Below are 71,236 nucleotides of genomic sequence, written 5' to 3' on the forward strand. Positions count from 1 at the left end.
CCTCCTTTTTTCCTGCGGAAATCACCCAACCCCCCTTTTTAATATTCCGACTCCCATCTAGGAAATGAAAAAAAAACGCAAGAGTAGGACATTTGATTGAAAGTCAGGAATTGGACTCGGTATGTGTAAGATAGGGAACAGCAAATGACCAGGATAGAATCCTGCAGCAAAGGGCAAGGTAATTTGTGATGTACATGTAGCAGAGCCGCACAAAACAATGGATATTATTGAACACGGGATCAAGGCTGATTATAATGGAGGAGACTATCTAATAGCTAAGGCTCAAGGAATTGGGTCTGAGCGGTTCATTGGAGGGATGGGCATCACATCTGACGGTGCACAAAGCTCTTTTTTGGCCCGTTTAGCATCAGCAAGAATATCTTTTTGGCTTCTTTTCTTGGAACCTGTGCTTGTGATTGTATCGTAGTAATTTTCAGATTTGACATTGCTATGTTCAGGTCCTTCGTCAGTCGTAGGCAAGACCTGTGAGCCCTTGGCTGTCTTGTCCTCAATTTGAATTGCTTGAGAAGCGGAGCTTCCGGAGTCCTCCAGAGATATCCTGTTGAATTGTGGCATATTAACATGAGAGCAAAAACTTAAGGGTTGATGTTAGGAAACCTACAATCCAGGGCGTTGGCGCATAGCAGCATTGTTGTTGGACTTGATGTTTGAGCTCAGGGTATTTGTCTGATGACCTGAGGGTATGGAAAATGATAAAGCCTGTTCCAATACACCAAAATATCAGAGAAAGAGGCGACGGGCTATGCGAATTGTCGACGTACATTCACAATCCACATAAATGCTTCTTGGTCGTATCCACAAACATTGCCGGAAATAAGAACTTTGTGACCAATTTGGAATAGACCAAAGGTGTTTGCCAAAATTTTTTGTCCACCGATTTTATATTGGGTCTTGAACTGAACCTGTTGTTTGGTCTATGATTGGCGAGTTAGAGGTGTCTTTGATCAGGTTTAAAACAGCGTATAAGAGCACTTACCAAGGGATCATAATCAGTGTGCTGGACAGTGACCATTAAGTTCCAAACGGATCCGTTTGGGAGCTCTTCCTGCGTTTTGTGTTTGGCGGTGACAATCCCAAAACCAACAACTGAGCTCTTGTCAGCGAACTTCATAGGAGACATGTCGGATTTGCCAATATCCAAGATCAAGTCAGCATCATAATGAAACACAGGAGCAACATTAGAGTTCGGAGATATGTGTTGGTGTTGTGAGTGAGTTTTATTTTGAACAGCATGTCAGAAATGTGTGTTGAGGAAGAGGGTGTTGCCAATGTTGAAGAGGAATACAGGAAGATGAGAAAAAAAGATTGAGAAGGTACATATCACATTTTTGATAGAGGAATAGTGGCGGTGATGTTTGGGGTATAGTTTTGCATTGCGAGTTGCGATATCTATATGGCAGGAGTGTCAAGTCTAAAGAGACGGAAAGTTTATTTTTCTGAGATGAATTGAGCGGCGAGAGTCTGAGGATGCTGGAGAGGTGAGGATGTGTAAAGTGATGAGTTGAAGAAGAATAGGTGTGAAGTGGTTTACATCGGATTAGGAAATGAGAAATGGGTTTTGAATAATCCATTTGCGGCGAGGTGAGATGTAGTTTAGGGTAAATAACTGGTTCTGGAAATGCTTAGCAAGGTTGGAATTTGTGGAGTAAAACTTAGCATCAATTGATGCGGATGGGGAGGAATTGGATTCGGCAAATGCTTAGGGAGGAGGAACTTCTTGTTTGCTGGAAATAGTATGTGAACTGTGTAAGGATTGGTAATAGGAAATGGCTGAATATTGGGAATATAATTGGAAATTGTTTGAGGGGATAGAAAGGAATTTTGGAATTGGGAGTTGGGTACATTGTACCGTTTGGTTTTGATTTGAAGCTATGAAGGTTGTGGGAAAGGCAAATTAGGATTGAATTGTTTGGCTCAGGAAAACATTTGAGTTGAGGTCAAGTGATACGGTTGAACAAAGGTTGAGGATGAGATGATTTGTTGCCAATTGCGTGGAAGAAGGAGGGAACAAACGTGTGAAGATTAGGATTAGGTTGCAAAACGAGAACAATAAACATAGAACAATAGATTTGTGTTATGATTGCGGAGGAAGAGAGTTCCGCTTGTAGGTGCAGGTGAAATGAAAAGGTATAAATAGAGGTCACCTGATAGCAGAAATTGACAAGGCTCCAGAGTTTCAGGCTCACTATGGAAGCCTTCAGGAGAGCAAAATGCTGCCATTTTTTTTTTCAGGAACCGGGAAATCTCTGGTTGGGATCACATAATCTATCATCAATTCTGAATTTCTTCATGCTACTCCTACTCCCTTCCATCCCATTATTCAGCTTACAGGAAGCCACCATCAAGGTCTAACAAGCAGCAATTGGAAAAGTTTATTTGGAATTAAGAAGGGATTTGAGATGAATTAAGTTAAAATCACAGGCTTTTGAGTAATATATATATACATGTGTGGGTAGAAAGAAACAATGATAATCTTTCATATTGATGAGATGAGGGCAAGTGCAGGAATTCACAGGGAGAAGATGAATTAACAAAAATATATACTTTGTGGAGGGAGGCAGAGCTGAGATATTGATATTTCCACAGGCTGAGTTTAGTGGCTCTGACGCTGCAAAAATTGCAGAGGAAGTGGGGTCTTGAGGGCAATGAAGGCAAAGAGGGTGGCCACAAGCCTGAGAGTGAGAGTCTGGAGGGCGATGTGGGGCGGCTCGACGCCCGGGACAATTGTCTCCAGCGTTGAGGATTAGTGGCCCAGGTCTGTTTTGAGCTGGTACTTGAAAACAGGTTCAATCGCATGTTTAAAGACTGGATCAATGGCGGTTTGGGTCTTTCTCTCATTCAACCAATATTTGAATTCATTTTTCTTGGAGCTCCTGTCAATTAGATATGTGAATCAGTGATACTGCTCACAAAACTGGCTTTCCTAACCATCGTGGTCGCACTACCTGATGGGAAAACTGGACCGAAAGGAAGTCAACTACTCGGTGGGAACAGTGTCAATGAGGATTCTGAAGTTTGTTGAATCCCCAAAGAAGGCTGTCCAAAAAATTGATTCCCAAAGCTCAATGCTGAGATTGCGTCCGGTATTTTGATTGTATCAAGAGATCTGAAAAGATATCCAGGTCACTGACAAATGAAGAATCCTTGGCCAATGATTTTCTCCAAGGCTCTAACATACCAACAATAACTGGTCTCTAAGTACCATCGGGCAGTTCCAATGTATGCTTGTTGTGGCGAAGAGCGGTCGATGCTTGAGCAAGAAGGAAGAATGTGTGATTTGAAGATGGGTGGCAATTGAGACCCGGAAAAGGCTGAGGGCGGAGATGAAGAACGAGCAGATCTTGTGGGCTGCGACAAGTTTGAGTTTATCATCCACATGATGCAAGCATTCATGAATCTGTCAACAACAATTCCAGGAAAAATACATAATGAAGTCGCCGATCTGTATGTAACCGTTATGCACAATGAAGAAATTCTGTACATAAGATTACCAGCAGTTTGGTTGTTGGGTGCAACAGCATCAGCCCACCCCACAGTGGTTGCCTGGTACTAAGATGACCAGGGGCTTCGTCACGCGGATCAGCCGGCCTGCCCTATGCCCCGGGCATGCTCAAGGGGATGTTTGCCCTGTAGCCTCCATATTCTATAAGACCCCACCTTGTCTGTCACCAGAAGCTTACCTTCCTATTTATATTTCTCTTACTTTCTCCTCTCACTCAGCGACCTCATATTCTACAATAAGATGCAACAACAGCTCCTTTCAATTACATGACTTCATGTTCATCGCACTTGGTCTTGCCACAGTTGATTACGCTATTACAAATCTTACAACTCCCGGATTAAAAAAACTCGTACCGGGCCCAAAAATCAGATCTTGTATCACCTGACCTGCTTCCGAGCTTTTAGCCCCGGACAACTATGTTCTACGCTTCCCAGCAACTCCCAGCATTTCACCCTTAAAAATTCAACGTCCATCACATTGGCCCGCGCAAGAAATTCGGCCATGTGTCCTGTGTGATTAAGCAGTTTCTCAGCTCCTTTCAGCGCCTTGATGCCAGCTTCTTGCATGTGATTAACCAGTTTCTCAACTTCGTCGCAAGGGAGGCATTGAACGACCGAGATTCCAATGAACTTCGCCGATTTTGGTTTGGAGGCCGTTGGACATCTTCCATACACTTCATTTTCTATCTCCTTGCTTGCGTTCAGAAACCACCACATCGACTTGGGTGAAGATTTATTGGAGATGAGGCGGCGATTCTCGGCGGTCTTCATGATGTCAGTCGTTTTCTTGAGTGCCCGTACTAGAGAATTCAAGAGATTCAACCTGTGATGATCTTGTTCCTGTGCAGACATGGTCTTGAGGCGTTCTTGAAGGTTGTACGACGGCTCAGGATGATTGAAATCTTCTGCGCAGGTGCGGATGAAGTCGGCCAACTCCTGTTCTGTCATCAAGCGTTCATCGATGTCCAAACTGTTGGCTGGTCGTTTCCTCTTGTTCTGAGGCCTGTCCAAGTTCTTTGCGGGCATCTGCGCAGGTGCAGGCCGAGGAGGAGGCTCTCTTCGGATGGCTAAGTACGCCAGGTCGGAGCCCGAGTCAGTGGGCACCGCTGCCAAGTGGGTTTGGTGGGAAGCCGGTCTGGCTAGAAACTCGACCGGATTTTCAACAACTAACAGAGAGTACTCCCTCGCGAGGTAGTACATGTGTTTACATGCACTGCCATAGTTTCTGAAGTATTCACACGAACAGCTTGCAACCCAACCAAGCGTGCCCCCCTGAGTCTCCTCGTATTGAACAGTGTATGACTTGGATGTTGGAGCCGTGAATGAACAGATGTGGAACTGCTTTTCATGTGGATTAGTTTTGATACTTTTTCGGAGAACATGAACAAGGAAAGAGAACAGATACCCACATAATTAGCGTGCCTTATGACATGTATTCCCAGTAGTGACATGACCACTGGGCTGTACCCGTCGATGCTAGCCTTCGCGAGAGACTGAAACTTGTTGGTCGTCTGGCGCTTTATGCCTTGGGCGACCTGAATCTGTGTCATCACAAACAATGTGTGCACCTGGTCCGTCAACACCTGTACGAGTTCGTCAATCCGTCGGCGCTCGCGAGAATCAGAGAATTGCCCTTTGAGTTTTCGATGCCACGCCTCCACGTAATTATTGGTATGAGTCCCCTGATGGGGGGTCTATGTACAAGATCAATCAGGTTGGATGTAAGTTAGCTGCAAGAGTACTTCAGTAGAAAAAAATTGTGCAACTGACCGAGCGAAAATACATAGCCCAATGTGTCACATTAGTGTGCCATTGAATTTGCACGTAGCGGACAAAAGCCGGGTTGATGCGGCTCCACTTGACGTATAGTCGTGCAAGAAGGATTTCCGGGCAGACTCGCTGCTCGTAGAGAACATTGCGAAACTCGGTAATCGCATCTTCGGAGTTATCTTGAAGGTACAAGATTGCTTTGCTCTTGAAGGCCTTCAAGACGTGGAACACACACCAATATATCTTGGGTGCTTGTGCACCAAGGTCCGCATAAGCGGCAGTGGCCCCGTTCTTGATAGCAAGAGCACAGTCGCTCATGATGGCACATGGGACAATACCAGTGGTTTGTCAGAGCCATCTCAGAAGTTGTTCGACGGGCTCACTAAGGATGGGAGATAAAATGGAATTAGCTACATCTCACGGATCATGTAGATTTCAGCATAGTAAACTTATGCTGCCGCTGACGCAGTGAACGCCCAGCAGACCGGCAACCCTTTGCCTACAACTGGATCACGGATGACAATGGTATACAAACTAAACTTTCGTCCGTCTGAAAGCAATGCGTTGTCAACGGTGTTGTGCGTGCTATCAATCATGTACATACCCTGTCCGTGGTCAAGAAGTTGTTGTTGTTGCCATGGAGATTGGAAGGCGAATATGAAATCTGGGGAATCTTGTGAGCTGGCGAGAAGGGTGCTCCATCCCTGTTGTTGAAGATTACTAGCCCACAGGGTGATTGATACAAAGGGGTCGGCATCTTGCTTAGCTACAACTGCCATTTGAGTTCGAATCAGATATCGGACGTGGTCGTACTTGATGTATGATGCTTCGGGGACAACACCTGGTTCGACCATCTGAAAATTCTTCATCAGTTTTGAACAATTCATAATTGATGAGATGGAAGAAGGAATGAAACTCACTGCAAAAAGGTCTTGGCAAAGCGACAACTCGTAGATTGCATTCCAGCTGAGCCCCGCAACAACTTGTTCAGTAAGCCAATCCTCGACCATCTTTGGAAGGTGATTAATCTTCATTTCGTCCTCCGAAAAAGGGTTGTGATTGTGTATCCAGGACCATTCGACTCGCAGTGTATTAGTCTTAATGTGATGAAAGATGCTGAATTTGCTCTTGCAGCCACATTTGCGTGACAGAGTGTGCTGTTTTCGGGAGTTTGGGACAGCCTTGTGAATTCCGCTCCGGGGACAGATTAAATCAATCCGAAAGAAGTGATCCGCGGGTCGACCCCTCTTGCCGGTACGAATGGGATTAACAAATTTTTTCTTGGGAGATCGCTGGCGGCTCCACACGACAGTGGCTTGCATTGCAGTGATAAAGTCTTCGGCTTCTGCCCAAGTGCAGCCCAGAATAGTGAAGCTGTGAATAGGAGTAGGAAAAGTGGGCCCAAAACCAGGGGCACGGCGTAACATTCGGAGGGAGTTGGGTACAGCAGTAGCTGAAGATGGAGTGGGAATAGATTGAGTGAAGGGGAGCGGCACTACTTCATATATATCTCCAATGAAAGGGTAGCTGGTTGGTTGCATGATGCTTGGTGTTTTGTATTTGTAAGGAAGAATTTGACGCTGGAACGGGACGTCCACAAGATTGCAGGGGTTGGGTGGATTGAGAATCAATAGAGCACAAAACTTAAGAAAAGATTAATTTTGATTTGAGAAAGAGCTTCATGAGGACGGGTGGAGCAAGACAAATTCAGGGAGATGTAAAGTTGTAAGTTCAACGTGTTGGCATAGAGTGTCCAGTATGCGAGAAAGTATGAAAATTGACAGGCCTGCCTGTGTGCTGGGGAAGGAGAAATTCAATGGGTATATCTGCCAGGACCACTAATTGATTGGTAGGGGATTATAAACCCAAGGCCTCATCCTGTGAAGACACGACTTGCATCTGGAAAGCAACGGTTTTCCCAAAATGTGCGCGGCCAGAGCTGGCAAGGCTCATGAAGTAAATCTGCGCAAGAGGGAAGGAAGGTCCGGGTTTGCAAATAGCATGTGAAATTTAATTTATCCCAAATTGGTTACAAAGATTTGCCTCCACAAGATGAGTCAAATAAGGATTATGCGTTGAATTGTTGTTGACAGATTCACGGGGGGCATAATTGTTGTTCAAGTGACCGCCGTCGCCAAACTGAACTGTAAAAGCTACACACTCCGATTGCCTGGACATTTTTTGGCAGATGCAAGGGCTTGGCGTAAGCAGCAACCGGAGAATAAGTTGTTTGTCATTAGGCTGTGGTCAGGGCTGAGCGGGTGTCTGGACGATGGTTGAAATTACCAGGTATGGCAGGTTGGCAAGCGCGAGGAGGGGTGTGCGGGCGCCGGGAGTCAGTGCTCTATAAAAGAGGGGCACCCTTCAAGCTGTTAATCCCCAGGCTGTTCCCCGAGCTGTAATTCCAGCCGGGGGTCAGTTTCAACCCCCTCTGCTGTTGCACTTGCACAGTTTGAGGGTTAATTCTTGATGACCCCCCTTTGCAATTGCCATGATGTGGCGCGCTGGGGGTTATCTGCCCAATACTTGCAGCCTCTCGAGAAGAGGATGGGTATTGGGTCTGGTGTTGTTGTTTGACTTTATTTTTTTTCTTGTTATTGGATGACTTCCCGTGGGCTAAAAATGCAGATCTATCAGGCCAGGTTAGACCTTACTGGCTGGTGAGAACTTGATCTCAATCAATTTTCACCAGCAAGTAAGGTTTAGATCTGTGAAATTTTAGTCTGTACGGGGGGCGTAGATTCTACGGGAATTCTTCCATTATTTTGTAGGGGAAACCCTTGATCTTTGTTTTTGTGATTGTCTGTCTTTAATAAACTTAGATTTGTGGCCATGTTGGGGAGCCGCGGAATTTCTAGGGAGTCAGATTTTCAATTTTGTCGGAGTTGGATTTTTAATTTTGGGAGTCGGACTCTCAATTTTGGGAGTCGGAATGCTAATTTTGGGAGTCGCAGTCAAAACTTTGGGAGTCAGGGGATCTAATGTAAATTTTCATTTCCCCGTCCGCACCAGAGCATGCGCCCCATCACAAAACACACCAAAGAAGCTGCACTTTCAACAATTGACGAGATCAAGGCCAAGCTCCTCGCCATGAACCCCGCGCAGCTCAACATGCAATTGGCCGCAATCAACCAACTTCTCAAGGGCATAGGGACCGTAATAGATGTCAAGCTGCCCACTGAAGCCCAAAAGACCCATGGAAGACCCAAAGGAACGCCTAATAAACCCAAAACTACTCGCCGGGACCCGTCCGCGTTTGAACATGTCGAAAAAAAGCGCAAGATTGAAGAAAAAGAAACTCAGAAGACAAAGAAAGCAAAAATTGACCAACAGAAGGCCGCCGCAAAGAAAAAAGAAGATGAAAAGATGATTGAAGATCAGAAACCAAAGAGAGGATGCCCCCCAATCAGAAAATCAGTTGCAGAAGAACCATTGAAGAAGAAGGTACTTCCCGCGCGCAAAAGCAGGTCAGCCCCGCCAAAAGAGCCAGAATCACCCCAACCCCCGCCAAAAGAACCTCTAGACAAGCCAGAACTGCCGCCTCCAACACAAAAAACTCTAGAAAAGCGGCCCCCGCTAAATACCCGCCAGCAAAATCCCGCTGTGGTGTGCCAAATGTGTTTCAAGTATCAAATCACATAAAGTCACAGTTTACTATTGAGAAGGAGACACATTTCTAGATGTATTATTGCATAATTGGTCTACAGGTCATTTAACCCCTAGTCACTCACTGGAACCACTAGGCTAGCTGCACTCAGTCAAAAGTTACTAGTATTATACTGTGTTCATAAGCATAATTACATACAGTAGAGATATTTTGATAGTACATAGTATAGAATTAGACTCAAGTACATATTTATAGTGTATGTAGTGGCGTGGTTTGGCTCTGCCCATGGCATGGTTCCACCTGTGGACAACTCCATGATTGTTGTTTGGCTCCACCCACGCACCACCGCATGGTTCCACCTGTGGAAACCTCCAGGGTTGTTGTTTGGCTCCAACCACGTACCACAGCATGGCTCCATCTGTGGACACCTCCATAATTGTGTAGGCGCCATGGACACCACTCCGTGGATACCATATGGACACCACCACCACAACCACGTGGATACCATCACCACATGGACACCTGTATGGTGGTCACACCAGCAAAAATCCCTCACAAGGATCCCCACCAGCAAAAATCCCTCACATTTTACTATAAAAGGAGGATGTTTCCCCTCCTCAGTTTCAGCATGCCACTCAGGCAATCCTAACCAGAACACACATCTCACTCAGAGTTACAAGCCTCATCCACATAAATCCAGCAGTGTGATCTCAATCAAGTTGCCCATCAACATCTTTCATGCCTCAGAGTAGTTCTCAGTAGTCAAGTAGCTAGTATCACCACTTGTGCTCTTAACAAGTCAAAGTGATCTTAACCAATTTTGCTCTTAACTGAAGGTTAAGGAAGAGGGCAAAGACAATTTGAATAGTTCACATATAACATCAGTTCTCTCAGAAGTTTTGTATCAGTTTATCTCCACTTTCATATCACAAACATAAAACCATATAAAACATATCTTATATCCATTATCTGACTCAAGACTGCTGTAAACCACTCCAACTCCATTTCCCTTACAAAATCCACTTTCCGCTGAATTCAACTTTTGATCTAGGTCTGATAAGAGACTGCTGCACATAGTTTTCTCTATCATTAGTTTGCCACAACAATAAATAAATTTGTTGTGATAGCTCTTGTGTAGTATCATAGAGGGGCAGGTCTTTCATACCTCCTGTAACAGTTGTAATCCAAGTATATTAAAGTCTCAGGTTTGTAGAAAAAAAATTCAAGGGTTTCCCCTACAATTTGCCAAAATACAAAAAAAAGGTCAAAGGTTCTTCATTTTACAAAACAGGGAGCCAAAAGACTCATGCATACACCCATAAACAGACTAATTACAAAAAAAGCGGCACATGCTGCTCAAATACAAAACAAATTGCGCACAACATGTGGAAAAAAGCCCGCACCCAGCCACCTAGCGCAGCAAGCTGACGCACTGTGGCCCAACGCCCATCCCTGTCTAGCAGGGTTAAAAAGCGTTGGGAGGAAGGCCCCCAGCCCTAAAGCACAAGGGGGGCCCACAAATATCCCACGCCAAACTGCACAAATGCAACAGCGGACGGGGGTGGGACAACTCTCCAGCTGGAATTACAGCCTTTGAGTTGCCTGAGGAAATAACACCTCCAATCCAACCCAACTTTATAGTCAATCCAATCTGCTGTGATACTCCCAGAGGTACCACCCAACAAACACCTCCCCTCCAGCCAAAACCATACACCACCCGCCACCACCGTTCCCACTGAGACAACCGCGGCCTCACCAACGCACACAATGCCCCAACCCACCCTTGCCCCCTACTACGTCAACCAGAATATCTCCCCTGTCGCAGTCACACTGGCCCTACCCTGCGCCTCAACCACCAAGGCTCGCATCCCTGCGCCCCAACTGGACACCACTGAGTTTTGGTGAGGTTTCCTGTGATGTCTGGATCAAGAGGTTGGGTTGCTCAACGGGGCAGGGCAATGGTTGGGATAATTTGCGATGGGTCATGGGTACGTTTGGGGGTGGCGGATATGTGAACGTGGCTGTTATCGAAACCGGCGCCACGACAGGTGGGTTGGCAAGCCTCCCCTCAGCCCCATCGTCCGCGAGCTCTCTGCCCAGTTCGTCCATCTCAACCGCGCCGCCCAATCCAACATCACCCTCCCCCTCCGCCGCTCAATCTGGAACTGGATTGAGACCTACCCCAACAAGTATGCCGCCCTTGTCCGCTCAAATGGCCGGCTCAAGGGCGCCCCCGAGATCCTCTTCGACGTCGCCCAGGGCCCCTCCGAGAGCGGTAAGAAGCGCGCCTACACCTGGCCCATGATGGCCATGCACCTTGCCGTCTGTCCCAAAATTGTCCTCAAGATCACCGTCGGCGACCGCAATCGCTTCCAGGTCACCGCCCGAAGGCCGCCTTCATTCGTGCCATCCGGGAGAGGCCCGCCGTTACAGCACACAGGGCACTTGTCGCACGAGCTCAACTCGCGACTGGCCTCCGCGGCAGAGATCAACCCGGACGACCTGGAGATGTTCGTGTATCTGACCGTCCTGCTGGTGAACAACCAGAACCCGCAGCCGATCCGGCAGGCGGCAATGACCGTCCTGCGCGCCTACCACCAGCCAAGCAGCGCCCCCACCCGCCCTCCCGACGACCCCTCCTGCACCTCGATCCCCCCCGGCCTCAAGCTCCCCCTCGGCCTCAGACAGACCCGCGCCATATTCAAGTACCAGGGGTGATTAACGCAGAATCTTACAGGGATCATTGCAGTGCGATCTGAACGTGTCGGTCAGTTTGACGGAGAGCTCAATCCAAGGGTATTGATGCGAAGTAGAAAATGTCAATGAATTTGGGCACATTGAGCACGCAATTGGTAAATGAAGGTTCCCTCCCCATTACAGCTCCTTCATCTGCACAACAAAGAACTGCAGTGGCCAGAAAATGTATTGAGTGCCAGTGAGTCCCACTCCATAAAATCAGAGTGCATATCCCCAGCACTCCTTTCATGATATTTCTCCTCCCTGAAAGGGGAGTGCAGAGCTGGAGTGCATATGGGGTTCAAGTTGAACCCCAGTCAAGCAGGGTATACTATGTTGTACACACCCTGTCTGACCCACCCGGATGCCCGCTGACACCTCTTCATAACCGGTACACCACGGGGGCAAAAGAAAAAAATCTTGATTGTGTGAAACTTCGCCCAACTCCTCCAACGGCGCGCCATCCTTGTCGGGACCAACTCACCCTTGCAACCAACAAGCCTTTGCCACTTCTCAAGTCAACCCTAGCAACACAGGTAAGCCACACCTGTATATCAGTCCTGACTGATGATTCAGGAACTGTACACTAACCAGTTTACCTGCATCTACCGCCTAGGCGAAGTCCCAAAGCAGAAAGATTACGACCAGACTGGTCAAGGCCTTGACACCGCAACTAACCTGGACCCTTAATGGGCCAGTGCCATGCAACAATAATCGGCATACACCAGAGTAAGACACACTGGGTATTTTTACTATAAAAGGACCTTCAGTTCTGACCTTCTGATTGCCTTTTCCCTTGTCGCACTTCTTCTTCACAGTTTCAATCCCATAGCCAGATTGCCTTAAAAGCCTCGTTCCTGAATCCTCTCACCCCTTCCTTCCTTGGCTCTCGACCTTGTCTCGCCGTGCAACCACCAGATCACTTTAGCCAGAAGCTACTTTCTCCCCTGTCTTCGACTCTTTTTCAGACCGTTTCATCGCATCTTTTCTTGTACATTTTCATATCCTTTTCTTTTTCATATCATCCCGTCTCTTACCATCTCGATCCTGCTCTTAGGTAAGGCTCAGACTCCATCATTTCCTCCTCTCCATTTTATCTCTCTCTACTGTCATCATTGTACATATATTTCATGATTTAGAGGTCTGATGAAATACACGCTCTTAGTCACCTGAATTCTTACAGATTGGAGTCGAATCTCCTCTTGATGACTGGTCCATGCCGGTCATCAAGGGGACTCACACCTCTTGATGACCGGTGTGTACAGGTCATCAAGAGGAGTGATTCCCCCCGATGACCAGCACAGACCGGGATCAAGGAGGTTCACACCTCCTCTTGATGACTGGCCCGTGCTGGTCATTGAGGGGAGTCACACCTCGATGACAGGTGTGTACAGGTCATCGAGAGGTGTGATTCCCCCCGATGACCGGTACAGACCGGCATCAAGGAGATTCACACCTCCTCTTGATGAATGGTCCGTGCCGGTCATCAAGGGGACTCAAACCTCTCAATGACCGGATTGTGCGAGGGGACTCACACCTCTTGATGACCGGTACAGACCGGTCATCAACAGGAGGTGTTACTCCTCTCTCCCCTTGATGTCCGTCCAGGTCATCAAGAGGAGTAACACCTCCCCTCAATGACTAGTCTGTGCCGGTCATTGAGGGCACGTTCCACCTCTTGATGACTGGTGAGTAGCACCTCCCCTCAACAATCATCAGTCTGTGCCGGTCATTGAGGGCACTTACACCTCTCGATGACCGGTCAATACAGGTCATCGAGGGGAATAATTCCTCTCAATGACCGGTCCATACCAGCCATTGAGGGGAGTAACATCTCCTCTCAATGACCGGTCTGTGCCAGTCATTGAGGGGAGTCTCATGTCCTCTCAATGACCGGTACAGACAGGTCATTGAGGGGGGAGCACTACACCTCGGTCATTGAGTACAAGGGTCTGTACTCCACTCAATGGCCATTGAGCCGCATTAAAACCCAGTACGCCGCTTGATGGCCGGTCATCAAGTGGCGTGCACAGGACCCAATGGCCGGTCATCACTAGTGGAGTACATACCCCAGTTGATGGCCGGCCATTGGGTGGGATACAAACTCCTCTTGATTGCCGTCCATCAAGGGGAGTGTGGTATACTCCACCCGGTGGTTGGCCATTGAATGGTGGGTTGAAGATATATTCAATCAAGGAGCTTATGTAAGCCGCTCCAAGGCGCGAAGTGTAATGCCCCCTGTTGATCCCCCTTGTCACACAAACGTATGGCTGTACGTTGGTGTGACACACACCAATTCAAGTCAGCAGCTTCAAAACCAAAACAAACCAAAAATTCAATTCAACAAGGAATTAAATCACTATATTTTTACAATAGAAAGGAGTCTGAAGAGGAAAAAAATAGTAACACAACTTGGGAAGACAGAAATTCCTAAATTCCAGACTAATCAACAGTAGTTCAGGCTCAAACTTTGGAGAAATGTCAATTGTAAGTCAGATATGTTATTTTTTTCTTTATTTAAAAATATTTCTTGAATCAGGGAGAAGAAAATGGTGCAGTAAACCAGAATAAATGTAAAAAACCGTGATCCTTCTGGAAAGACAGTTTTTTATAAACTTGGCATCTAATTCACTACACAACAACTCACAGATTCAGAATTCACGCCTTGAGTATCTTGAAAATTGTTAATCCTCATTCTGAATTGAATCAATCCATATTTTTTTTCTGAAAGATCCATGTGCAGTGAAGTTGGAATTCAGGGTGATTCAACATGCCTCAATTCACTTGTGCATGGCTTGCCCTTAAATCCCCACCAAAAAAAGAAAATTTGGAAAATTTGCTTCAGGGAGCCAGTCACGGCACACAAAAAGAATTTGCAACTATATTCCAAGGTGGCTACACCACCCACTTCCAAGCATGTAAATGTTATATGTTGCCATTTCAAGAATCAACCAGCAAATGGTAGAGCCACTCCACCTCATACCCAAAGCCCATTTCTGCCAATAAATTAGAAGAGAGATCTCACATCCCTGATCATTATAAATGGACTGAATTGGGGATTGCCAATACATGCATTCATCATTCTCAAACGGAACTTAAATATGAAATTTTCAAACGGTCTGCTTCAATTTAAACACAGGCTCAGCCACTACCAGCCAGATAAAAAAAGATACTCTCTTTAAACATCAGCACCATTCAAAGACCCCATTCCTCCCATCAAACTTGAAGTAAAAATTGGAATTTGAAATCAACTTGCATGTCAACTCCCTCTTCTACCCAACATATAAATCAATCACAACCAGATTTTTGAGTCTTGTACAAATTCTTTCCTTAAATCCAAGTGAACATAATGACTTGAGGCGTAAATATGATTCTTCTTCTTATAGTTTTCCAGAGACACATCTTGCTATATGTTGATTCAACCATTGAAAATCTCAGAAATGGTGAACTAGATCACTTCTGGGATGTTGCTTTTGACTATGAATCACAGGCTGTTTGTTTCCATGCATTTTTGTGTCACATTTTCAGTAACCATATTTTCATCCTTGATAAGTGTTGCCTAATTGTATCTAAGCCTTGTGATTTTTTGCTACAATTTGTTCATGTAAAAGCTAACCTTGAAGAATCAGACAACCAACTTGCAACCAAAAAAAAATCATGGGGATACCCTGTTAACCAAGCTGATCTTTTATTCTTCTTGAATTCCTTTGAGGAATAAAGAATGTCTGCTAGTTGAAACCTGATGGTAAGATCTCTGCTTGTATCTTTTACAAATGTTCTTGCTACCAAGCTCGTGAGAAAACTTGTAATGTTTGCTCTTGTTTTGGGTAGGCTCCTTCACATGTTGAATTTCTCAAGGTTTGGATTTCAGCCAAAGAAAACACCAGCTGAGGCTCTTGGAATTCTAGCAGAGCTGATTGCTTGCGGGCCATTGACACAACATTTCAAGCAGAACCAATAAAGCATCTGCAGGTGGGACAACTGACATGGAAAATGATGCACATTTAATTAATAGCAAATATTTCAAAACACTACTCCCCACATCATTCCTGAAACAATCAAAGGGAGCCAATCTAGAATATGATGATTCAATATAAAATTAGCCCAGAGAGCCACAGAAATTTGAGTAAGAATAACATGTTGAGATTGAAATTGATACCCAAGATTGTCCACTCATCATGTAAAGCAGACCCAACCTGGGAAATGCATGCGTACTGGAAAACTGGCACAGAGAGTAATGAAGATTCAATCTAAAAGAACTGTTAGAGAGGAATTCAATCCAACTATCTTAAATCCACACAATCCTGGACATTTAGATGTAAGTTTTGGCCTATACAATTGTCAAAAAATAATTAAATCTATTACACAAGGTATCAGACGTTGAAAAATCCCCAAAGACCCGAAGGCCCTATGGATGACCCTCCAGCTGTGCCGGAGCAACAAGCAAAAGAGGGCCGGTTGGTAAAATAGCCAGGGAGGGCCTAACCAAGCAGCTAGGTGGCTCCCAGGGAGGGGGCGGAACAAAACCGAATCCCCTGCGTATCAATAGAACGTCCCGACCCCCCCCCCCCCCCCTTTATACCTTGTGGCAATCAACTCGACCAACCTACTCTGCAACTCCGCCTCAGTCACTCCTACCCCCGTGGCTTGACTTGTACCCTTGCCAACCGTCTCCGCCTTGGTACCGCCACCGTCTCCTGCCCACGATCCTACCTTTCCAGCTCTCAACACGCAAAACCGCCAGCCACACAATTGCCCTGGTGTTGATTACCAAAACCACCGCCAAGGCAAACCCCTGCCCACCCTCTTGACGCAACGCACCTCTATACCGTATTGTTTCCATGACCGTGCCACTCCTCACTCCGCAGAATCCTGCCAACACTGGTTGGTGGCGTTTACCACACCACTACGCGCTTATGCTGACCCACTGCCCTACTTTGTAAAAAATAGCCAGGCGCAGCGACTGTGACCGCCTTCCCCTTTTCCAAAGCCCGTATGCGCTACAAAGAGGACAGACGCCCGACGATTCCAGAGCCCCTGAAGGACGAGTTCTTGCTTGACTTGCTGGCGCCGGCGGAGGCGCATTTTCATGCCAACCCGGGTGGCGTAAGTAAGCCCCCCTGCTACCAATCTACACAGCCGTCACACATGCTCGGTATGCATGGCTCAGCCTATGCTAACTTGGCCATGCCAGACGCCGATGTCCTGACTGCTCTCGGAGGTCGGTTCGATGACCGTTGGTCGATTTCTCCTTCTCTGTTTTTTTTTTTCCAGGAATAATTAGCTACTGGTGATGAATTGAAACGGACAGATTTGTCTAAAGACAGCCTCAACCAATCACACTTGTTAGTTGAGCCGCGTACCTAATCATTTTTTTTTTTGAGTGCATCATTTTTGGCATCATTCGAGATCATCGCGACTCATCTAAATTAACAACCCACTCAGTCCACTCAGCCCATCCCCCGGCAATCACTCTTCTTCAGTATCATCATCCACCAAGCTCCGCAGCCAACCCGGCCATGTCAGCAGTGCACCGAGCTCATCGGGCCCAGTCGGCCTCCAGCCAGATCACGTCTACCGTTCTCAGTTGTCACCCTGGCGGTTCAAGATCCGGTCGGCGTTGTTAGTGACGCTGAACAAGGAGATGACAATTCTAGAGTCGACCCAGCATAGCTACCGCTCCGGCCCGCTTGATTGACTGATGGTCCATTCCTCGTGGCTTGGCTCTCACCAGTTCTTCATCCTCGCCTTACCCCTGATCTTCTGGCTCGGCAACCACCACTTCGAACGCTCCCCAGTATATATCCTCGGCATGTCCATCTACTTCACCGGGATCCTCAAGGATCTGTTCTGTATTCCTCGCCCCTATTTGCTCCCGATCCAAAGACTTGCTATCAGCAATCGCACCTCCGAATACGGATTCCCGTCCAGTCATTCTGCCATTTCTGCATCCACGTTTCTCATGGGACTCCAATACGCCCTTCATGTCCAATCGATCATCCAGCAGTTGACGCTCTTTCTTGGCCTGATCCTCTATGGATTCTTGTTGGTCTTTGGGAGGGTATACTGCAGGATGCATTTGATCCAGGATGTGGCCTGCGGCTGGACGATAGGTGTTTTTGCATGGACAATCCATCAAGTCTTTGGTGAAGTTGTCGAACAATGGGCGACAAGCACGCAAGCATCAGTCCCCCTCGTTTTGATTGTCTGCGGTCTGATCCTCACGGCTGCCCATCCACAACCGGTAGACGATTGTCCCTGTTTTGAGGACAGCACGGCCTTTGTTGCTGTCTTGGTGGGAGTGATGAGCTTCGCGATGCTTGTCACACTCTATCTCCCCGAGCTCGACGACAACGACTTCTCCTTGTGCCAACGAATCCAAATATCTTTGAACAATCACCCCATCGCGATCTTTGATCTGGCCAACGACTTGTATCATGATTGGACAAGTTAGTCCCCCCCTCCTCTGTTTCCTTGTTGTAGATGCTGAAGGGAATGAAGGCTGCGATTTTGGTGTACCATGAAAATTCAACAAAGTGTATGGGTGTTAATCACCATATTGTACTGAATGCAAGTGTTTTTTCATATGCCAAATGCATCAGAAATACTTTTCCACATATGTAATTATTCATTGCCCGCAAAAATGAATAACTATCACAGGTTGCCAAGTACTACAACTAGAAACAATTGATGTCACATTGTGCAAAACTTGAGGGATGGAGCTGATGCCAAGTCAGTGGAGGACTTCCTTTTGATCTGGAAACTCATATTTTTTCAGATTTTACATAAAAATCTGGGCATTGGGATTCTAGGTCCTAGGTTTCCCTAGATTTCCCTGCAAAATGTGAAAAAATCTGGAATCCCAGATTCATGGGAAGTCCTCCAGTTTCATTGATCTGAAGTGTGTGTCATTCTTTCTTTAAAGTTTCTTTTGAGAAGGGGGCAGGTGAAACAATAGATGTAAAATGAGTTACAACAGTTGAGTATGTTATGTACATCAATACACATATCTTGTCATGTTTTTTTTTTTTAATGTCTGAGGAAAAAGGGAGGCTGCGCCCTGCAGCGGCGAAGCCGCTTTGGCCTCTAGTTTTATAGAAAACACACCAAAAATTCACCGTTAAATATTTCATACATCAAATTTTTTTAAAATTTACTACCGAATCTTTGTGTTCAGATTGAAATTCATTCTAAACAATAGATGAATCAGGAATTTTGCCAAAGAGTTTCTCTTTTCCAAGCTCACATATCAAGTTTATCTACAGCTTTATTTATTATGAAATGAATCTCTGTAAGCTTCAAGGATTTATCTTGAGCATCTTCTAAACCTCAGAAGGGTGAATTTCACTCTTTCACAAGAAGTTTAGGAATATCTCCTGGACATTTGGGAATTCAAGTTGACAAGATCTTCTCATGGAAAAGTTTTTTTTATCCTCACAAGAGCCTTAGAATTCAGTCTCAAGCCAGATTGAACCCATCTCAAACTTGCCTTGAGCTAAATTCAGCATTGATTCAACATTAATACAGCATGGATTGACCACAAGTTAATTGAGTGGAAATCAAGTGTAACTTGCTGATAGAGTTACGGAAGTAAGTTTAAAAGGTTGAAAAAATTATTGAATGATTGGAATTGCATGCAAGTGCTGAGCAAGCTCCCCTGGTATAACCCCATGATTGATCAAAATATATTATATAGTAGTAATATGAGAAACTATTGTTCCTGCCAAGCAGTTGAAAATTCCTTGCAGTGTGGTTGTACATATGTTTTTAAAGAGTTAAAGTAATTTATACGGTCAAGTTGCAGTTGGTATCAATATGATATCAGACTCTTTCCAACAAACATTCAGCATAACTTCAGCAAAAATTCAGCACAAAATTACACATCACTTGGAGCCAAGTCCTTAAAGAGATCTTAAAGGGTTCCTAAAGAGAGGGGTGAAGGCACTTGCACGCAAGTGCTGAGCAAACATCCGTGGTGTGAAAACAAGAAAGCAATCACTATGGTCAAGAAGGTTCAGATTATTCTGCGGGAAATGTGTAAGTCTTTTGATTGAACCAATTTTGATTTCATTCTCATAATGGATGTTTTTTTGATTTCCTTTAACATATTCATGTTTCCTAATGCAAAATACTTATGGTAATAATCATTATCAAAATCAAAATCATATATTGCTTGAATTTCTAGAAGTTTTTCTGTGTATTTTGCAAGCGCATCATCCATTTCATCCAGTAGCTCTTTGTAGATGGCTGTTTCCCAAGGTATATCCAAGGCATATGGATAATACTTGAATTTATCATACAATACAGCTTCTCCATGAACATTGTAGTATCTTGCAGTTTGCTTGACCAACTCAAAAAGTGCTCTAGGCTCTACACAGTTTTGTGAACATTGGTAACCCAACAAAATGTGCAAGACTTTAAGAAATTCAGGTGAATCTAAACTGAATACCCAAGAGAATTATGCAAGCACTAGAGTCCAAGGCGGCTTCGCCGCTGCACTTTTGGGGGTTCAACCTATTCATTTTCACCCACAAATCCTATTCCTAATAATTTATCCTTCCAAGTTTGCAATACTCATGTGTGGCAGTGGCATCCAATTCAGTTTGAAATGGGGCCATCTTGTTGTACTTCAGATTCTGACCATAAACATTGAGAGTGGCCAGCAAGGGTAAGATGATAATGAGTTTAACATGCACTTTTTGTAGTGGGCCAGCTCAGCTAACTGGAGCGCAGATGTGGTCCAGTGTAGTGGACACTGGAATCCTGCTTACTCATAGTGGCTTGAGTGAAATTCTGTGGGAATTTTGCTAACGCTACGCAAACAGAGCACATAAAGAACACCTGGTACAGCTGGCTGTGTTAAAGCACATTCTAGAGGCTCTTAGACCCATCACACTACGTGCACCTGGGCCAACAAAAATGAAAAAGGAACAGAGAAATTGCTGCTCAGTTCCATATACACATACCTTGTAATCTCCTTTTTTGTTTATCTGGGAACACTCCAGAATCTCCCACTCAGTAAAACCACGCAACATCATCCTTGAAGGCATATTGTCCATTTTGAATCCTCAAGATTCACCAAAAGATGACAAAGATGCTTTAATGCTGAGATTATAAAGGCTCGGAAATACCCCCACACTAAAGATGTCACTTGGTACCCGGGTACCCGCCACAGGTGCGGGTACCTCTCCATGAAAACTGTTAAAATTGACACAACTAAGATGTATTTCATCTGATTAGACTAGGAAACAATGAAGATGAAAACATGATAAGAAGGGAAACAATTAAAGTACCTAAGAGCAGATTCGCTCGGGTACTTGAGTCTAAAGATAACTGGCTGCTGTGCAGCTGAGGAACCTAAGGTTCTACTGAAGAGATTTTAGCTCAATGAGCCTGATGCGATAGTATCGCCGATGCGAGCTGCGAGAGTACCGGAACTGCAGCTGTCGAATGCTGGTAGCATACACGACCTATCAGTTCGGTATCTCTTGCTCTTAAGGCTCAACAATGATGGACTTACCACCGCTAGCGGGGTTGGTAATCCTATCACGAAGGCTGAAACCGGGTCGGTCTGATTCGGCGTCGGATGAAGGTGAGCTGTAATATTAGAGGATCTCTAATCAGCCACTCTTCTCCTAGCTGTGACGATCCCAATCGGCATGCTTACCTGGTAGGTGGCTTGTCGTATTTGGGTCGCTTGGGCTCTGCGTCGGTTGATGACGTGGCTACAGGAAAAGGAGCAGAGGAATTAGCTTTCGCGTATTCCTTCTGCCTAGGAGCTACATGCATAATGCATGTGCCTGAGGGTCGCGCTGGCTCACCATGATCCCCAGTAGGGTTAGGTTTAGAAGCCTTGCGCTTCCCCTGATTCGGGAACAAGCCCGAATCCTGACAAAAACCCGGGATTCTCAACACCCGCACCTGTTGAGGTGGCAGAAAGCAGGTACCCGGGTACCTGCGGCAAATACCCGCGGGTGCGGATATTTTTTGCTGCCAAGTAGGCTCTAGCGAGCTGATATATGTATACCAGCCCGCCGAGGGGAAGCCCTCTTGGCGAGGTGGTAAACTTATTCCAGCCCGCCGAGAGGAAGCCCTCTCGGCGAGCTGGTGAATGTATCCCAGCCCGCCAAGAGGGCTTCCTCTCGGCGAGCTGGTGAGCGTATACCAGCCCGCCGAGAGGAAGCCCTGTCGGCAAGCTGGTGTATACCAGCCCGCCGAGAGGAAGCCCTCTTGGCAAGCCGTGAACTTATTCCAGCTCGCCAAGAGGAAGCCCTCTCGGCGAGCTGGTGAACGTATTGCGGCCAGCAGAGAGGAAGCCCTCTCGGCGAGCTAGTTTATGTATTCCAGCCCGCCGAAAGGAAGCCCTCTCGGCAAGCGGGTGAACTTATTCCAGCCTGCCGAGAAGAAGCCCTCTTGGCGAGCTGGTGTATGCATACCAGCCCGCCGAGGGGAAGCCCTCTCGGCGAGCCAGTGAACTTATTCCAGCCCGCCGAGAGGAAGCCCTCTCGGCGAGTTGGTGTATGTATACCAGCCCGCCGAGAGGAAGCCCTCTCGGCGAGCCGGTGAACTTATTCCAGCCCGCCGAGAGGAAGCCCTCTCGGCGAGTTGGTGTATGTATTCCAGCCCGCCGAGAGGAAGCCCTCTCGGCGAGTTGGTGTATGTATTCCAGCCCGCCGAGAGGTAGCCCTCTCGGCGAGTTGGTGTATGTATACCAGCCCGCCGAGAGGAAGCCCTCTCGGCGAGCCGGTGAACTTGTTCCAGCCCGCCGAGAGGAAGCCCTCTCGGCGAGCCGGTGAACTTGTTCCAGCCCGCCGAGAGGAAGCCCTCTCGGCGAGCTGGTGTGTGTATACCAGCCCGCCGAGAGGAAGCCCTCTCGGCGAGTTGGTGTATGTATACCAGCCCGCCGAGAGGAAGCCCTCTCGGCGAGCCGGTGAACTTGTTCCAGCCCGCCGGGAGGAAGCCCTCTCGGCGAGCTGGTGTGTGTATACCAGCCCGCCGAGAGGAAGCCCTCTCGGCGAGCCGGTGAACTTATTCCAGCCCGCCGAGAGGAAGCCCTCTCGGCGAGCCGGTGAACTTGTTCCAGCCCGCCGAGAGGAAGCCCTCTCGGCGAGCTGGTGTGTGTATACCAGCCCGCCGAGAGGAAGCCCTCTCGGCGAGCTGGTGTGTGTATACCAGCCCGCCGAGAGGAAGCCCTCTCGGCGAGCCGGTGAACTTATTCCAGCCCGCCGAGAGGAAGCCCTCTCGGCGAGTTGGTGTATGTATTCCAGCCCGCCGAGAGGAAGCCCTCTCGGCGAGCTGGTGTGTGTATACCAGCCCGCCGAGAGGAATCCCTCTCGGCGAGCTGGTGTGTGTATACCAGCCCGCCGAGAGGAAGCCCTCTCGGCGAGCCGGTGATCTTATTCCAGCCCGCCGAGAGGAAGCCCTCTCGGCGAGTTGGTGTATGTATTCCAGCCCGCCGAGAGGTAGCCCTCTCGGCGAGCTGGTGTGTGTATACCAGCCCGCCGAGAGGAATCCCTCTTGGCGAGCTGGTGTATGTATACCAGCCCGCCGAGAGGAAGCCCTCTCGGCGAGCTGGTGTGTGTATACCAGCCCGCCGAGAGGAATCCCTCTTGGCGAGCTGGTGTATGTATACCAGCCCACCAAGAGGAAGACCTCTCGGCCAGCTGGTGAACATATTCCAGCCCGAATAAAATCTCTGGGGCCGGTCGGGCTGGTATCCGTAAGCACTTTGTTGGCCCGACTGTAGATGAGGTGATCAGCATGCCGAGTTCCTGGAACTTGAAGTCAGAAGAGAAACAGTTTGGTCAGCTGCACCTTCCCGGCCGTCATTGGCTCCTTGACTTGTGCATTGCCGTGGCTTGGGTTGGTAGGCTTCAGGAGTAGTGACAGTGGCTATGGATACAAGCAAGCCCGAGTTTGGAATTACTGTATGTATCATTGCAACCATCACCTTGCAACGCTCACAGTGGCGTAGTCACTGAAATCAGACTGCTTGAATATAAAAGGGGGCTTCTCCTGCACCGAGGTTTATGCCCCAGGTGATCCACCCTGCTCCTGCATTTGCAGAGCACTGGTGGTGATCCTCCCCCTCCCCAATTGCACTTGCAATTGGCTGAAGGGTTTCCAGCCCCGACTTTTGCCCCACGCACTTGCGCCAGGCTGAGCGGGTTAACACCGGTCTCTTTTCACCTGTGGCATGTCACAGGCTGGGAGTTCGTTAAATCTATTGCTTCTCTTGTATATTAGTCTATTATAAGTGGTATTTTATGTTTATTTGTTGGTTTAGCTTGTTTCTTTTTTTGTTTTTTGTGATTGCTTGGGTATAGGGGAAACCCTTGAGTTTTTTTTTGGTGAATCTGTGGTTTTAATAAACTTAGATATTTTTGGGGTTAGTTTACTGAATCATGTTCATCAGAATATTAACAATATTACAGCACTTACAGCCTCAAATTAATATTTGAGTATAATTCATCCTCTATGAATACAAACAGATTGACAACACTGAACACCAGAATGTGGCGAGCTAAATACCACTGAGTCTCAATTAGCTCATAGAATGGGTGCTGAATAAATATATTATTGATTAGATCCTTCATATTGTCTTCATCCAAATGAGAAAGCCTCATTGAAACTTGAGAATTGGCTGGCCAAATGGCAAATCTGGAATGATTTGATTGATGAGATGAACTTATTTTATTGATGTATTTTTGGCATGAAAATGATCTCTCAAAGGCTGCAATCTTCTCATCAAATGTTTTGTTTCTTGGAATGGTTCCTGTTCTGGTTGTCAACCTTTTTACAAGGAAAACAAAATTGATGATATTTTCTTCTTGTTTTGTCAGAACTATTTTCCCGTCAAGGCAATTAGAGAAACCAATTATTCAAAAATGAGAGAAATAAAGTGTCAGCTCATATTTGGCGAAAAAGAAAAAGAATATCCACACCTTGAACAAATTTATTTAAATAGGGCCAGTACCAATTTTCAGTCAACTTCTTCATGTAATTCCAAGCTGCATATTGGCCATTCAACTTTTGTAAAGTTCTTTGGGCATATTTGATAAGCTGTACCACTATTTCCTCATCCAAAAATATTGATCTAGTTGCCTGATCACTGATAAATTCATTTTCAACCAAAAAATCAAGTGTCTTGAACACATACTCCCATGCTGCAAGGGTATCAAAATTTTCCCTCAGATCATCATCCAAGTTTATTAAAGACAGAGAAACACAGAAACAAAGATCAAGGGTTTCCCCTAAAAGTTAACCAAATCACAAAAAAAAAATGCAAGGGTTCCCCCTTTCAAAAAAAACAAATCACAGAAAGCCTTCTTAACACAAAATCCAAACACCACAAACTGGACCCACTATCCATCCCTGTCTAGCAGGTTTTAAAATAGTGGGTGGATGACCCCCAGCGCGCCGCATTGAAGGCATTATGCAAAGGGGGGCCACCAAGTATCCCCCCCTCAAACTGCGCAAGTGCAACAGCGGAGAGGGTGAGGACGAACCGCACACTGGAATTACAGCGGCAGAGGACGTCCTGGCGGACACAAACCAGCAAGCTGAAGCTTATTTTATAGACAATCCAGCACTAAGGCTCTCAAGACCCACCAACTCGACTGCCACAATAATCAAGCCCTGACAACTACGCCACCGCCACGCCCCTCCGGTACCTCTGACCTGCACAGTGGTGTTTTGACTGGCTAGGCGTTGTCTAGGTTTTGGGCTGTGCATGACAACAACAACAAGAGTCCCCGCCAATAATATCCAGAAACCACCAAGCAACCCAAGCCCCATCACCAGCCTCAGGGCCAAGATTTGAACTCAAATCCAAGCCACCAGCCCTTGAGCTCCGACTCAACCTTCCCCTCGACTAGAGTCTAGCAACACCTTCCGTTTGTGGCTCTTGGGCCCTGATAGGTGTCGCCTGCCCCATCCGCACCCTCAACTGCCACACCGTCTGTCAAGCACTAGCACAGGAAGCGATATACAAGCTGATCCAGAAAGAGGTGGGCTTTGACAAGATCTGCAAGATCCTCTTGCAGGTGTTTCGCCAGGAGCTTGAGCCGCTGATTGGTGTGTGGGTGGCAGCAATCATCTTTGCAAACATTGAGGAGATCATGCTGTTTGGGACAACATTTGTGAGCGCACTGGACTCCTGGAGGGCAGGCCCAGACAGCCGGGGCCCAGGTTCAGGTCAACAGCAACATCGTGCTTGACTACATCCAGGGCGTGATCAAGGTATTCAGAAACTGCTGCAGAAACTCGGCTAAAGCCTCCCCATCCTCGCCAACTTGATGCTCCAACACTCCATTGCTGACCGGCTCAATGGGCTCAAAGTCAAGGGCCTCAACCTCGAGCATTACTTTCTCCAGCCTATGCAACTGTTGATCGTCCAGGTGAGCAATCTCCTACTCCATCCAATACCCGGCGAGGATGGCAATGCCAAACGGATGCTTCCAAATTGGTAAGCACTGCTCCCCTCACTAATCCTTGGCTCACTGCTTACCCGGAATCACCCAATCTGACATAACATTCGTCTTCTTCAGGTGCCAAATTCTGGGACGTGGTCTCCGACAAACACGGTATTGCTACTGATGGGAAGTACGTCGATCTTTCTTCAGCTTAGCTCCCCACCATATATGATTGAGACCGCTGATCAGAACCACTCGATCCATCATCCAGATACAAGGGTACCACCAATCTCAACTTTGTGTTTGGACAGTCCGGTGCCGGTAACAACTGGGCCAAGGGACATTACACTCAGGGTGCCAAATTAGTCAACTCAGTGCTAGACGTCGTCCGCAAGGAAGCCGAGGGATGCGACTGCCTCCAAGGTTTTCAGATCACCCACTCCCTTGGTGGTGGAACCGGTGCTGGAATGGGAACCTTGCTGATCTCCAAAATCCGAGAAGAATTCCCCGACCGTATGATGGCCACCTTCTCCGTCGTCCCCTCACCCAAGGTCTCTGATACCGTCGTTGAGCCCTACAACGCGACCTTGTCGGTCCACCAACTGGTCGAAAACTCTGACGAGACCTTCTGTATCAACAACGAGGCCCTCTACGACATCTGTTTCCGCACCCTGAAGTTGGCCACACCCACCTACGGTGACCTCAACCACTTGGTCTCGATTGTCATGAGTGGTATCACCACCTGTCTCCGATTCCCCGGTCAGCTGAACTCCGACTTGCGTAAACTGGCCGTCAACATGGTCCCCTTCCCCCGATTGCATTTCTTCATGGTCGGATTTGCTCAACTTACCGCCCGTGGGAGCCAGCAGTACCGTGCCATCACTGTGCCTGAGTTGACCTCGCATATGTTTGATGCCAAGAACATGATGGCTGCCTCAGACCCGAGACACGGCCAATACTTGACCGTCGCCGCCTACTTCCGTGGTAAGGTTTCGATGAAAGAAGTCGAAGAAAACATGCTGTCAGTCCAAAGCAAGAACTCGAACTACTTTGTTGAGTGGAGTAAGTCATATTTTGCGCAGATGACTATCCCTTTACGCCTCTCGGTGTACTCTACTAATCGCGGTCCTCTCTTTATCTCATGGCAGTTCCAAACAACGTCCAAACCGCTCATTGTGACATCGCACCTCGTGCACACAAGATGTCTGTGACATTTATCGGTAACTCGACTGCCATCCAAGATTTGTTCAAGCGGGTGGCCAATCAATTCACGGCCATGTTCAGACGTAAAGCTTTCCTGCATTGGTAAACTGGAGAAGGGTGCGTCTAGGCATTCCTCAGATGTTTTATATGTCAACGAGTTGCTCATCTCTCTCTCTTGGCGCTTGTTCCCTCATCAGAATGGACGAGATGGAATTCACGGAAGCAGAATCCAACATGCAGGATCTGGTTGCTGAGTACCAGCAGTACCAAGAGGCTCATATGTAGTCCCGGATCCTCCACCCCCTACCTAGCCTGGCAAACATCCTTCTCTCCACGCTAGGTAAGTCGCCTTCTTTCCTCCTTCTCTCTCTTCTCTCTCTTCATCCAAAAGTTGTAGATACTAAGAGAGATCATTCTCTCCACACTAGGTTCTTCCTCCCTTCATCTTAAATGTTAGTGACTTGGGCCCTGAATCTCACAAGACAAGTTCTCAGCACCCCCCATTTGATCCTTTCAGTGAAGAGTCCCAGTTGGACTCTTACACTATGATTTTATTTTCATCTTTCTTGCAGGAAAATTATTCCTCTGAATATGTACATAGCTTTCCTGATCAAGACTCTGTGGGCTTCCTTATACCAACAGTGGACCATATCTCCCCTGACTATTTAATAAATCTTGCAGTATAATTGAAGAAAACATTTGACATGTTAAGTCTACCTTGTTATGGTGCTCAATGCTTTGACAATTAGCATATTTCAAAGAAGATTAAGACCTTCTTTTCAGGGAATGCAAAATATCTGCATATATTATCTGTTTATTTCCCTGCAAAAGGTGATTAAATTAGCAGTATTCCCCAATGTGAGAGGTTTTATGCTTTTAACATTGAGAATCCCAAGTGACAAAAACAACACATTCAGATTAATTGCATGAAATTTTTGTTGAGGAGTAGAAATTGAGTTGTTTCATGCAACAACGTAACATAAGTTATGCAGCTAAAATACAAAGCAAGCTATGAAAACAAGCTCTGGGGGGTTGCAGTGGCGCAGCCGCCTTGGACTCTAGTCTTCAAATAAAATGTTGAAATTTGTGACTATCTTCTTGATTCCATCAAAAATTGACAAGGATAGCTTTTCTACTATCAATTGCTCCATTACCTCAACAATGGATGAAAATTGGATTTTGTCATCTTTCTTCAAATTCTCATTTGAACCTTTCAAATTCTTGGATGAACCTTTCAAATCCTTGGATGCATCAAAAATTATATCCAACATGTTAATGCTTGCATTAGGATTTCCTAGCTGCAAGAGCTTGAATGTTTTGAGTTTTGAGATTTCTTTTACTGAGTGCTCCAATAGTTTCATCGTCTCAGACAGTTCTTCACCATAAACTTTCTTCTTCTCCCTCTGTTGCCAAAGCCAATTCAACTGTCTGTTGAGTTCTTTTTGGTATTCCTCTAACTTGGTGGAATAACTTTCAAGCAGTGTGACCTTATCTGTGAACCAGAATAATATTGCATTAAATACAAACAAAAAAAAAATCTGATCATTCCAAGAAACTGAAAAGTAAGAACTGACCTTGGTTTAAATCCCAATTACTCCTTAACTCTAAGCTCACAATATTTTTACATGATCAGACTAAATCAGAAATCAGATAGCTTTCATGAGATGAGGAAAGAGCTGACTTCTGGCATCAGGTTTGAGTTGCTCAAGTGGGATATTCTTCTTGGCTAATAAGGTTTTTAGAGAAAACCAACTTTCTGATATATCTTTGTTCTCTCTTGTGTCAACAGATTTAAGTGCTGAAGTATATTGTTTAAAGATTTAATTAGTAAGCAAGTGAACTTCCAAGTTCCATGGAATGATTCATATATATTTTTCAAGAAAAATAGCTTACCCCGGAGTGAACTAGGAGTTCTCTTGGCTTCATTGACTGAAAAAATTGACTTTTTGCCTATGTAAAACATATTTGACATAGTTGGGAGTGGAGTCAAACAGAAAATTACAAGAAGTAATGGGAATCCAATCATGATTACACTGAAAAATACCTTCTCAAGAGGATGGAGACTTTGTGGGATAAAGATAGTTTTGTAGGTGTGAAAAAGGTTAGCTCTGGAAGATAATCTGAGAAATAGTGGACAAAAATAGAATAATGAAACTGAATGAGGTTTTTGTGAAGATGATCAAGATAATATCTACAAGAGAAAAAGGCAAACTTCAGTAGCCTCTCACACAGAATGGATAGTGAATGTTGAGCAGAAAAAAAAGCTATAAGTGTAATGGAAGACTTGTCACTTTATATTACTGAGTATGGGGATATAATTTTCAATTCAGACTTGTGGTTTTGGGAAAGATAAAAAAGCAAAAAGAAAAAAAAAATCCAACAAAGGAGAAGGGGAGTAAAAATGAAAAATAGGGATAAGGTAAATGAAGATGAGACAAATACTAATGCCAAAGCCTGTGTTTCATTAATCTGGTTGGAAAGTAAAAATTGTATCAAAACAGAAGTCAAACAACAATCTGAAAATCTAACAGTACTAGATGCCAAGGGGGCTATGCGCCAATACATAGTTTGATACCTTTAATTCCTTTATATAATCCTCCCTCTCAGGAGCACTCCGGTAAGAGCAATCAGAGCACGCAGCGCACAAAACTAATAAAAGCCACTATTTTAAATACAAAATTCATATTTATTTTATGCAGTTTCACTTTCACTAAGATTTCATAAAGTTTCTCTGAAAATTAAGGCTAGTAAAAAAGTTGAAATTTGGCCACAAATATGAGAAGCACTTAGTACACAATTCTTCTGAAATGTCCACTTATGTATAATTTAACTTGAATAATCAACAGTTAATTTGATTACAAGTCAAAGTGAAATTCAGACCGCTTTCTTTGAGTATGTGTTCAGAATCCTTTGATCCCAAGGTATCTTGAAGTAGCTTTGCCAAGAAATTCAAGATTAAGCCACATCTCTTATTTTTCTTTGTGATAAATTCTCGCAGAGTTATAGGAGGGCAGCCTTTCAAGCAAATTTTCCCTCCAAGCTGATCTCCCTGCCATGAGAAGTTCCACAGTGCCTTATCAAGATTCCATATCTCAGCAGTGAAATTTCAGCACTTCTTGTAGTTTTACTCCAAAATGAAACAAAGCATTCCACTCAAGGCTTTTAAGCCTTGTGGAACCCTCCTCAATATGTAATATTCATTCTCCGCACCTATTCTCTTTCCAACAAAATTTCCATTGATTGGACTCACCAGAAACCCATAGCACAATTATGGATTTTATTGGTCCTAGCTGCTTACTGGTGGTCTTATTCTTTATATATTATGGAATATATCATAACTAGGGTCGTTGGCGCCAGGGGGTGAGGCGCGCCAAGGTGCGCGCCCCCGGGGCCCCGGAAATCCCAAAAACAGGGGTTGGCGCGCACCTGATTTACCTTACCCCACTTTTTGAGAGAACGTTGCAACAGGCCTGCCGTGGGAATGTGTCAACTTGGGGAAATTGGATGCATCCTTCTATTGATTATTTGAGCTATGTTCCCATTACGTGCAGATAGGTGACTGGACAGTCGGAACTGGGTCCTGGAGTCAGGAGATAACACAAATAACCCTGTCCAGTGCCACTGCCAGCCCCAGCTTCCCAAACAATTAACACATTTATACTTCAAATTCAACAATGCCACCAATCAGAAACGCCAGGTCTACTTCCACAGAATGGATTTCTCCCTCCATCAACCATGGTGCACGTTGGAAGGGCTTTTTGATGTCCGGCTTACAAAATGACAATTCCAGGCAACAACAGGCAAAATGTACCTACTGCCAAAAGATTTTCCCCCATGCAAAGCCTCACCTCCTCTTCTTGCACATCTAAGATATATGCAAAGATATTCCTCCAGATCAAAAGTCAGATTAACTTTGTAAATTTTTTGCAGGTCAGTGACCAGGGCACGTTAACATCTGATGATGACAATGGCACCAATGGTTGAATCATCTCTGTTTCAATTCCCAATAGAAACTCTAGTAAAACAATCAACCAGTACTTCCACCCAATGAGCAATGAAAAGACCCATCACCTCCACAAGTTTCTTTTCAAGTCCCTGATTAGTTCTAATGTCCCCTAGACATTTCTTGAAAATCCTTACTTCCAAGAATACCAATCCAAACTGGCACGCTCTGTCTACAAGATACCACGACGAGTCCAGACAATTGAAAATACTTTGCCTATGGTACATGCAAAGCATGAACTATCTCTTTTGGAGAACCTTAAGGATCATTCTCAGCTTAAATTGTCTTTAGATGGCTGGACTAACAATTCCGGCAATAGCATATATGCATTGATGCTCCTCAGAGGTGCCAAACAAAAGTACTTTCTGGATATACTCAATCTTCACTCCAAGCGCCATATTGCGGAAACTATTTTTTCTGCTCTGAAGGAATCACTTGAGTCAAAGCAAATTGGGTTTGATAAGATCTGTGCACTGGTCACTGATTCTCCCTTGGTGATGATAAAAATTTGTGTAAGTTATTCTAGCTGCTTCAAAAGCTTTTCATGTTTCTAATTTGGTTTCAAATTCTGATGTCTTGCTTCAGAGACTTGTGAACGAAGAGAATCCGCACATCTGAAGATTCACTGCACCTTACATGTCTTCAATCTCATTGCAAAGCGCATTGCCAACCATCCAATCATGGAAGACGTAATAAAAGGAAATAAGACCCTTGTCAATTACTTCACATCCTCGGGATTCTGGCGCGAAAAACTTACTATGTGGAAAAAAACCAACGGAGTCAAGCACAATCTACAAACTCTGTGTGAAACCTGTTGGTATTCAATGGCCAAGGTTTGCTTGGGTGTTCAGACACATGAGCTTGGGTTCCAAAAATGTCTTGAGTTACTTTCAGACCCTTTATTCAATACCCCGTCTATGCCTAAAGCTGTCATCCAAGTCCTTGAGAATCGTGATCACTTCACTGCAAACAAAACTCTTGTCAGCCTTCTGAAGCCTGTTGTGGATGCAATTGGGACCTTGGAACAAGCAGATACCACTCTTTTGGACATCTGGAAAGAGCTTCTGATTGCCTACAAGGCCATCAGAGATGTTGATGTATACTCGAGCTTTGAGCCTTTCAAACAACACTGCCTTGACACACTCGAATCACAGACCAAGATCACCCATGCAGATATCTATGTTGTTGCATTTTTGCTCCACCCTGACTACCTCTGAGTTGCAGTATCAAAGAAACACACTCTTTCTGATGTTGGTCAAATGCTCCTCCGTCTTGCAAAGGACTGGAAGTTGACCCAAGACAAAGGTTTGACTCTACAAGATGAAACCAACGGTGGGTAGTTACCGTTACAGTAACGCGTAAAGTAGCGTTAAAGTAACGATTTTAGGTCCGTTACTGCTGTTGTTAGCAGTAACGGACCACAGTTACGGTATCCTCTCCGGATAGCTTTTTTTCTTTCTGTAAGGTACTTTATCTTGCGAGATAGCGAGTTATATATTTCTGCAGTTACAATATTGCACAGTTATTGCGTTAACTGTTACATGTAACGGAAGAAAATGAGAAAATGACATAATATTAATTAAGAAGTGAAAATGGATGTGTTAATCGCTCGACTGCACACAAGCTTCCAGTTGATCCTAGATAGGCACGTGCCAAAATTGCCAGTGTCGGGTAAGTGGCATGATTAGCCTGAATAGTTTGAATGTTGTCAATGTTGGAGCATACACGGTGAAAAATAACAAGATGTGAATTACCTTCCACCATTTCAAAGGTGTGCTCTTGTGATCTATTTCACCATCCTTGAAGGATAGCTCGGCTGAAAGGTAGGCTTCAATCTCTTGCGCCTGAGGACTCAGAGTGGGTTTGGCCATCCTTGAGGCCAGCCGGGCCCTAAGTGAGTTTTTTGGGTGAGACAGAGTCAATTGAGGGCTGTCAAGGACCTCCGCAGAAGTATCCGCTGTTCTGGTTGATTCGGTTTTTTTCTTGGCAATTTTGAATCCGACTTGAAGCAGCTTGAGACATCGGGCAACCTCAGGACTTTCTGAACCAAACACTAGCTCGAAGAGATGCATCCTGTAGCAGAGATGCATTATTGTAGCTATTATCAGAGTATCACATTCCATGGCTTCGTCCAAGTACTTGTTCACACGAGTGAACATTGCTTGATACATAGGGTAGAGCGCATCGGTCTCCTGAGATTTGTCAATCTTATCATCAAGAGATTCCTTCAGCTCCAAGTACTTTGGTAGGACGTGGGCGCCTGTGGAGGAGTTCCCTTCCATTTCCGAAGTAAGTTCAACAAAAACCTACACAAAAAAACCAATGTCTTAATAATTTCAGAAAGCCAACACCTCAATGTTGTGCAATGCAAAAACTGACCTCAAGCTCCCGGTTGAGACTGTCCAGTTCCTTCCAATCTTTTGGGAGGAAGTGTGCATTGCCAAAAATGTTACTTCATCCATCTGATCGTCTTTGAGCAAGCGGTCAATCACATCACGGGCGTCAACAGCTTTTTGGTAACTCTGACAGCGAATATTCCACCGGATTCCGTATCCCGCAATCAAAGGCGCCACATTTATTCCCAGCTTTTGAGCAGTTAGATCAAAGTTTGAGCGCTGCGCTGCTGAGCGAGTGATCTGTTTAATAACCAAATCAAGCTTTTGAAAAAATTCAAATGGAATTGAGTTTCTTGATTCAACTTTGGAGATGTACATGGATAAGAAATCGTACCTTCTCAATAAGTTCATGAAGCTTCTTGGTGCTTGAGTGTATCAAACTGGCCGCATTCTCTTGATCGGGGTCAATGTCATCGGGATCAGGACCTCCAGTTGGTGTGATTTCTTCACCTGCGTTCCCATAGTCACTGTCTGAGTCAAAAGCAAGATCGATCTGATTTGGGACTTTCTTTCTAGCGCGCCCAACCGCTTCTGGTTCGCCAGGGGGTGGTTCAAACCCAGGCTCATCCTCATTGTGTTCCGTCAGCCTACCAAGGACCGGGAAGAATCCCAAAACCAATTCCTTGGCTTTCCTTGGCGGGAGCGTCTTGAGAGACAGGGCTCGAAGCCCAGCATTAACAATCAAGGCCAGCTTGTGGCAAAAACACCAAATGTGCATGGTTGAGGGATCCCACGAGTCTGGTTCAATTCCCTGTCGGTCATCGTTAAACAGCTCATACATGCGACTGGCCATTGTATTATTGTTAGATCCAGAGTCCGTGGTCTGGGCCAACATGTATAAAACCACTTTACACAATAAGCACTTGAACTGGTGTTGATTCTACAGATGCAAAGAAAGGACTTATCTTTTCGTAAAGCTTCTTTTTCTTCAGAACCTCGGCTATTGGCCGCGCAAGGAGGTGTCCACGGTGTTTCCAAGGTATCATCTTGAGGTACAAGTGGCGCACAAAATACTCCCAATTGGAGTCGACGTAAGCAACCGCCGCACCAACGAAAGCAAAACAATTCCCCTTTGTTGTCCAAACATCGTGTATGAGGGTGAATTTGGTGTCCAAATTCTGCGGGTTTGGGTAAGTGATCATGAGTTCAAACACAAATTCATTTGAGGTACAGGTTCAAACTCACATTCGACTCGGTGAAGACATGTAACTTCAGCATACTGTACAGTTTTTTTGATTCATCAGCCGACCATCAACGACCATAGAGCACGGCTTTGAGATTTGCGTAGAGGAATGCGGCCCGAAGATGGGGATCTTGCAACCGTGACCATGGAAGGGCTTGACGCACTTGCCAAATCATCAGCATCTGATTGAGTACCCGGTTGACAAATGTTGGTTTGACTTCGAGAAAGCCCGCAATTCCAGATTGTTTAGATTCGCCAGGTTTGAGCTGAGAATCCATGAGTTTTTTCTCAGCAACAGAAGGCGGTAATTTGGCGCCTAACTTTTTAGCCAGGTTGCGGTTGATGCAGCCTTTTGCATTCTTACTCGCTTGCGTGGAGCCGTCGCGATGGGCCCACAAGTTACCTTTAGTTGTCTCATGTGCTCAATAGTTTCCCTTACACCATTTGCACTTGTAGTTGATTGGCTCTGTGGACTTGTCTGTTGGCTTTGAGGTCGGGGCCTCGAAGAAATCCAGGATGTTGTCAAACTCGTCCTTCTTGGTAATCCTTGCTTGCTGCTTAATCTCAATCGATTCGTTTTCGCTAATCTGGTTGTAGTCATGGCCTTCTTCCTCACCCTGTAGAAAATAATATTTCACCAATCAGAATTTATACATGATCCAGAAATGATATTATATTCTCATTCCTGCTTACTTCGGATGGTACATCGTTGGGGGCGCTGGACTTCTTCTTTTTCTTGATGGGCTTGCTTCCAGATGGTTTATTCTTTGCGGATGACTCTCCGGAGGTGGAAATCCTGGGGTGACTTGACTTCTTTGCGTTCTTCTTGCCTTTTGATTTTGCTTGGATTTGAACGTTTGATTGGCCGGACTCCAAAGAAGCAACAGCCGGGCGCTTTTTATTGGGAGCTCGGTTAATGCTAACACAAGAATCTGACGATGGCCTCACCATATTGGGTGCGATCGCAATGGATGAGGCGCGGCTGGAACGGCGAAGCTGCGACTGTTGAGAGTGATCGGTCGCGTATTCGTTATCCTCATCCTCCTCAGAATCTCGATTTTCTGCTGCTGGGGGCATTTCAGGTGCTGGTGAGAAAGTAAGCTAGAAAAGGGAGGCGTTAGTGCCTTTACAAAGGAGAGCAAATGGGTGAAACTGAGGGGGGGACTCGTACTTCTGACAGTACAACTCAACAAAATTGACTGGTTGGCGTACAACCCCTGTCACTGACACCCCAATAAAAATGTGTGTCTAGGGATGGCCTCTGGTGCCCGTTCGCGGGTACTAGGCACCCGTTTGCGGGTACCCATGCCTGTGTCCTACTAGTAGCACAGTCGTACTGTCGGATTTCACGAAATCCGACAGTACAACTCAACAGTAGCACAGTTGTACTGTCGGATTACGCGTAATCCGACAGTACGAGCTCTGCAAGCGCTGAGTAGGCAAATATTCCCGCGGAGTGCGCACTGCAGGATTTCGTGAAATCCGCAGCCCCGCCCAGTGGCAGAAACAGGCGGGTACCCGGGCTGGATATTGATTTTTAACGATATCCAGCGTTATCCAGCGCAAAATTCAGTTACTATATCCATTTCCAGCTGAAAAATATATAATTACACGTTACAATACTTGAGCGGGCAAAATTTAAACGTTACTGTTAGCGATAACGATGGCAATAGTAACGGCGGGTAGTTACTATACAAAAATCCATCAGATATTGTAAAGTAAAGTAACTACCCACTGTTGATGAAACCAATTGTTACTACAACTCGCTCTTCCCTTACAACTCAAAGACAGTTGATCAACCTTTGAATTACTGGCTTAAACTTCCCTACACACCCAATTCAAGTGCTTTGAAGAAGCTAGCCATTGGCATCCTCGAAGTTGTTCCCCATGCTGCCGGAGTTGAGGGGCTATTCTCCATCATGAGTGCAATTAAAACTAAATCTCAAAATCAAATGTCACCCATCACCTTGAAGATGATGGCCCAACTTGGGCAAATTGAATCTAACCTAAGTAGTACTGGATTGAGAGAATCCACCATAGATATGTAATTGATGGAGGATCAGCCTCAGCTATTGAGCCTCCCAATTGGGTCCCTGGCCAACCAAGCGGGCAACACCTTTGTACCTATTTGGTAGGGACAAATTTTTGGCTTGCCCCCGGGAGTAATGAGTGCCTGCTTGCCGAGGACCTCGGCAAGCAATTTTGCACACTAGGCCTATTGCACACACTCGGCAAAGATGGATTCCCTTCCGCTCGCCTAGTAGGCTTCCTCTTGCCCTTGGATGTGGAAATGACACCTGCTTGCCAAGGTCTGGGAATTATCTCGGGCCAGCAGGTACATGTTATACAAACACTGGGGGCTTCTTCCGCTGGTGCCTTTTGTACTCGGCCAGAATGAATTTTCTTCCATTGCCCCGGATCACTTGTACCTGCTTGTCAAGGAAGATTTCTTGGCAAGCAGGTGCAAGGTGCTTGCGTTGGAGGAATCCTCACGGGCGAGTGGGTATCTGCTCGCCGGGGATGATTCCAAGGAAGATTCCTCCACAGCAAGCAGTCAAAAGACCCGCTCGCCGGAGAGGCCTCCTCCTCGGCAATATCATTGTACGTTCTTGCAGAGAGCAGCTATGTACAAGGTGTGCCCGCTCGCCTGATACATACCCGGCTGTCTCAGGAAACCTTCTCCTCGGCGGGCAGCCAGCACCACCGGCGTGCCGGTGAGGAATCACGCTTGGTCGCTCGGCTCTGAGGGCCGGTGTGTATTTGTGGGCTCATCCCGGCTTGTTGGCTAGGTACCTTCAAATGTGTTTTTTTTCATACCCTTTTGGGGGTTCAAAAACATATGCAAAAAAAGACCTGGCATTGAGGCAGATTTTCTGTTCCTGCCACCCCAGTTTTCACCAAACTTAACCAAGTCCCACCTGTGGCTTCGCTGGAGGGACTTATGCGCTATCAGGAATTCTCACGTGAGAATTTTGGATAGATGATCCGTGAAATTGTTACATTCCTCATCACTCCTGCAGTTCTCATCCTCTGTTCTTGAAACTCATTTTTCCTGAAGCGCTTCCTTGTCCCCTTATTTTCTATATTTTTCCATTACCGGTATCTTTGCTCAATTTGTTTTATAAAAATATTTGGAAAATCTCAAATAAAAGTAAAATAAATATCATATCCCAGCATACCACCCGGATTTATGAGCACAGACCAACCTATTACTTAGCACCAAAATATAAGACGAAAAGCTTTTATAAAGGTTTGAGATGCTTGTGAGCAAGCAGGCAACGGGCGGCGGCGACAAGACAAAACTTTTATAAAGGTTTGAGATGCTCGTGAGCAAGCAGGAAACGGGCGGCGGCGACAAGAGCACAAGACAAACCTGGATGAAAGAGTAGTATGAGAAACAAGGTTAATGAGATAAGCGAGAGTAGAAAACGGACCTAAAGGTGTAGTCGAGTGAGCAGAGTGAACAATCTTGAAACAAAGATGATTGATTTCAATTTATACTAACCTTTTATAAAGGTTTGAGATGCTCGTGAGCAAGCAGGCGACAGGCGGCGGCGACAAGAGCACAAGACAAACCTGGATGAAAGAGTAGTATAAGAAACAAGGTTTATGAGATAAGCAAGAGTAGAAAACGGACCCAAAGGTGTAGTCAAGTGAGCAGAGCAAACAATCTTGAAACAAATATGATTGAGGAAAAACAGTAACAGGAGATGCTGGACTAAGTACAATCAAGATAGGTTTCAAGAGAGGAGCTGCGGACTACAACGTGTAACTATAACGGACTAGTATATGCTAATAGGAAGTGATAGTGCTAATATGCTAATACAAAAAATCAACTGTTTCAAGTATTGAAAACAGAAGGGTGCACATACGTGATATCACATTGTATAAGATCTGCCAATCACGCACAGGCTTTTAGGGTGTTAAAAGTTGACTTGCATAAAATCATAAAATTCTGAGCTGAAAAAAATATGGACCTACTTTGCGCACTGCAAAAAGCTCTTTGTGCACTGTGCAGTGCGCAAAGTTTGAAAATACTTTGGGCACTGCGCGTGAAGGGCTTAACTTTTTCAAATTAATTATTTAACAATCAATAGAAAAGCTTATTATTGTCCTCTGTGAATTTATTTGGAGTTTTTTGAAGCTTCTCTGTATGCTTATAAATCCCATCAATAAAAAAAACAAGTACATTCATTTGGGGACCTGGAATTCACATTCCCACAGGGAAAAAAAAAACCAAATGATTTAGTGAATCATGTTCAATATGTAGTTAAAAGTTTTAGAACTTTTTGGTCACTTTGTACAAGGACAAGGCTTTCAAAAATCAGCAACTTTTTCTCAAAATATGCCAAAATGTGCCAGTAAGTGGTAGAGAATGTAAAAAGGTACTTGGCACCGCCCGCACCCGCCCAGTGGTGCCAGATGTGGTGCCGCTGTTTTTTGGTAAAAAGCGGTGCGGTACCTGGGTACTTCCCCCAAGTACCGCCCATCCCCAGATGGTGTCAAATAAAATGCGGGATGAATAGGTAAAGTTGGGTTTCTGCCTTCCTTCTAGAATAGTCCGGGCTTGTTTGGTAGTTGGCACTGAAACTCTGCAACATACAAATCCCTTCAGCACTCCTCCGTGAGTCTGGTACAATCCCCCTGGTCTACAAAGGGTTCAACTGCTCAGCTTCCGCACGCAAGAACTCCGCAAAGGTATGGTTTTAGGGTAGGTAAAAACTCTCTGCATGCTTGTAATCTGTAAAGTCACACTCAAATACAGCTACTACAATGTTGGTACTGTACATGTAGTAATTAAGATTGTAGAGAGAAAAGCCGTCCCCTCCCATTCCATATCCCCCACTCCCTCGGCCCCGCCGTCCTCCATTCCCACCTGGTGTTGTTTGCATCCCCTTTCCCGCACTAACAAACTCTGCCTGCATCGCCTCCCAGCCTAGCACATCTCCAACGCCTGTTCTCCTGCACCCCGCGACTAGCCTCTGGATTTAGTCTCTACCCAGCGCTTCCACCCCAACGTCATCCACTGATGATGTCTGCTTCCGCTGCCCCAGTTCACCTAACTCCGCGCCGCTACCAGTCCGTCTGTGCGCTTGATACGCCGGAGTCCTACTCCAACTCTCAGCTAAATCTCCTTCTAGGCCGTGGCTTGAACCCCGGTTCCCCGCACCTGTGTTGGTCCCTGGTCTGCACCCGCCTCCGCCCGTTGACTTTCCGCGTGCTTTTGTTTGGCCGTACATTCAAGGTTCCCTCAGAAGCATATAAGCACACTTGCTTTTCTACTCTCTCAAGAATGCACAAGCTTAAAGAACCTAAGACTTGATTTCTAAGAAAGTAAGACCAAAAACTAAAAGAGCAACAATGTGAGACAGGAACTATTCAGGAAAAGATTGAGAAGATAAGACAGTAGATAAATAACAAACCCTGAGATAGATCACTATCTATAGAAGAACAACTGAATGAGGAGGAAGTTTTGCAAGTAGTTGAGTTGAGCTGATAGATGGAGAAAGAGGATTAGTTGTGGGAAATGACATGATTTCCAATAGGTGGATCCAGTTAATCTGATGTAGCTCTCTGTGAAAGAGAGCTCCCTTTGTTTTATTGTTAACCAGCCCACCAAACTTTCTTGTATCCTGTAAAGTGTATAACAACTGGGGCTTTTAGATATCACACTTATTTCTTATCTTCTATAATCTCTTCCTTTTACTTATTTCTCCCGCTTACTTTGACCATCCTTGGTCTCTGTTAAGCTCATTTTCCTCTTTGTTATCAGCTAATTCACGCTTTTCTAGCCCCCATCTTCTATCCAAGTGGTCTGCCATACCAGATAGTATTTGCTCTACAACCTTCCCATGCCACGGGGTAAAGGTTTAGCACCTTGTAGCGTAGTATTCACATTGACTTAGTTTTTTTCTATATTTATATTCCACAGGTTATTGCAGAATTAGAGGTAACCTTTAACAGGTAGCCAAAGCTATCCTTGCATACCATGGGATCAAGTCTGAGAGCATCCACATTTTTTTGCTAAATTCTTGGGTTAAGTAATCCTAGGTTTGTGGGCAGGTCAGCTGACCAAGGCGGGCAGACTCATTTGTTGGGTCAGCTGCAGGCTAGCTGACGTTAGAAATGCCGTAGGCTGAGGTTAAATTTCAGGTTTAGGCTTGCTAAATATAGCAAGCCCAAACCTGAAATCAAGCCTGGGCTTGTTGACCCCAGATTTAGCCCGGACCAATGTGATTGCCAGTTGGGTTAAGTGGCCAAAAATTAGCAATTTAACCCAAAAAATGCAAATGCTCTCATAGGTCTTTGCAATGCTTTTCAGGTTCCCAAAATTGATTTTGGTTTTCTTTGGGTTTCAGACTGCATATGAGCAGATCTGAATATAGCAAGCACAGAATTTTCATTCTTGTCACAAACCTCTGAGGGTGAAATGAGTCAAACCAGAAATTCTAACAATTACACGCTCTGAAATCATGATTACACACAATCTGACCAGGAATACTTCTCTGGAGGGAACATAAATATGTGATGAGATCAAGAGGATATTTGAACCCCACCCTAAAAACACAGTACATACTAGCAATGAGTTTCAGTTAATATTGCCTCCACATATCAAAAATAAGCAGTCCTGAATATCCATCTTCCCTTTTGTTTGGGCTCCTGATTTTGTTGGTGTTCATTGAGACAAAGTGTCAAAGAGGTTTTGTTCATGAGTTCCCCTTTGGTAAAAATCAGACTCTTCATGACTGTGTGAAACAAAAAAAAAGAAAAATTGTTTGAGAGATAACAAGTTGTAGTAACAAATGAATAACTTTAATTGATTAACTTCTTTACAAGACTTTGAGTGAAATGGAACTGTGCAGAAAAAGTTACTAATGTGGGTAGAGATGGCAGCAGGTACCTGTTGTCTGATTTTGATAAAACTTCTTCCAAGTGCTTGTGATTAAAGAACATCAATAGGTAACACTTTCATCTCATGAAGTACAATTTGGACTTGAGGAAGACACTCAGCTAAATGTCTAGGAAGGCACACATAAAAGTACAGATGCCAAATACCTGCGCACAGGTACCTGTCAACAGGTATACCTGTTGGCAGGTACCTGTACAACATTATTTGACTTCTTTAATCTTACTTGTTCTGGCCTATCCGGCTAGCTGAGTGTTTTCCTCAAGTCCAGGTGGTACTTGATGGACTGAAGCTGTTACATATTGATTTTAGTTACTCACAAGTACTTGGAAGCAGATTCATTAAAATCAGTAAAATCAGACAGCAGGTACCTGATGCCATCTCTGAATGTGGGACATGATGAGGTGTTATCCCAGTTTATTAAAAACAAAGATTCACCAAAACCATGTTTGTGGTTTCGGCCTGTCTTTGACTTAAAATTTCCTCCAAACCACGCTATTGGGTGGCTGAAGGAATAGCTTCAAAATTCAACCCCCGAACACTAAAGTGCCTTATTGACCCCCCAGCCGGTGCGCGAGCAACAGGCAAAAAGAGGCCGGTAAACCCCCCTTTCATCAGGAAGTACTGACATCGAGAGGGGTGGATAAGCAAACCATGCCTATGCAAGCGCAGTAGGTCATGATATTACTGGACAATTGACTCAACAAGGGGACAAACACACATGAAGGAGCCGCTCCTAGGTACATATACCCCCACACCTCATAGTCACCCTCCCAACAAGAAAAAACTACATGGGCTGCCCTCCACCCCCTTCTACTAAACAACTGACCTGGCCAAATTAGACATTCACAGGGACCCTCACTACACACATCCAGCAGCAACTTCACCTTCCCGACAAGCCGCCGCGCCACATCCTTAGCCACGCCAAACCCTTGCCAGGCAGACTTTTGCAACCTTCCTGGATCATTGCGCTCCCCTCGTCTATGCTCAGGTTCTTGTATTTTTTCTAATTGGGGCCAAACTGTCCGCTTTTGGCCACCTCAATGCATGCTTAATATGTAACAGTGAGTTTCATCATTGTTTCATCATTAAAGAATACACGGAGCGCTCCTGAGTCACTTTGAAAATGACTGAAACACGTGTCACTGCAATTATTATTTGGGGTGGATTCTCTGCAGTGGATCTTGGCCCTGTCATTGAGGCTTCAATCTCCTCCCATCACGCTTCAGGCTGCGCGTCCGTCCCATGAAGCCAACCCCACACAGTCTATCCTTATGATCAGCTGCGCCGAATGTGCCGAGATCCACAAAGCGTACACCCGCGGTGCAAAATTTTCAAAGTCCGACGTCCTTTTCCCCCTCCAAAAAGAAAGACGTGCAACGCTCCGCAGGTGCGGCAATCTGCCGTTCAGTATGATAATCACGGTGCAAGATGAGCATCCGACGGCTCATCGGGAGCACTTGCACAAGCGACCAAGGGTGCCCGTCAGGGCTGATCTCCCGCCTGTGGGCGGTAATTCGCCGCAAAAACACGGCGAAAATCAAGACACCGCTGACCACCGTCCATCCACAGGATCACCGTAACAACACCATGTTCGCGACAGCATACAGCCTAATGGTTCCCCACCTGAATACACGGCGGCCAGCCATAAAAGGCCCGTACATCCTCAGGGACACTGCAACTGAGCCGTGTCGGTGACAGCACACAGCCAAATGGTGCAGGCCTCATAGTCCGGAACCGTCCCTGCTGGCATACACGGCAGACTAGCCATCCCAGCCAAGACTGTTACCTTGCAGTGATGTTGACTCCGCATGTATCATTGAAGATATCCAACATTGCCAGGCTCCAAATGCGGAAAGCAGCACTCAACTTACAGGCCTGTAAGACAGGCTCCGCCACCAGAAGCAACATAAATACCATGTAAATAGGAAAGACGTGTAGTACCTCGAATGGCGTGTCTGTACAACCATTGAAATCTAAATCAAAAATCCACACTGTCAAAACCAACCAGCAGGTATGTACGGGCTTTGTAACAATATGGATCTATGTATACGTACCTGGAACCCTAAACAAGGAGTTGAACAGCCCCGCCCGGCTCATCCTTATCCAATGTATCAAAACGCTTTGTGTGAGCCTGATTCTCTATGGTGACAACAAGACACAAGAAATGGGGGGGCAATATTTGGATTTCTTTGGATAAAGAAGATACAAATATAAGAGAGGAAGAGAAAGAGAGAGAGAGACTGAGCAGAATCAAGATTTGCAGATATTCAAGGTTATTCAGGTGGGAATGCACGTCCACTGGCAATGCTACCTCTTCAGAAGAGTGCTGCAAAGCTGTGCTAGAGAGTGCTACAGCCTCCTCTCACCAAAGAAACGTGAAGGGTCTCTGGATTAGATAAGTTTAATCCAGCCACAATTTTTTAGCTTCCTTCTGGATAGTCAAGGTTCTTTAAAGGGAAACCTATGTGGTTTGTTTCTTACAAAAACCACAGAAAAAGAATGCAGATATGAAGGGACAGCCCTGTGATCAAGAATGAGGCAAAGGCCAGCAAAGAAGAGCAGATCAAGCAAGACACAGATTTGTACCTCTGAGATAAGCAAGGTTCAGTGAAAGAGGTTACTTACTGTCAATATCCTAGGCGCCTGTGACGGAAGGTATACTGGGAGTGTGGTAAACTCTTTGGTGGTGATCCTGGGTTATCTGGGGTGTGGTTCTGGTGTGCTGAAGTCTGTAGATCCGCCTCAGGCAAGGGGATCCTGACTACGAAAATTTTCACAGTTTGCTTATGTAATTTACATATGTACATGTGGTTTGGCGCGCCTGGTAGCGCTGACAGGTCACAACTGCGCATGTGCCCCACAACTCAGTAATTCAGGGAAGGAGTATAGTTAAAAAGAATTGGTAAGTTGTAACTAGGGTTAAAATTGCATTAAGAAACAGAATATGAAGTCTAAACAAGGTTATCTCTTAAGATGAAAAAGATATGAAGTAATTCATATGTACAAAGTAGAAAAAGGCAGATTTTAGGTCAGCTCATGAGATGACTCTAAGGCTGACACTTTGTAAAAGCAGAATTGGCTGGGCTGACATTATTCCCCTTTGCTTGTAGGTCATACCTGTACATGGAAATTTGTCTGTTGATGGAGTCTTTGATGCCTAGCTCCCCACCAAGGTCACCCACACGTGTTTTTGACTTCGGTTCCTTTGACATCTGCCACAAAAGATAACAGTTTGCAATGATTCCAACCCACAAACTCAGCCCATTAGTGATCTATACACAAACAGCATGGTTTCGATGTTAAATCAAAGGTATAGCACAAATCAATCAATCAAATTAAAACACTGACCCAAACTCTGTCCGCACTGATTTGCAAGAAAAATTGCAAATAAGCCATTGTCTTCTTCTGAGCCACAGTCCTTACAGACAAATCACATGTCCGGCACGGAGTGCGTGAATTAGAGGGCATCACCGTGCTAGTAATTTCAGTGTGCATTGGTGTGTCTGCCAAAAAGCAGATGATGCTTGTGGTTACCAACACCTCCTCAGACAACCCACAGTCATAAGCGCTGAAACCGTTTGTTGTTAATTCCCTGAATGATTTTCAGATATAAGGTTTAAATGTAAGACTAAATATGCAAACCCAGCTCGGGCATGAATCACATACATTATATCATCAACAATCCCTTCAGCAATCTCCAAGGGGCCTGCGCTGTTTGAAGTGCTCAAGAAATGGCAGTGGAAATGCTGGTTGGTGAGTGTTGGTGGTAGGCCAGCAAGTATGAAGTAGTACAATATGTGTTTGTTCCATTTTTTGGACGCATTCCCAGAGGTATCATCTGAATATAGGCAAATGGGAACGTGGCGAATGACTTTTGACCCCGCTCTCTTCCTCCAGGGGTTAGGCATTTCCCTCACAGTACGGCCTAACGAGCTGACCTCTACGATTACAGAAGAGTCAGTGTTTGGCTCTTCTGTCAGACAATAAAGTAGTCAATCAAGAAACTCAGATTTACCGTACAGCTTGTTTCCACAAATACTGGAAAAGAGTGATCCATCAGGGGCCTCCATCAAAGGATATTCCACATCAAACTCGGTTACGCTGATGCTGGTATATTCAGGAGAGGAAAAAGCAACATCTTTGCAGATTGAAAAAACCAGTTGTCCACTCTTGCAATCCGCATCTATTGTGGGTGTCAGGCAATGAGCATACATCTCCCCGCCATACTCATAGAAGAAGGCCGGGATGACAATCAGCCCAGATTGGAGCTGGATTAGTTCAAACAAATAAAAACTGTGATTTTTATGCCAAACCATCTGCGCACGTGTATTTGGGGAGAGCTCCTCAAGCCACTTTGATAATTGGTATAATCGTGATATGTTCTGTCCGCCAGTCATCTCCGGGTAGTATCTCAGGTGAGGTTCAACCAGTGGATTGGCCAACTCGAGTCCAAGTATTTTTTTGAGACTCAAGTAGTGTACTGGTGTGTTAATCACCGACCGGCGCCCCACTACCTCAAGTCCTATCATCTTCCGGAGCTCGGTTTTAACCCAACGGATGGTAGTCCAATCAGGCAGATTGACAGCACAGATATCAAACCCCATGCGCACATGGTTATACATTGCGCGTGAAATGATGGTTCTTGTGTGGCCAATCACCAAACAACCAATCAAATACTGTTGGAAACAATATTAGCAAAATGCCACCAGCCCAGCGCAAAAGGCCAATATGAGTGAGAAATAGAAATATCCTCTGCCGGCGCACCTCTACAGCCTTAAACGGCCACCACTCTTCACTACGTTTGCGACCCCAGGCACCACTGGACTGCCCATTGGCATGCGGAGCTGGCCGCGGCTGATCAGGATTTGATGGTTGGCGAGTATTCCACCCCATATCATCACTCGAGCAGGTTGAATTGGAAGCATCATCGTATTCCCCCCCTGTGCGTTCAGTTTCTTCGCTGTAAATGCTGTCCTGGTCTATGAAGGCCAAATCTAGTCCTAACTCATGGTTGTCACTCTCTGGCTCGATTGGCGGCTCCTCTGCTGGGGGTTGTTCGTGCTCTGCCGTCCAGTCCATTTTTTCAGGTATCAGAGCTGGTGCTTCATCTACAGGTAAGTGCGCGTGTGCCCGTTTGTCGCGCCGTCTGGCCGCCTCCATATGAGTCTCCGTCTGCTCATGCTTATGCAAGTTTTTGTACATTGAACCACGGCCGCCTCCACAGAGGTGACAGTACCACTTGTCTTGTGTTTCACCAGGCTTTCGGTAAAATAGGCCTAGAAATGGCCAAAATTGTCAGCTCTAACGATGCCAAATTTACGCTACATGACTTACTCATATTGGCCTTCTCAGGCACTCGCTTCCTGGAATGTTTAACCATGCTTGATGAACTCCCTTTGAATAAACTACTAGCAATGTTCCAGAGGTATGTCCGGCTGAAGGATATGATAGGTTGTCTTCTTGCCAAAAGTCAACAGCGCGCACACTCCTCAGGAGCCTTGGCGAGTTGTATGCACGGAATTGACAATGTTGGAGTTTCAGATTTTGCTCAGGTGATGGCGCGGCTCCAAAACTTTTGGGGGTAAAAAAACTTCCACGGGTGCGGCGCTATGGGCCCGCGTCAGTGCCGGCCAACCTTCAAACCAAAATCAAGACCCAATCACTCTGTCCTCGACGCAAAAATGGTCTGTTTAATCAACCATGCATCCAGCTTTGACTCACTGTGGGTCAGGGAAGGGGTCAATGGGGTCCCTTCCCTGCTCACTGTTCAATTATCTGCCAAACAGTGATCAGACTTCCAACCAGCAACATTTGGAACACCAACTTCTAGCTGGCAATATTCGGGACTCCACTTCTAGCCGACAACACTCAGAACTCCAAATGGCGTCAAGGGCCCTCGGCTTTCCTCAATCCAATTCTGATTGACAGATTTATCTACAATGATCTCATCAAGTATGACATTTTGATCATGCCTTCGCTTGCATTTATCTGCGCGGGTGTAATTCTTGCGCCTTCTGGGGCGGAGGTTGATTTTTCCGCAGGCATTATTTAGCTACACTTTTGCAGGCAGGGTTGCGTGAGTGTCACCCATTCCACCTTTTTTTCCATCCCAAACAATTTTTCCATCTTATTTCCTTTGATCCCCTTTGGTTCCCCGACTTACATCCAAGTATTGCACCTCGCACCAGTGTTGCTAACTGCACCTAAAAACTTTGCACTTCATATTTTTTGCCACCACAATGTCAACCTCCAGCCAGTCTCCACGTGGTTCCCCTTCTCCAGCCAGACACTCAACTGACAGCAACAGGCCTGGTCGCAATTCAGATGAGTTCCCTGATGGTTCCAGCAGACAATCACACTCAAACTTCCGGAACCCCACCCGAACATCTCCCTATGGCCTAGATTCCGCGCCAGCTCGTGGGAGCAGAGGTCAAGGGTCTGCGGGACACAACAGATCCCGTGACGGCACCAATGCAGGTCAGTTTCTTGCAAGTCATCTTACTTTGCGCTACCAGAAACTGACAACTTTGTGCAGGAAGATTGTCCAGTGTGGATACCCAGTTAGGCAGATCTGCCTGTCGAGGTATTTGTACACAACGCAATCACAGGGCAACTGGGTCCCGCAGAATCAGCCAACCGTGGCCGCCTGCCGAAGTGCCATTTCATGTGTTTGATGCCGAGCTCAATGATGAATTTTTCAGGACTTTGGGCAGTACATTTGATCATTGGGCACCTTACAATGCCTTCGCGGAGGAGCTGGTCATGGTTAGTTGTATTTTTCTTCTTTGCACATGCAAGAATTTTGTCGAATTCAAATCATGGTTTGATTGATGGTGCTCTTGCAGGTCCCTCAACCATGTCAATATGCTGTACTTCTGTACTCGGTCTTATCAGTGAGACAATCGATTGAATCCCTAATACGCGCCCAGGATGAAGCTTGGGAAGCAACTCCAGCACCTGCTGTGATCCCTTTATCACTGCAAGCAAGGATGCATACTTTCCAACGGTTTTTTTGAGTATGTTTCTTTGCTGACAAGGCATCCTTAAAACGTTAGACTGATGTCTTGCCTATCATACATGTAGACTTTTGTCCAATCACGAGCAAAGGAGATATTGCTGGACCCAATACTTGATATCTACTCCTGTGAGCCGGTTAGGGGTGCTCCGCCTGCAGGGAGGAGCTTACTAGACCAGGTTGTGGTAAGTAGCCTGCTTCAAGTATCTGCAGCAACATGCTCAAGCTAATCCAACATGTCCATTTGTAGGATCATGTTAGAGCCCAGTCCAATGAATTCAAGCGAGATTACCTACCACCTGGGTACATGGACGAGGAGCCTGCTGCCGAGGCAAGTGTAAATTCAGAGATGCAGGACCAAATTAAGCATGAAAGGGGAGCCATGCGCAACATGGTGAGCGCTACAAGTTCGACTGTGGGTTGAAAATTTGGGACTGACTTGTAATAAAAATGTGTAGCTCCTCACCATGGTCCACGATCCTCAAGGACGCCCAATTACGCACCCAGTGCCCACACTCACTAATCTGATTATAGATGTAAGCTTTCTGTGAACTGCTGCATATGTAAAAGGCTTGGAGTTTAGCTCAATACATACCATTTTTTTTGTTTATTCAAGATGCGTCAAAGGATGTTAAGTACAGCTGCCCGGGGTGCTGATCCACCTAACGGGATGGACAGAGAGCAATAGAATCGGCGGGTCCGTACACGTATTGCTTACCTGCGAATTCAGACCATATCACACTATGCTCGGCCGGCTCCGGGCAATGTCAACCGGCAATGGGCTTTGGTGGATGAACAACTTCAAGTGCTCTGCGCAAAGGGGGGGCCATATAGGAGAGCGTGTGTTAGAACATCCTTTGAATCTGTTTGTGGGCATGAAAAACTGATTTCAGCTGCTCACAGGTTCTTCCGACTGATTATGGAGCTTGATCAAGCAACTTTTGGTGACCGGTTCTTTGCTGAGATGGATGTTGACAGCATCAGGCCACCTACCAAGGATGAAGTACTAGCTAAGATGGAGTTAATTGCCACCGAGCGAGCCGCGGGCGGAGCTGGCGATTTTGGCGCCAGTTTGATATGACAAGGGGATGTCTTTTTTACCGTACTGTACAGGTGGTTCCCCATTTACATACGCTTTGTGTTCAGTTATCTTTTTTTCTACATTTGTGAATGTTTAGGCCCTGTTTGGCAGCGTGATTATTACGCAATAAATAATCTTGCCATGTCCCCCTACATTGTGTAAGACACTACTTTTCCGCCTGATCTTTTGGAAGTGAACTGCCAAGCCTTATGAGGGTTTACTTTTCAAAGATTATCCCAAAGAGACATGTTTTACCATATGTAATGTAGTATGTTTCCTATTATTACGCTGCATAATATGACGCTGCCAAACAGGGCCTTAGTTTTTTCCTTTCTTCTCTGTCACTACTCTCATATGTTGAACGCAATGGCACTACACGCTCCTTATACGCACAAGTGGATCTGAGATCCAGATCTTGCTGCATATCCCTGGGCATCTGAACCGGTCGTGTAGAATGCAGTGGGTCTGCGTGGTCGTAAGACAGACCTTGCTGACGGGCAATACATAGATGCTTCGCCGTCATGCGACGAAGGCGGAACCGCTCTCTGAGCTGCGACGGGGATGGTGCCTCGCCCCCGTCGTGGAGCAGATCCTGTGGCCCTCTCCGGTGTCCGACAGAACGGGTGATCCTGCCCGTCGTCCGACAGAACAGGTAACCCTCCCCGTCCTGTGTCGGAAGCAGCGGCGGGGGCCGTTGGACGACGGTAGGATGCCCGCCCCGGACCGTCGTTCTTAGTCGCCTGGAGACGGCATATTCAGACGGTCGCGAGGGATCCCCAGGCAAAAGACGGATCAACCCTGCCGTTGGTAATACCTGTCATGAGACCCGTAGTTGGGCCGTACATGTTGGCTGGGGGAGGTCCGTCGTCAGACGAGCTTCAACAACCGTCCCCCGCCGTGCTTTTGCATCGGGGGTGTATACGGCGTCAGTCTCCCAAGTCGACAAGTCCGTCGTCTCCCGCGGCTCCATTTCTGTGGGCTACCAGGCACGCACCCCCAAATAAAACTTCTTTAATTGCTAAAAAAAGGGCCTGAGAACCCACACATGCTGATCTTGCAAAGATTGTCCCACCAAGCCCCTTCCCGGTGCAAGAATGCCTCCTCGGCCTTCAGTTACCCCTCCCGATGGCCGCCGATGTAATAGGTCATCAAAGGGAGAAGACAGTGGCCATCGAGAGGACTCTCCTCCTCTAGATGTGCAGTCGGACCGGCCATTGAAGGGAGTGTTTACTCCATTCAATGGCCAGTCTCATTGTCAAGCATGTACAAGTGCCGAGGATTCTTCCCGGTGGGGATGAATCATTCTTGGCAAGCATATGTGCAGGTGATTGCCGGGGAGCAACCTCGGCAAGGATGTAGACTAGCTGGTGCATTGTAAGGAGCAATATTCCCCCTGGGCCCGGCGAGCCAAGTGAATTACAAGGAGTGATATTCTCCCCGGGCCCGGAGAGCAAAGACACCTTCTGCCGTCCGGCCAGTCAATACACATAGCTGCTGTCTGCCTGGAGCAGCCTTCCTTGGCTAGCAGGTATGGACTGCTCCATGGTGGAATCCTTCCCGATGTGCAGGTGCTCACCGAAGAAGTTACCTTTTTTTACGCGGTTGTTGTTCTGGTGGAGACTGTTGCTGATTTGTCCTCGCAACTGGCTCTCTTTTCGGAAATAGAGAAGTTTTATTCAATTCCTCACCAGGCACCCCACAAGCTGCCTACTTCTGCAAGAGTCCCCACGCCCAAAATGCTCCCCGCTACCGAGGTCTCATTGTCTCTGCCAACTCCAAGCCTGCATCGTGCTCCATCGCCCGAGCCAGCCCCACTGCCTCTATCACGACCACCAACCCCTGCTCTTAATCACCACCTCTTGCCCAGCGCGCCCGCACCCGGGGACACTTCAACAAAGAGCTCCACAAGCATCAAAAGTTCAGAACCACCTCAGAACGTAGTGGCTATACCAGCCTCGACTTGGTGGCTACCACCCCTACTTCACCCTCCACCAGTGTTGTCTCCTTTGATGGCCCTGAACCTCATTCTTCCTTCCTTCGATTGTCACTCCTGCCGCACGACATTCTTGAACAATGTCCTCATTGCAGACAGTGACAGGGGTCTTCCCTTTTTTCTGCAAACATACCTCGAGAGTCAGTTGGGTGGATCGTGGTTTCTCCCAACATTTTCTTAAACCTTGATGTTTTCAACCGCCGACCTACTTGTCCTCCGTGGTGCCTCTGGGATCATCAGCTCCCATCTCAGCTCGGAGCTCACCTTCAACTGCTATTGGTCCGCAGATTCTAGTCCCCAGAATTAAAAGAGCTGATTTTAAGGCTTCACAACCTTGCTTGCAAGGAACAATCTGGCCAACCACAAGGAACAATTTTCCGAAGCCAGAGCGCGATCAGGACAAGGCTTGGAGTTCAGCCGCGCGGCCGGAGAATGCTCGACCAGGCGCACCAAGCATGGCCAAGGCAGAGGCCAATACAAGCATCAGCCTCATTTTCAGTCCCAGAAGCCGCTGGTTCATCACCGTCTTACGCAGCCAAAGCCCATTGGGTTGGGATTACCAAACATCTGTTGGCCCCAGGTAGTGATCCAAAAGTTCCTGGTTTGGCGCACACCCCCGCCGACGGTCCCGTCTGCGACATCGAAAAGCTCCTATCCAATTCTGCTCTCCAGCCCGGCGAGTGCTGCTGCTGGCCGCGTCCTCCGGACACCACTCTCATCCCCGACCAAGTTCTCGCGCAGACTGGCCTGCAAGCACGCCGGGGCACTCAGCATAATCAAGGAGGAGCTTTGGAAGAACACTGGCACATATTGCCCATCATATGTTCTTACAAATCATCTTGGACGTCCCCGACCGCCAATCCCTGCCTTGAAGCTACCACCTCCCCCTATTTTATTGGCGGGCTGGCCAAACCCTTTTTGTTCATCCTGTTGAACTTTTGATAGGTCTCCTCTGTGATATGCAGCTTTCAGATCCTGACTAGACAAGTATCTCACCAGCTGTTATCAAATCTGAGTCACCATTTGATACAAATGGGCCAATAATTAGAATTAACAATATTTGATTGTAAATCTCTAAGAAAATTTCTAAACACCCTCCCGCTCTGATCAATGAGAGAAATGACAGTGCAAAATATTATTTTTTGTACTTTCTGGTTGACATCAAATTCTGCTGGTTGTATCTGTTGACTTGCTTGGTTCTCTGTCTCTTACAACAATGGTGTGTAGTTCACCACTGGCACAACTTCAAGCAATCTTGAAACAAATCCGCTTGAGTTGTTCTAAAGCTCCTGCAATTTTTGGGGAATAGCCAAGCACTGTAGCATATTGTAACTGCTGCGGTACACTAAAAAAAGCGGACATTTCGTGCAGCACAGCGTTCACATTGCTACACCCCCATGGCAGTTAGCAGTAGCAGTTAGAAAGCCACTTCCACTAACGCTAAATACAGAGGTATGCCACATTTTTTGAGAGATGTCAGTGTTAGAGCAGCGGAAAAAAAGGCGCTGGAGTTACAAAATAGTGCAGCACAGTGCAAAACCACCACATGAGCGCTAAGCAATACATGGACTGCCAAACGCTATGCTGGACGCCAGAAGATGCGGGTATTGTGGCTTGCCACCCACTGCAGCAGCACATATTTATCTTGCCGGCCCGCCAGGAACCTTGGTGCAGTTTCTTTTCACTCTTGTGTGTCTATGTGCTGATTCTCCATCTACAATGGGATTCTCTGTCCACACCAGGATTCTCCATATATCCTGGGATTATCCACTACTCTGGGATTCTCACTCTATGATGTGATTCTCCATCTATGACGGGATTCTTCATCTATGCCAGTATTCTCTGTTAGCACCTTTATATTTTTCTGGTTCTCTCTTGGCTTGCTCTTCTCTAAAATATACTGCAGGCAAAGGCGGCTTCACTGCTGCAAATTCCAGTTCTGCTCCCTTTATGTGTTGAATAGTGGTTTTTTACCGCTGCACTACCACTAAAATCAGGGATTTTGGGCTGCACTAGATTTTGTTGGTTTTCCTCCATCTGGCCGCTAATTTTAGTGCACTCAAACACCCTATTTTTCTTGGGGTTTTTGAATAGCAAAAGTGGTAGCAGCCTGAGTGCTACCCATTAGCACAGTGCAGGGGAGCAACAAACCGCTGTGCTAACCACTCTGCTGCACTTTTTTCAGCACAGTGGTTACAACATGGGCTGTACCCTTCAAATTGCAGCGGCGTAGTGTAGTTTGATGAGATCTTATTTATTGCAAACACTTAAAACCAGTAGTAGTAAACTAGTGAAAAACAAGACAATTAATGAAATAATTCATGAGAAAGAAACAATTGTTGATTTGAGTTTTACCTAGGTTGTTGAGTGTTAAGATCTGACAGACTATTTGAGAAAGCGATGATGAAGTGAGAGATAGTAAGAACTAAAAAAGAAAGAATCATTAGAACACAACAATCTGAGGAATGAAGGAATAACCATGCTGAGCGTCGAAAGATCAAATACCTATCCTCCTCCCCCTGAACAATGTTCCTGGAGTTGTGTCGATTGAAGCTGGTGCTGATACTGCTTGTTCGGCGTAGGTGTAGGTGCTCTTGAGTTGCTGTGCTGGTTCTGAGTTGTCCGGATGGTGGTTCTGAGTTGGCCGGCTGAGTAGAAATTGACTCGGAAGGTTCTAGACAAGATTCCGTACATGACATGCGTGTGACATTTTACCCAATACGTAGCCGCCTTATACTCTAGTTGTAGATAAAGCAGCCAAGATATTTTGGGTATATTTTTCTTTTGAGAAATTAGGGGATGCAAGTAAAGTTGGATGGTTCTGTGGCATATTGTCTTTTGAGACAGTTTTCAGGGATGAAACCACAGACTTGAGGGAATAATGATATAATAATAGGTTTGGTCAGCCATGTTAAGCTATGAATCCCAAGGTATAGAATGAGATGAAGAAAAATTCCCCAAAGGGAAAATCTATTTCTGAGGAAAGATATACTAAAACACAGCTGCAACCCAATGTTTTGAAGTGGTTTTCAAAACCACTTCAAACCTTTTCAAACTCAATTGCAGACAACATTGTTGGTGTGGTTTTAGTAGGTTTTTGAAGTGTTTTTGAAAACACTATGTGAGAAAGGCCCCAAAACCAAATAAAAAGTGTTCAGAAACCATTTTAAAACCAAGAATTTTTGAAAATGGTTTCCAGAAGCTTTTCCTGCAACCCTGGTGCATGTATAGTGCTTTCCAAGTACATATTTTGGTTGATGAGAAATACAACAATATTCAACTGTGTATATAGAAAATATGTGAATATAAGAACACGAAACTATGGGAAAATATCAAAACAGAAATAAACACATATTTTCACATAACAAGCTGGTGATCCATTCGGGTGAATTCAATCATGTTACGGTAATTCGTGATGGATGAGGTTTAACTAAAGCAGTACCGTTTAAAGCAGTTTGAACACGGGTCGGATCGAGGCACGCCTTGCCGATTTCGGGTTCGATCTATCAATGCGCAGGATAAACATGTGGGCCAGTCGGCGTCACCGCGGCTGATGCTGATCCTCGGCTTGGTCGTCGACTCCATGACTGAGGTCAGGAACGAGCTGGTCTCCTTCTTCGAATACTAAAGCATGAGACAAGCAACTTGTTAGTTATGCGACTTGCTTCGGCCGAGTTTATTCCCCCAAAGCGCTCCATAAGTAGGGCTCCGGACTCAACTTGTAGCTTGAAGGTTGAGTAATTGGTGAATGGAGGTGATCGGGTGGGGCTATTTGGCAAGTAAATCACCAAGGGATATCCACCATTACCTTGCTTAGTTGGTGCCTCACAGCCGAAGAATGCGGGACGAGATGTCAATCCTTCGAGTGCAGCGAGCGTCCTTGTCAGCTTTTCTAGCTCTTTAATTCGCAGCCAGTACAATTCATGCGCTGACCCTTTTTCTCCCAGACTTGAGGATTCAACGGGACAGGTGGAAAGTTAGCTGTGCCAGCCGGCAAGACCTTGGTTACTCGTAGGAAAGTGTTGATCATGCTACTTCCGTTAGGCCAGCCATCCCCGTTGACGCCACTGAGTTTCCCGGAAGACAAAGCAATGGGTGTTTGATCAATGTAATCTATGTGACGCAGACACTTGCATTTTCATACCTTGAATCCGAGTCCCTGGACGCATCCGCCGCCAAGATGACATCAACCTGCCTAACTGGAGCCAGTAGCGGGTTGAGTGGTATATTTTCGCCGTTTTCACCTATGAGCAGGACACAAATCATCAATCTCAACTTCCAGAAAAGATGAATGACATCAATTGGAAACTTACCACCATCGACAATCACAAGCTCGTCGGTACGGGAACGGTCAAAGCCAGCGGGGCCATTTACTCCTCTGAACGAATTCGGGTACCGTGCCGTCAGGGATTTGTCGAGACTACCAGAAATCTTTCGTGCCATTGTCTGCAAAACTGTGGTGTATTGGGTAGGTAAGCCAGTTATGGCATTGAACAACTTTTTGAGGGCAAAAATAACCAGATGAAAAAGGCAGGCAAAATATCAACATACTATGAGTCAAATTTGAACAGTGATGGTTGTTAGACAATGATGAAGTATCACGCAACTGTAGCTGAGCTCCCCATGATGAAGCTCAGTTGATCGAATCCACGAACGCAGGTGTTTTTTCGGGAGTTTTTAACGTTTTTAGTGGCCTTGATGACGGATGAAGCGATAAAAGGCTTCCCGGCGTCGAGACTGGTGCCGAGGAATTCTGAGGGAATGAAAGCGCTCAGTTGGGGGTCAAAGCTCCCGAACTCGAACGGCGAGCATTCGTAGACCGGGGCGGAGAGCGGGACGTATGTTGTTCCGGAGACGGGCAGGTTGCTCGGGTTTGCGGCCGCTTCGTTCACGGGCTTGTGGTTACTGACAATAATTGGGAGGGGGACCTGATGGTTTTGCATTGATTGCATGTTGCGCAAGTTTGAGAATAGCATCCCCGCCCCGTGAGCAGTTGGCGAATTGGTATAGAAGTCTGTGCATATAATGCCAAAAGGATTGGGAAACGCAGAGCCGTCAGTCTTGACATCACTCAGAACAGCCATTCGACTCGCTAGACTAACTTTCAGAACTTGTTCCGGGCAAGAAATGATATCCAAGCGCACGACCTACAGTAGGATATATGTCAGGCAACATCAGTACTTCTGCTTATACATATTTACAGATGTTCACGTTGGATAGATGAATGTTAGATAGGTACCCCAGTGGTCAGTCAAAGAGATATTGTATCCAGCAGCTTGTTTGAGCTTGGCAGTGTCGTGGAGCGCGTCCAGAAACTGTACACTTCTTAGGGGGTTGAGGCCTCCGGGAATTGCCAAATCTATCTCCAACTGCCAGTCCCTCACCATCTCAGGTGCGGTCGGATAATTGTTCGCGGCCGCGGATGCGACCAGCCAGCTCCCACCACTCAGACCAGTGATATATGTTGACAATGAATAAACACCCCGGAGGGGGCTAGAGCTGGACCTTGAATCACTGAAACGGAGTAAAGAAAAATGAGCGCGAGGAACTATGGATGTTTTTGCGAAGTACGCGTAGCATGATACCCACAGCGCTTGCAAGACCCCCGCAGCGTATAGCGAAGCGCGTAGACCACCGCCAGAATGAGCAATTGCAAATACAGGCCAATGTTGCTGATTTTTGGTCAGCAAAGAAGTGGATTGGTAGCCGGTACCCTTGCCTGGCCCGTTTGTAAAAAAATCCTGCCAAAGTGGGTTAATTACAGATTTGCGGCCCTTAAGATAGTTGGTCTCGGCCTCGGACAAGCTTTGATTCCGTCCGGAAGGGGTGCCCGCGAGCCGCAAAAGCGGTTGCTCCGCGGGACATTCAACGCTGACGGGGGCGTAGGAGGGCAGGCTGGCAGTCAGGACTTGCGTGTTGACCTTCCCGTTGAGGCTCAGTAGGAAAAGCAGGAATAGGCCGAGCATTGATGGATAATCTGCACGTAGCATCTCTCTCATCATCGGATATATGTGTGTATTTTTAGCTTGCTGGAGATTGATAGCAAAACCTATCGGTTGCCAAGGAACTTACGAAAGACAAGATGATCGGGTGGTTAGAGAAGGTGAGACTGATATCATGTAGATCAAGACATTGGCAGGGACGAGATATTAGTGAAGTGATCCCAATCAAGTCCAATTGAGTTGTCAAAAGATTCACTACATACAGACTAAGCGCAAGTATCTGTTGCCTTGATGACGAGCTGGTTCTTCCCAGAGGAGCACTGATCAGGGAGTGATGCTATGAATATCAACCAAGTGAGAGTGAGTCGCCTTGTATGAAAAGCCGGAAGAAAAAGATCTCCGATACAGATGTTGAGAAAATCAAGAATGGGGAACCTCGTGGACAGTGGAGGTGCACAAAGAGCAATAGACCACCTCAGAGCAGAAGCAGACCTACAAACTCAGACTGCAACAATTCAATGTTCGGGAGGATTGGAACAAGGCTGCGTCCCTTGATGGAATAGCGGCTGAAGGTTTGATATGTACAACGGGCCAGGCCAGACCAGATGGCCGGAGGCACATGGCTTCAACGGCGGCAGGACTGAATGTGAAAGTGTGTCTGGATTGTAATGAACACTGTGTCAAATTTTGTGGTTGTTACGATGATATCAACCAATGTTGAGCGCGTTCTGAACGACCGCTCAGTGGACATTAAGCCACCGATTTGTAGTCTTGGGCCATCGCAGCTTCCGTGGTAGCTGCGGGTGTATGCTGGTACGCTTCAGTCGGAAATGTTTCCCTCAAGAGCGAGGTTAGACATATGTATTAAAAGCTTGTCGCGATAGTTTTGGATTGGTGTCTTCTGGTCCACGTGGCAAGCGTTAACCTTTTTGTAGGACTTCAGCAGTCGGCCTCCGTGGATCGCGTTCCTCCATGATGATGTGGCATGCAATCACCCGGGAACAGACACAATCTTCTCGACCGGCGCTGTTCTCCAAATCTGTCAGGCCATTGGCAATTGTGTGGCAGAAGTCACGAGCTCAAGTCATAGTTTCCTAGCCTGCAATTATAGGGACATCAGTGCACACCAACACCTCCCGGCTTGGCTCAAGCAGATCAAGCCGACACTTCGGCCACTACGGGCCACAGATCTGAGCTCACACTGGCTCAGAGTGCCCACGGATGTTAGAAAATGAGAAAATACGGTTCCTAGGGGTCAACATTTAGATTAGCTGCTCTGTTGTTCGGCAAAGAGCTGTCATTGCTGGCCCATTTTCCCTCAGACGCGACCCCTGATCCTCCTAAGACATATGCGGAAAGTCGCAGCCAGCCGCGAGTCTCTTTGTCGGATGTATCACCACGCATATTTCTCATACTAGGGAACTCGCGGCTCTGCCGCGGCCCACTTCCAAGCCACACTCATTAGCCTGGTTCACATTGGGGCATTTTATGCCCTCAGCTAAAATTAGTGATAAAAAAATAAGCTTAAATGGCCACAGGAGTGCAACTTTCAGAAAGAACTGATGTTAAACGCAGCTGATTGTAATTAGAATCCTGCTGGTCAAGGAACAATGTGAACTGGGCTATTCAAGTACACACAACAATGGGAAGTTACTTACGTTATGTTATCCAGAGGGATTTTTGTAACGTAACTTCCCACCTTTATCAGATAACGCGTTATCACTATCTGGTAAAATGTGATTGCGCACGTTTGGATAACGTAAAGGATGGCAATTTCCCCCTCAATATTGCGAAAAATAACGCCAGTAACGCGCTAGCTGCATTATCTGGCGCAAAAACACTGTAAAATGGGCAAAAAACCCGTGTTATCCGCATATTATCCCCCTAAACTGTGGGGGATAACGTAAAGGGTCTAATAAATCAGGAAAAAAAATAAAAGAATCACGTAACTGCAAAATTGTTGCCGTTAGCGCAACGATAACAGCAACAATTAAGTTTCATTATCCGTTACTTTTAGTTACGGATAACGTAACTTCCCATTGTTGGTACTACACAACATCCCACACGCATATAGCTACATATCACACAAGAATCATACAAAACCAGAATACAAATACAGGAAAAACAACTAAAGATGAAAAAAATATCCCACACCACACATCTACCATGCTAGGGCCATTATCATGTACTAAATTATTCTACTCAACTGCATCTTTGAACACTGCCAAATTCACAACATTTGTGGTTAAACTGGATAACCACAATTTGCCTTTGTCTTCAACTAAGCCCACCATTCACCCTTCAAGGTTTGTTGCCCACAATAAAGCAACATATAACTGGCCATGCACAAACACTGTCCTTAGGAATACTCCATCACCTCCCAGTTTCTGACCCTGAGCCTTGTTGAAAGTCATTACAAAAGCTGTAGCCACCGGGAACTGATATTGCAAAAACTTGGTGCCAAATACCTCATCTGGTTTATGGATGATAGTAACTTTGGGCAGAGCAATCTCAATCCCTGCAGTCAGGCCTGTGATCACCTGAAATTTTAAAAAATGTGGCTGAACCCTGTGAACATAAGTTGAGACCCATTGCACAGGTCTGTCCCTATTGTTGGGTTTTGGCGGCAGACCACCAGCATAACCCCCATCAATTGTAGAAGAGGGGCAGGAAATCCAGTCAACACAAGTTTTCCTAAGATATCTGTGCCTACTGTTTTGTTTTTGTCACTTCAAATTTCATCCATTGCTTACACCATGACACAATGTAGTTCAGAGAGATCATATATCATTGCAGCAATTAAAAACCAGTAGTAGTAAAAGAACTAAAGAAAAACAATGTTAATAAAGAAGAATTCATCATGAAGAAAAAAATAAACAATTATTCTGTGTAATTTACCTAGTAATTGCCAGTTGAAGTTTATTGACAGACTTTTGAGAATGGCAATGAAATTAGAAAGAATAATTAAGAATAAAAGAAAAACATTGAGTTGGTGATTAATGAATTGAAACAACATAACAAATCACAAGTACATACTTTTCCTCCTCCCCCTGAACAATTATTCTCTGAGGAATTTTTTTATGGAAACAATTGACTAATAGACACTGCTTGATGGAGTTGAGTTATCTAGATAAGAAATTGTTTCAGGTTGCTTGATAACCTTGACTTTTCCTTAGGTTGATATTGTAGTTCAGTTGAGGTGGTGATGGTCTTGGTTCTGAGTTCATTTGCTAAGAAGAAAGACTGAGAGAAAATTCTGGAATATGTTTCCAAGCCCGCAACTATTCCATGTGACATACAGTTGACATTCCATCCAACACACAACACCCCGGGAAGCGGTTTAGGCAGAGTGCATTGACCAAGTCCGCGTTAACCCTCAGCGGTGTCAGAATTGGCCAGGAACTTTAGTAGACCATGCCCTTTCTTGACTTCCCAATATCAAGCAGTACTAATCCCAGGCTCAGATCACCATCCACAAATTGGATAAAAGCATTGAGCACCACAGACTGGACATTACTCCTGTATGCTTGTACCTTGTTGAGTGATACAAGTTCCAAATTCTTGGTGATGACGGCAACTGATCCCATTACGAGTAGCCAGGCTCCAAATTGTGTTGACTCCAATTTTCCCTCTTCTGAGCTAAAATAATGCATGTCCAGCTGCATGTTCTTTGAAAATCTGAACCACGTGACCTGGGGCCTCAACCAATATTACAATCCAATTAAACTTGCAGACCCTTGCGCAAGTATGTCCCCACCTCATACTACCAGCAATGTTTGCTCAAAATTTCCTCAAAATATGAAGTGTACACCACCAAAGCATGAGTTGTTGGTCTGGAGGTGCCTTTACTGCCTTAAGGAATGTTCCACTATTTCAACTGCAGTACAATGTGCCACTGTTATTTCATCCTAGATCAGAACTTGCAACTTGATAAGAGTCTGCACAATGCAGACCTGTATCTGAGCTCAATAACAGGTCCTTCAAGACCTTTGGGTACAATGTATGGTACTCTACTGACATCCTTAGCATGGATCTCCCCAGCAACTCAGCTGGTGTAGAATCTTGCCCCCAAACTCCTGAAAAATATAAGTCTTGGTGTTTTGCAATGGCAGCTTGGTCACGGCACCACAGCTGCCGCGCGTCATGGAGATTGATAATAGGGGGGTTCACAATAGGATATAAATAAACATTTAGATCTATTTTAAGGCCTTTGTTAATCATGATCAATTTCTTAGAAAATGAAGAAGTTGCTCTGATTTTCAGGGGACAGCCAGTCATCTTGCCAGATTTTTTGAAATATGTGGATAAAGGCTCTAAAATTGCGTTTTTATCCTATTGTGAACCCCCCTAATTAATACTGATCAATTCTGCATAGTGGTACTAAACTTCTAGTACTTGTGTCAAGGAGAGGATTATGTTGATATCTAAGTGACTTCCCTCTAGCGCCATGTCCCGCTATGTTCCAGTTTGTTTCTAGATGTCATCGTCAACCTAATCAATGCTGGTGTTGTCATTGCTTGCATTTGATCCTCAAAACTTCTCACTGCAAAATCTCCGCTCAAGCCTCTTCTTTTGGATACATAAAATCACTTGTTTATCATCCTCTAGAGTTTCCCTTGGGTAACTGACATTCTACTATTTGTCCTTTCATAGCACTCACCATATCATCATCATTTGCGCTATTGTTCCTCCACATTTGAATTCATCATTTGTCAACGTCTTATTGAGATCTTCCTGTGTTTCTCAATTCATTCTTGCTATCCCCTTCCTTTTGACACTCTGCCAATACTTGTCTCTAGCAACTTCATTTCTTACTTCCATTCAACACTTCGCCAATCATCATTGTCCATTGCACTGTTGTTTATCCCTTCTATTTGGCTATCCACCACACTGCCAGCATTTAAGCCTCGGATGCGCGCATCCCCGTTAATCTGGGATGCACGCAACCGATTTAACATTGGTTGCGCGTATCCGATGCAATCCGCATCCGAGCTGACATCGGGGGACAGTAACCCGAGGGTTTTGCCACCCGATTCAAACTGGGCTGGTCCGCGGCCGAGCCAAAATCGGCAGGCTGTCTGACCGACGAAGTAAATTCCTCGATCAGTGGCCAGCCGAGTTAACCTCGGCCGCCACCAACCGAGCAATGGAAGCTCGGTTGACAGCTCAAGCGAGCTTTCATCTGATATGAAAGCTCGGTTACGGACCCACCGAGTAAAATGAACATTGGTGGGTCAATCACCGAGGATTTCAAATGATCGGTGGGTAAATCACCGATGATTTCGAATCATCGGTGGGTAAATCACCGATGATTTCGAATCATCGGTGGGTAAATCACCGATGATTTCGAATCATCGGTGAGTCAACAGCCGATGATTTTGAATCATCGGCTGTTCCACCCTCCTCGGAGAACTTTCCCGGGGAGGAGCCCTCCGGCAGTTAGCACGTCGAGCCACAGTGGCCGGAGCAGTCTGCTCGCTGGTCCAAGAACTCGACTCGCCGGTCCAAGCAGACTGCTCAGACTAGCGAGCAGTGCTGCCCGATCACGTACAGGTACTATACCCGCTTCGCCAGCAGGTTAACCTGTCAAGCTGCTGGCCGAGCAGGTCAACCTGCAGGCCAAGCAGGTTCAGGTACCTGGCCAGCGAGCGGGTCAACCTGCTGGCCAAGCAGGTAACAGTACCTGGTCGGCGAGCAGGCTGACCTACTCGCCGAGCAGGTAAAAGCTTGTCGAGCAGGTACTTTTACCTGCTCGGCCATTAGCATAACCTGCTTGTCGAGCATGTACGGTTACAGGTACTTGCTCCGACTCGGCCAGCAGTTCAACCTGCTGGCCAGGAAATAGTACCTGCTCGGCGAGCAGGTTGACCTACTCGCCGAGCAGGTAAAAGCTCGCGGAGCAGGTATTTCTACCTGCTCGGCCATCAACCTGGTCGCCGGGCAGGTACAGTTACAGGTACCTGCTCCGGCTCGGCCAGCGGGTCATCCTGCTGGCCAAGCAGGTAACAGTACCTGCTCGGCGAGCAGGTTGACCTACTTGCCGAGCAGGTAAAAGCTCTCCGAGCAGGTACTTTTACCTGCTCGGCCATCGGGATGACCTGCTCGCTGAGCAGGTACAGTTACAGGTACCTGCTCCGGCTCGGCCAGCGGGTCATCCTACTGGCCAAGCAGGTAACAGCTCGCCGAGCAGGTATTTTTACCTACTCGGCCATCAACCTGGTCGCCGGGCAGGTACAGTTACACGTACCTTCTCCGGCTCGGCCAGCGGGTCATCCTGCTGGCCAAGCAGGTAACAGTACCTGCTTGGTGAGCTTTTCCCTGCTCGCCGAGTAGGTCAACCTGCTCGCCGAGCAGGTATTTTTACTTTTACCTGCTCGGCCATCAGGATGACCTGCCCACCAAGCAGGTGCTTTTACCTGCTTGGTAAGCAGGTTGACCTGATCTTCAAGCAGATACCTGTAGCCGCTTCGAAGCGGGAACAAGTACCTGCTTGCCCAGCAGGTACTGTTACCTGCTTGGCCAGTTGACCTGCTGGCCGCGCCGGAGCAGGTACCTGTAACTGTACCTGCTCAGCGAGCAGGTCATCCCGATGGCCGAGCAGGTAAAAGTACCTGCTTGGCGAGCTTTTACCTGCTCGGCAACTATGTAGGTCATAACCTGCCAGTGCTAGCCAATTCCTGAGGGCAAATCTCCGCAGGCAAACTGCTAAAACTGCTAAAGCAATTTTTCCTGGGAGAAAAACTCCACAGGCAGACTGCTAAAGCAGTTTTCCTGGGAGCAAAACTCCACAGGCAAACTGCTAAAGCAGTCTTCCTGGGAGCAAAACTCCACAGGCAAACTGCTAAAGCAGTCTTCCTGGGAGCAAAACTCCACAGGCAAACTGCTAAAGCAGTCTTCCTGGGAGCAAAACTCCACAGGCAAACTGCTAAAGCAGTCTTCCTGGGAGCAAAACTCCACAGGCAAACTGCTAAAGCAGTCTTCCTGGGAGCAAAACTCCACAGGCAAACTGAAAAAATAGGAGCAACTGAAAATAATAATTCTAATTAAAGACTCCACTAGCTAATGAAAACCTTTGATGATGAAGAGAAACTTCTGAATAGTGAATAGAAATCACCTGAAAGCAGGAACACGCTAGCTTTGTCTTTTGCCTAACGGCTGGATAGAGAGAAGAAAGAAAGCTTTGATCTGAGAATTGAGAGAAGAGAAGAATCTGCACAATCGGGGTCAGTTGTGCTTCTATCTGTCTCACAGGACTAGCTCTCCCTTACTTTGCTTTTGCGCTGAGAATTGATTAAGCATTTGGCGCTATAGTCAATGTGACTAATTTGAGAACTATGACACAATGTGTTTGTTAGTTCTGTCTGATCTGGCTCTGTTGCTTTGAATGTCTGGGACTTGCAAAAATATACAAATGCTATTTGAATAGCTTTGTTTTATCTTGCCTGAATAAATCAGCAAGGTCTGGTTCTGAATGACAAATGAGAATCAAATATCTGTTAGCTTGTTGTTTTGGTCTGTGGTTTCTAGGACCTGAAGACCCACAAATGTCAAAGTCTTCAGTGATCCTGCTTAGCAGTTTGCTAGTTGTCTTGGGGCCAAGGCGCTCTGTGAGGATTCTGTTAAGAATTGCAAATCAGTCAGCTTTGTTGAAGGCAGACTTTATCATCACTTGGTACGCACAAGGTTCTGTCTGAGTCTGTTGATTCCGATTCCCGCGCGTTGACCACTAAGGTTTGATCTTCTGCATTTGCTTCTGTAAACAGCATGCGATACATCAGCAACGACTTGGGTTAGGTTTCTGGTCTGGACTGCGGCAAATGGACATACCTATTTGCGCAGCTTGGCTTAACCTCGCACGCTTTCTAGTTGAATGCTGCGGGTGGTCTGGGGGGTCTGGAGCTGTATTCTTACAGCCTGGCATGCTTCTAGTCGTAAGATTAGAAGCAGCTTCTGAGACTTGGATGACTCCTAGTTGGCTGAGGGAGCGCCGAATGATTGATCTTCCAATCGCCTTGGTGAGGAAGTCGGCCGTGTTTGATTTGGTCTTGACATAATGAAGCTTGATGAGGCGGAGTGTGATTAGCTCGCGCACAAAGTGAAGACAAATGTTCATATGCTTTGTTCTGAAGCTGTTCTGTGTCATTTCTCTGTTTGCTAGATTGATTGCGCCCTGATTGTCGACCAATACTGCTATGTTGCTGACAGATTTCTGCAGCTGAACTTTGGTGATGAGGCTTGCGAACCAGGCAAGATCCCGCCCCAAGTCCAACATTGCCTTGTATTTGGCCTCCGCCGTCAATAGCAAGACAGTTGGCTGTCTGCATGACTTCCAGTTTATTAGGTCGCCACTAGGAAGCCAGAGGTGGAACATCTAGTGTCCAGACAATTGCCCCAGTCGGCATTGGAGAATGCATGAAGTTGAGCCTTCTCTGACCTGTTGAAGGTCAATCCGACGTGCCTAGTACCCAACAAGTATTGAAAGACTTGAACTGCTGCTTGATAATTTTTGATTCTGGGGCTTTCAAGATACTGTGATAGGGAGCTGACTGCAAAGAATATGTCCGGATGTGTCAGGATACTGAGGTAGTTTCGGGATCCCACTAGCGCTCAATAATTAATGTCAATTTTGCTGAACAGGTTGATTTTGGGAGCAGTGGCTTTCTTGAGTGGCTCTCTGGGGTTAAGTCTTACATTCAATGTATTGCGTCTGATTGATTTGAAGGCCATTGGTGTAGTCGTTATTCCTGTGTTTGCAGGTGAAAAATTCAAACTTTTATTTGTACTCTCTAAATGCCTCAAGATATCACCACATGGACTGCAGAAATGGAATCTACGTCCAAAACAACCCTTAGTCACCAACTCAGACCACCACCATATCTCTACTGGATCAGAAGATACACGGATCACACCTTTCACGCACCAATCTGGGACAGTTCACATAGTATTTCACACATGGTTTCACACACAACTCAGCTCTAGGATACATTGAATAGGATATTGAATACCTCATATTGAATTCCTTTGTTTCTTTTATTTCCTTCCTTTTATTTCACTCAACCACAAGTTGGCCATTGTTTTGACCATGCATACATATGAAACTAATGTAACCCCCTAGAAGTTAGACCCCTTTTCAGTTTACTATATAAGGAGGCCTCTGCCTGCCAGTTGTTTCCTCCCTCATGCCATCTGGCACCCACATATTTTTTATCCACCTGTCACAGTTATTTATTACACATACATATCACAGGTATTTACTTGCAATTCACAGTCATACTTAGTTTCACGAACCTCTCACAAGTTCTAAAGCCCTCTGTTCCAATCCTAGCCAAAGCACAGCTCTCAAACCTTGGCTTCATCTTTTCAGCCTTATATACCCTCAGCCCAAGGACCTGGGTTCAAGCCCCACCTAAGTCATCAAGTCTTTTCTGACCAGTCAACATATCATATATCATCCAACTATACCTTTCATCTTCGAACACATCCTTATCACTAAATAAAATTGCCAAGCTTACCTTGGTGGTCTTGTTTTCTGATACATAGAAAGGCAGAGTTTGCACCTCATCCATACCTTCCTCCATTCAGCAAAAGGGTTCCACAACCACTTTTGAGTCTTACATTGGAGAAGCGCCGGATATTCATTCCAAGCAGGAATTCTGTCAGCCGTGGTGATACTAAGAGCCGCGCTCTTCTAGCTACACTGGCTGATGGGGAAGGAACAGTGGCGCAGTTTCTGGATTAGAACACTGGCAAAGATAAAAGGTATATTTATTTTATTCACGGAGGGGCTTAACTCTAGGAGCCAAGGGTGTTTAATTGCCCTCCGGTAAGTTTCCAGGGCCTGCGGAGCAGGGGTGTTTACTTTAGGGTGCCTGAAGCAGCGGGGGACTGTTTCCAGGTTTGGTTTGCTAAAAAACCCAGAGGAGATCTAATATTCTCCTAAATGTTTGTGCTTCTTTTCTGACTGCTAAAATGGAGTTGATAGAGTTATCAAACTCAAAGGTCTTCCCCTTCATGTAGAATTTTCTGCCTACATTTTTGAGAAGTGATGTATTATAATGTGATAAGTAGTCATTGCCTAGAATAAAATACCTAACAGGCATATTATCCATCACCACGAATCTGATGGTAAACTCAAATGAATCAAAGCATAGATTTACCTTAACTATTCCTAGCAGTTTCAGAGCCCCGGTGCAGCTATGAAATTTGCCCGGTTTTGCCGGGAGAATATATTTCCTCCAGTCTGCAAAACCGCTCTACTCTAGGTACTTTTTGCTAACCACTGATTTGACTGCTCCACTGTTGAGCAAAACAGTACAGGTACTCCCCGCGCAAGACATAATAACTAGATTATTTTTCCCTTTGGGTGCTATGACTGCACAGGAAGGTTTAGAACCAATAACCAAATTATTATCATCATACACTTTGCTTTCTTGTGACTCTTCTTCTAAAGGCTCATCTATTTCCCCTACATTATTAATTTTCTTAGGGAAGCTCCTTGAGGTGTGCCCTGTTTTTTGACAAGTATAGCATTTAATTTCCCCTACTCCCGACTGGCCCTTATCCTTCCCATCTGTTGCTTTAGTGACCAAATTTTTGGATAGCAGTGGTTTAGACGTGAATTTTCTACGGCCTAGACAGGTCTTGTCTGCAATGTCCTCAAGTACATTGATTAAAGAGCTCATATCATGTCTCGTCAAATTCATTGCCTTCTTGGCTGTGTACTCAAATTCCCTGTTCATTAAACCCAATAGTCCAAAGTTAATGGACTGTTGGGACAGTTGCTGTTCAAACGCACGAAGTCTCTTATATTGCCCCGTAACCCATGCTGAAACCTGAGTTTCTCCCGCTGAGAAGCAGTCTTTATCAAAGGCCTCTTGCTTTTTACACATCCAATTAGATGTTCCGTACTGAGCTGTAATGGCTTCTTTCCAGAAGTCCCACTTCTTATCTTGGTGATTTTTTCTAATGGATTTGTACCACAATCCAGCTACTCCCGTAAGGCATGATAGGAGTTTAACCTGTATGTATTTGTCAGGTACTGATGTTTCTGCACGGCAAGTATCAATCCACTTGACAAATTCAGAGTGGTCTTATTCTCCTTGCCCAGAGAGTTTGGGCCAGTCCATCTTGTTAATTTCTCCCCACAGCTGTTTCTGCATCTCAGACATCCCGCCTGTATGGTGTGTGATATGATGTTCCGGCTGTCTTCTTTCTTGTGGCAAGTCTATTACCTCCGGACTTGGCGGTTGAGGCCTTCCTCTCCTAGGGGAGTGTTGTCTTGACAAGGTCTCTGATCCAACCAATGTCTCATCAAGGTGTTGGTTAATCTCCTGCACTTTTGCTTGCACTTCCGCTCCATCCTCTCTGAATTGGCTGAGGAGTCTGTCCAGTTTAGGGCTTATTGCACTTATGTCCCGGAGATGGGCTTCATCTAATTCTCTTAAAATTCCTTTAACTTCCTTTGCTGCGGTTGTGTCTTTGTTTTTAGACTGGATTGCCGCAGTGAGGTTCTTGATCTCTTGAGCATGACATTGCTATCTTTAGGTTCCCTTTTGCTTGCTAATACATTCTGATCCTTCTGATCTGGTTGCAGTTTATCCTCCGGTCTGTCTTACAAAAATGGATATCTCCGCCGCCAAACTCTCAATTTTCGCGTCCAGGGTTTGTACTACATGGACCAGCTTATGATCTTTACTCTCAACCACAGAGTTAAGTTGCTTAATTGCTATTTGAAGTTGTTTACTTTGCTCACATCCTTGGTAAAGGATTTTTTATTTATCTCACACTGGCAACTGCCAGTCTTCCTTTGATCTGCTACCTTTGGTAGAAATAACCACTGTGCGTTCTTGGATAAATCTTGCAACATGTCATTATGACATTTGTTAGGCATTTGCCAGGCATTTGCCAGGCATTGCCAGGCATTGCCAGGCATTTGCCAGGCATTGCCAGGCATTGCCAGGCATTTGCCAGGCATTGCCAGGCATTGCCAGGCATTTGCCAGGCATTTGCCAGGCATTGCCAGGCATTTGCCAGGCATTTGCCAGGCATTGCCAGGCATTTTCCAGGCATTGCCAGGCATTTGCCAGGCATTGCCAGGCATTTGCCAGGCATTGCCAGGCATTTTCCAGGCATTGCCAGGCATTTGCCAGGCATTTGCCAGGCATTGCCAGGCATTTGCCAGGCGTTTACCAGGCATTGCTAGGCAAATCCTCAACCAAAGGAATGCCTCCGGTCGAAGAGGTATGTATACCTCCTCAACTGGAGGCATTCCTCCGGTTGAGGAGTACATACCTCCTCAACCGGAGGCATTCCTCCGGTTGAGGAGTACATACCTCCTCCATTCCTCCGGTTGAAGAGGTATGTATGGGAACTCAATGACGTAAGAGTTTTGTGATTTGCAAAACTCTTACGTACAACTTGTAATATATCCCATGTATCTACATAGACCATGTACAGCTATGTAGATACATGGGGCTTAGGTAAGAGTTTTGTGAATTGCAAAAATCTTAAAGCAACATATGTACCCGCGAGTTCTTGGCCGGAGATTGAATCACAACCACTACAAATTTTTCAAAATACACTCAACTCGACAAACTCAGCACTTCTCATGTCTCCTCCACCTCTCCCGGATCCCCCTCCTCTATCAACAAGACAAAAACCGGAGACACCCCTTCCAATTCTAGATAGCATCACAAGATTCCTGACGGATGCAATTTCAGACAAAAACCCAACTCAATCCCTCGATCAAGGCCAAATCATCAATCTCATCATCTCCCTTGCCAAACTGAGATCAGCTATCATTGGCAACAGCAACTCAGCAACAACAGACACAAACACCCTGTCAGGCTCGGTGATGCCAAGAGCAATATAGCTCCTCTAGCTACACCGGCGACAGAGCACGGTGCGGTGGTAAGCGCGATAAGAGCGCGGTGATAAGGGTAAAAAATAACTCAAAGTTATTTTTAAGAGAAAACCCAAAAGGATTGTAACGGAGGGGCCAGGAGCGCCTGGGGTATTTAAGTGCCCTCCGGTGGTCTTACAGGGCCTGCGCACAATATGCGCAGGGGTGGTTATGGAACCTGTGACTTCTGGGGCCCAATTAAGGGTGTTTTTTGAACGTACTAACGTTCCCAGGGCAAGGGATATGATCCCGATAAAGAAAGAGGGAAACAGCGGACTTACTCTTAAAGAGGGTCCGCGAAAGAAGACGGCAGACGACTCAAAGAAACGAAATTGTAACTATACTGGCAAGCAACCGGTCGGGTAGACGGGGCGGGGCAGGTATGGCGACGAGGTGGTTGGTATGAATCTGGGGAGGCTTCTTCTCGCTCAGAAGCCTCCCTTTATATATTCTTGCGGCGACCGGTAGGGTTGCCGTTCCTATTGCAAATTACTCGCGGCTTCTCGGCCGGGGACATAGCTAGTTCGGACAGGAGTGATCTCGAGTTCTATTACTCTGAC

At 45.9% G+C, this 71,236-nt stretch overlaps 9 protein-coding genes across 9 annotated transcripts; 5 read left to right on the forward strand and 4 right to left on the reverse strand.

The window, feature by feature from the left end:
• Nucleotides 1-282: 282 nt before the first annotated feature.
• Nucleotides 283-1,141, reverse strand: PtA15_11A253 (uncharacterized protein; the record flags this gene model as incomplete). Its single annotated transcript, XM_053161142.1, has 4 exons — nt 283-559; nt 623-720; nt 783-935; nt 998-1,141. The coding sequence occupies 4 exons, from the start codon at nt 1,139-1,141 to the stop codon at nt 283-285; spliced, it is 672 nt and encodes a 223-aa protein (XP_053025118.1).
• Nucleotides 1,142-3,900: 2,759 nt separating this feature from the next.
• PtA15_11A254 (uncharacterized protein) lies at nt 3,901-4,548 on the reverse strand (the record flags this gene model as incomplete). Its single annotated transcript, XM_053161143.1, has 1 exon — nt 3,901-4,548. One exon carries the CDS (start codon nt 4,546-4,548, stop codon nt 3,901-3,903), a length of 648 nt encoding a protein of 215 aa, XP_053025119.1.
• A 6,328-nt stretch (nt 4,549-10,876) lies between these two features.
• Nucleotides 10,877-11,617, forward strand: PtA15_11A255 (uncharacterized protein; the record flags this gene model as incomplete). Its single annotated transcript, XM_053161144.1, has 2 exons — nt 10,877-10,887; nt 10,948-11,617. 2 exons carry the CDS (start codon nt 10,877-10,879, stop codon nt 11,615-11,617), a joined length of 681 nt encoding a protein of 226 aa, XP_053025120.1.
• A 4,859-nt stretch (nt 11,618-16,476) lies between these two features.
• On the forward strand, nt 16,477-17,308 carry PtA15_11A256 (uncharacterized protein; the record flags this gene model as incomplete). The annotated part of the gene is made up of 4 exons (XM_053161145.1): nt 16,477-16,519; nt 16,590-16,893; nt 16,959-16,980; nt 17,081-17,308. 4 exons carry the CDS (start codon nt 16,477-16,479, stop codon nt 17,306-17,308), a joined length of 597 nt encoding a protein of 198 aa, XP_053025121.1.
• Nucleotides 17,309-17,336: 28 nt separating this feature from the next.
• On the forward strand, nt 17,337-18,089 carry PtA15_11A257 (uncharacterized protein; the record flags this gene model as incomplete). Its single annotated transcript, XM_053161146.1, has 1 exon — nt 17,337-18,089. The coding sequence occupies one exon, from the start codon at nt 17,337-17,339 to the stop codon at nt 18,087-18,089; it is 753 nt and encodes a 250-aa protein (XP_053025122.1).
• An 8,427-nt stretch (nt 18,090-26,516) lies between these two features.
• Nucleotides 26,517-27,358, forward strand: PtA15_11A258 (uncharacterized protein; the record flags this gene model as incomplete). The annotated part of the gene is made up of 2 exons (XM_053161147.1): nt 26,517-27,111; nt 27,198-27,358. The coding sequence occupies 2 exons, from the start codon at nt 26,517-26,519 to the stop codon at nt 27,356-27,358; spliced, it is 756 nt and encodes a 251-aa protein (XP_053025123.1).
• Nucleotides 27,359-45,669: 18,311 nt separating this feature from the next.
• PtA15_11A259 (uncharacterized protein) lies at nt 45,670-47,124 on the reverse strand (the record flags this gene model as incomplete). The annotated part of the gene is made up of 3 exons (XM_053161148.1): nt 45,670-45,684; nt 46,509-47,020; nt 47,079-47,124. 3 exons carry the CDS (start codon nt 47,122-47,124, stop codon nt 45,670-45,672), a joined length of 573 nt encoding a protein of 190 aa, XP_053025124.1.
• Nucleotides 47,125-49,066: 1,942 nt separating this feature from the next.
• Nucleotides 49,067-49,554, forward strand: PtA15_11A260 (uncharacterized protein; the record flags this gene model as incomplete). Its single annotated transcript, XM_053161150.1, has 3 exons — nt 49,067-49,153; nt 49,218-49,295; nt 49,438-49,554. 3 exons carry the CDS (start codon nt 49,067-49,069, stop codon nt 49,552-49,554), a joined length of 282 nt encoding a protein of 93 aa, XP_053025125.1.
• A 5,705-nt stretch (nt 49,555-55,259) lies between these two features.
• On the reverse strand, nt 55,260-57,835 carry PtA15_11A261 (uncharacterized protein; the record flags this gene model as incomplete). Its single annotated transcript, XM_053161151.1, has 9 exons — nt 55,260-55,457; nt 55,553-55,692; nt 55,767-55,900; nt 55,978-56,077; nt 56,147-56,330; nt 56,441-56,847; nt 56,936-56,980; nt 57,073-57,347; nt 57,423-57,835. The coding sequence occupies 9 exons, from the start codon at nt 57,833-57,835 to the stop codon at nt 55,260-55,262; spliced, it is 1,896 nt and encodes a 631-aa protein (XP_053025126.1).
• Between the last annotated feature and the right edge of the window lie 13,401 nt (nt 57,836-71,236).

The sequence above is a fragment of the Puccinia triticina genome, chromosome 11A (genome assembly GCF_026914185.1).
Source record: "Puccinia triticina chromosome 11A, complete sequence".
Classification (NCBI taxonomy): Eukaryota; Fungi; Basidiomycota; class Pucciniomycetes; order Pucciniales; family Pucciniaceae; genus Puccinia; species Puccinia triticina.